Source organism: Mustelus asterias, unplaced genomic scaffold (genome assembly GCF_964213995.1).
Source record: "Mustelus asterias unplaced genomic scaffold, sMusAst1.hap1.1 HAP1_SCAFFOLD_1888, whole genome shotgun sequence".
Taxonomy (NCBI): domain Eukaryota; kingdom Metazoa; phylum Chordata; class Chondrichthyes; order Carcharhiniformes; family Triakidae; genus Mustelus; species Mustelus asterias.
In genome coordinates this window covers 525-72,186 of record NW_027591833.1, presented here as the reverse complement: position 1 = coordinate 72,186, position 71,662 = coordinate 525, and the positions used below count along the sequence as shown (strand labels likewise).

Genomic DNA, 71,662 nt, shown 5'->3' with positions numbered 1-71,662 from the left:
ATAAATTTATGGGGTTATGGGGATAGGGCAGGGGATGGGCCAGGGTAAGATGATCTGTCAGAGAGTTGGTGCAGACTCGATGGGCTGAATGGCACTGCAGGGATTCTATGAGTCTACTCAGCTCAGGAAGGAATGTTGTGTATTCGCCAGTTTGTGATATATTTTATATATTTGCTTTTCCTCAGATCGATTTAGAAATAACGCAAGTTCTAAGTCCATAACAAGTTTATTTACAATGCTTTAAGATATCGTTTCATTAACAAAATGTCTCCAGCATGTTCAGAGATCAGGTTCTTTTTTTGTCTGGAAGCTTCTGTGTTCTTTGAGACTCCACTCAGGCTGAAGCAATCAAGCAAGTGTTCAGGGATTAGGTTGTCAGATTGACATAATCAAACACAGGTCAATTAAACCATTGAACACAGCAGGGAGCTGAGTACTCCATTATGGCAAACTGGCCAGAGGAACTGGAGTTTTTGGCTTTTCAGGAGGGCTTACCCGACCTTCCTTCTTAACCTCTGACACCGGCATCCACTTGGTAGGCCCCCTCCCCAGCAAGCACCACCTTCTCCCCACCTTCGCCCACCCCCAACACTGATTCACTGGGATGCCAGCCTCCTCAGGCTCGATTCTCGCTCCTGGTTCCCTGGGCCTTGATGTCAGGTGGGGCCTGGATGTTGTGTATTGACGTGAGGGCCAGAGGTCAATTATAGACAGGCCTCAGACCTCCAACCTCCCCACCAGCACCGATCCCAAATCCATCCCACAGTCTGCTGCTCACCCCGCTCGAATTCGGCAGTAACACAAACCGTAGATGGGTAGAGAACTGGCTTGCCCACAGGAGACAGAGGGTAGCAGTCAAAGGGTCTTTTTCCGGCTGGAGGTCTGTGACCAGTGGTGTTCCGCAGGGTTTTGTACTGGGACCTCTGCTATTTCTGATACATATAAATGATTTGGAAGAAGGTGTAACTGGTGTTATCAGCAAGTTTGCGGATGACACGAAGATGGCTGGACTTGCGGATAGCGAAGAGCATTGTCGGACAATACAGCAGGATATAGATAGGCTGGAAAATTGGGCGGAGAAATGGCAGATGGAATTTAATCCAGATAAATGCGAAGTGATGCATTTTGGAAGAACTAATGTAGGGGGGAGTTATACAATAAATGGCAGAGCCATCAAGAGTATAGAAACACAGAGGGACCTAGGTGTGCAAGTCCACAAATCCTTGAAGGTGGCAGCACAGGCATATGGTATGCTTGCCTTTATAGGACAGGGTATAGAGTATAAAAGCTGGAGTCTGATGTTGCAGCTGTATAGGACGCTGGTTAGGCCACATTTGGAATACTGCGCCCAGTTCTGGTCGCCGCACTACCAGAAGGACGTGGAGGCTTTAGAGAGAACACAGAGAAGGTTTACCAGGATGTTGCCTGGTATGGAGGGTTCTAGCTATGAGGGGAGATTGGGTAAACTGGGCTTGTTCTCCCTGGAAAGACAGAATGAGGGGAGACCTAATAGAGATGTACAAAATTATGAAGGGTATAGATAGAGTGAACAGTGGGAAGCTTTTTCCCAGGTCGGAGGTGACGATCACGGGCTCAAGGTGAGAGGGGCGAGGTATAACTCAGATATCAGAGGGACGTTTTTTACACAGAGGGTGGTGGGGGCCTGGAATGCGCTGCCAAGTAGGGTGGTGGAGGCAGACACGCTGACATCGTTTAAGACTTACCTGGATAGTCACATGAGCAGTCAGGGAATGGAGGGATATAAACGAATGGTCTAGTTGGACCAATGAGCGGCACAGGCTTGGAGGGCTGAAGGGCCTGTTTCCTGTGCTGTACTGTTCTTTGTTCTTTGTTCTTTGACATCAGAGACCCCCCCCAATATTATTGACCCCCCCATCCCCCGGGCCAGGTACAGCCTTCCCCACCCCCGACGGACATCGGAGACCCCCCCCAACATTACTGACCCCCCCAGCCCCCGGGCCAGGTACAGCCTTCCCCACCCCCAACGGACATCAGTGACCACCCCCCCAACATTACCGATCCCCTTACCCCCCACCTCTCGGCCAGATACAGTTTCATCCTCCCCCCCCACAGACATTGGAGACCCCCCGAACATTACTGACCCCTTTACCGCCCCACCCTCCGGGCCAGATACAGCCTCCCATCCCCTCCACGGACATCGGAGACCCTCTGAACATTGCCGATCCCGTTACCCATCCCCCTGGATCCCCCACTGCCTGGACCCCCTTGCACATGGCCCCTTCATCACCTCCCCCCGGAACCACCCCCCCTCTCCCCCCGGAACAACCCCTCCCCCTCGGAACAACTCCTCCCCCTCGGAACAACCCCTCCCCCCGGAACAACCCCTCCCCCCGGAACCACCCCCCCTCTCCCCCCGGAACAACCCCTCCCCCTCGGAACAACCCCTCCCCCCGGAACAACCCCTCCCCCCGGAACAACCCCTCCCCCTCGGAACCACCCCCCCCCCCCGGCCCCGATGACTGACTGACATGACCCTCTCTCTATCCCCTGCTCCTGATCATTACAGAGGCACAAACCCACCCCCCAATCCCTCACCCCTCCTCCATCAGCTAACCCACAAGTGCTGAATTGGCTTCCCCTCCACGGTAACAAGGCAAACTAAAATAAACTCGCTGGAATGCTCGAACGGGCGTGTGACTCGTCCAAACTGCCTGCTGCTGATCTGCCCTCACAAGGGGCAGCTCCATAAAAACCCCAAGGATGGGCAGGCAGTGCAGTGGAGAAAGAAATGGCCTCCAGGAAGACAGCACCCCCTCGGGTTTTCTGATGCTGATCTGGCCAGGGTGCTGGAGGCAGGGGAGGCACGGCGGGGCACCCTCTTCCCCCCCCCAGCAGGACACCGTCCCAGGGGAAGGTGGTGGCCTGGGAGGTGGTGGCAGCATGCGTTAGTGCCAGGGCACTGAGCCAGGAGAACCGGGAAGCAGTGCCACAAGAAACTGAATAAACTCATCTGGACAGCGAGGGCGAGTGTTTTACCTCATCTAGCATCTCCCCCCTAAATGACCCACAGATTCCACCCCCCCCCCCCCCACCCCACCCCGGACCCTGCATGCGTCCAGCCCCTCACCTCAAGCACCTCCCTCCTCCCTGCCAAGAGTATCACAGCGCTTGCCCTCTGAGGGCCACTCCCTGATGCCCTCCAGGTCTCGTGCCATCAGATTTGACCCGGTTCCTTCTGTCCCCACAGGAGAAGAACGCCCATAATCGCCAGGAGAAGACAAGGGGTGGTGTCCCCGAGATCCGGGTCTTCACCCCCTTTGAGGAGCACTGGAGCTTGCGAGAGAAGAGGGGATGTGGGTCATTAGTGACAGCGTGGTCTGGCTGGAGATAGAAGTGAACACCTGTAATTCTCCACGAGTCGGAGAAATCTCAAGTAAGTTGCATGCAGCCCATATTCCTCTCCCTTCCTTACACTTGTGTCCAGTGTTGCAGGGACACATCCGGATGCCTCGGGGACTTCTGGGCTCCAGGCCCCTGCTGCAGCTCCTGCCCATCCTGCCCCTGACACTTTGGAAGACTCCTCGGAGGGTATGGGTGAAGGGACCTCTGAGAGTGGCACCGTTTTGGCGTCAACTTCCATCTCACAACTCATTATCCCAGATATTCTCACATCGGTGGGCCCAGTTAGTGGTGAGGCTTCTGGGTCACTCTCTGGTGAGCACGACACATCTGATAATGTACATCGGGTGGAAGGAGGGGACGTTCGAGGCCTCTGGCATGCGGGGGCCTGCTGGAGGTGAGGACTCAGCTGGCCCCAGGCTACATGCTGGGCCTCTGAGATCACTTCTCCCTCAGCTGCTGGAGATGTAGCAACAAAGCCAGGGAATGCAGGAGGGGCTGACGGCCACACTGGACCGACTGCGAGGCTGTTGGGAGCAGTCCCAAAGCTTTCAGGTGGATCAGCTGTTGCCTATCTTGCGTGGTTCCCATGCCAACTCTGCAAGGGTGGCGTCTGCAATGGAAAGCCTGGGGCAGGGGATCCTCACCATGAGTGGCAGGTTCCAGGCGACGGCTGAGACACAGCGGCCACAGCTGAGGGCCTCAACAGGCTTCTCGAGGTTCTGCGGCCCATGGCTGAGAGGCCCGAGCGCTGAGACACAGCGGGACAGCGTTGAGACACAGCGGGCTACGGCAGCAGCCCTCGAGAACGTGGCCCACTCGTAGAAGGCCATGGCTGAGGGGTTGCAGAGCGTGGCCCAGTCTCAGATGCCACTTGCTGCTGCCATTGAGAGGTGGCCCCTGACTCAAGTGGCCATCGCAGAGGGCTCGACCACCACGGGTGGAACGCAGGTGGTCCTCCAGGACTGGCAGGGCCAGGTGATGCCGGAGCTTCTGGAGCTCACTGCAGAAGCACTGCCATCCCATGGAGTGACCCAGAGGCCCACAGGAACCCCAAGGGAGGAGGAAGGGCTCACGCCCATGCCGGGGCCTTCCAGCCAGGAGGCTGTGGCTACACCTTCTGACTCCCCTCTTCCTGACACTGGGTCATCTCAGGGGCAGTGGGGTAAAGGGGGTGTTATGGAAACATCCCAGACACCTGGAAGCCGGCCAGACCCTCAACGTCCAGGTTCCTCCAGAGGGCACCCGCCAAGTGCATCACAGGCCACGGGGCAAGGTAGACAGCTGGCCCCCTCCACCTCCGATGTACGTTCTGGGGAAACAGCAAGACGCAGTGGTAGGCCACATAAGGTAAGGAAGTTGTAGTTGCGACAAGGTCGTAAAATTCCGCCCAATGAATTTGAAAGATGTGGTCAAGAGAGGCTTCACAAGTTGCAGCTGTGTATCTTGTAGACGGTACACACGGCTGCCACTGTGCATCAGTGATGGAGGGAGTGAATGTTTATCGTGGTGAACAGGGTTCCAGTCAAAGAGCTGCTTTCTCTTGGATGGTGTCGAGCTTGCAGAGTGTTTTTGAAAGGTCACCAGGGAGGGTCATCCAGGACTGATTCTTGGAGAGCTGAGGATGAACGTCACTGGATCATGGGGACTGGAGAAGCTGTTGAGGTGGAAAATGGCCAAGATATGATTGTGGGCTCGAGGGGCCGAATGGACTCCTCCTGTTCTAATGATTCCATCGCCCCCAACTCCCCCCCCCCCCCCCCCCCCCCCACCCAACCCACTAACTCAGAGGTACTGGAACACCCCAACTGGAGTCATTAAGATCATTTATTCAAGGCAGAGTTTGACAGATTATTGATAGATAAGGGAGCTAAGGGTTATGGGGGCAGATGGAAAAGTGTAGATAAGATCACAGCCAGATCAGACATGATCACATTAAATGGCGGAACAGGCTCAAAGGGCGGAATGGCCTACTCCTGCTCCTAAGTCTTTATATTCCTACTTAGTAGAATGAAAGCCGGGACGAGGGACTTCAGTTATGTGAAGAAGCTTGAGTTGGCGGGGAGAGGTGATGGCCCCAGCGATCCCACCTGGGGCCTCATTCGTCTAAGATTTTGCCTGCACGAGAGGCCATTCAGCTCCTGAGCCCGTCCAGCCATCAATTAGATCATGGCTGATCTGCCCCTTAACTCCATCTGTTTCCTTACTCCGTGTCTCCCTCTGGAGGCGGTTTCTCATCATTGCTGCTAATATAACGGCAGCCATTTCCGATTTAGTTCTCACTTGGCCTTCCCACCACACTTTCTACTCGCCGTCCAGGGTTTCTGGGTTAAACCCTTTCTCTATCATCTTCTTTATTAATTTTCCACACTCGGCCGCTGCGGTTTGTATTAGATTGTCTTCAGCTCCATATTGAAAATCTGACCGTCACCATCGTGCAGTCCTCATCCCACAACCTTTTACTCTTGAGGCCCTCTCTGGAGACGCCTACATCGGGACCTATCATCACCCCTTTTCGTGCGGACCTCGCTCCTTGATGCTTCCCCATTGCGTAGCTTTTAGCTCTGCTGTTCGGAGCGTTCCAGGAGTCCATCCCTGATCCCCCACATTCAGCACAACTAACCCTTAATGTCTTGGTCTATTGCGCGGCCTTTTGCTCTGCTATTCAGGGCAGCTGAAAGAGTCCGTCTTTCCCCCAACCACCCCCCACCCCCCCCGCCCTCTCATCAAGCGCGATTTCCTTACGCAGTGACACTGTTTCCACACCCCCTCACTCTTGTTCGGGTAAGTCAACTTATGGTTCTGACGGCCTGACACGTAACTCCTCTAACTACTCAGGTGGTAAAAATAAAATGTACTCACCCCCTCTCTCAGAGACGAGTCCTGCCGCCGGATTCCTGTGTCTCCACCCTGCTCGCAGCGCCAAAGTTGTTGGGAGGTTTTTTTCAGAGACTGGGTGTTGCCAAAACTCAGCGAATACAAAGACTCACAAAGTCCTGGTTAAAGACGTATCTTCCTTTGACCAATGATCGCTGGGAGTGATAGCATTGGGCAGTCCAACACCTCTCTGAGGAGAAGGCCCTGAGCTTTCCAATACCACTCTGAAGTTATAACACATCAGACAGGGCAATTATACATTTTCAAGTTCACTTTTCCCGCCTTCCCGTTAGTTATGAACCAATCATCATTAGTACAAATCAATCATTGTTAACAGTTGTCATATACCTTAGCCAACTACATTCCACCCTCTGACATCAAGGGGTTTCATTGGTCTGTAGAATCTGGATGCTTCTTCCCCCTGTCGCTTAGCAACCCCTGACACTTAGCTGTAGGGTTCAAAGGTGCTGTTCTCACCAACTCTCAATTACGTCAATGGTCGAGTCAGACGGTTGATATTCCCGTGTCTGGGAAGTACTGTCTTATCAGTAACAATCGGACAGCTCTCTTCATACTATGGCTTTGGGAACCCAAACTATCCGTAACTTATGCTGATCAGAATTCTGTGGTTTCATTGTTCCAAAGAATGTGGTTCATCTCACACAATCTTTATCCCATCATGCTCTGGAGCAGCCTGCCGTTTTTTGATTTGATTTGATTTATTGTCACATGTATTAGTATACAATGAAAAGTATTATTTCTTGCACGTTATACAGACAAAGCATACCGTTCATAGAGAAGGAAAGGAGAGAGTGCAGAATGTAGTGTTACAGTCATAGCTAGGGTGTAGAGAAAGATCAACTTAATGCAAGGTAGGTCCATTCAAAAGTCTGACAGCAGCAGGGAAGAAGCTGTTCTTGAGTCGGTTGGGACGTGACCTCAGACTTTTGTATCTTTTTCCCGACGGAAGAAGGTGGAAGAAAGAATGTCCAGGGTGCGTGGGGTCCTTAATTATGCTGGCTGCTTTGCCGAGGCAGCGGGAAGTGTAGACGGAGTCAATGGATGGGAGGCTGGTTTGCGTGATGGATTGGGCTACATTCACAACCTTTTGTAGTTCCTTGCAGTCTTGGGCAGAGCAGGAGCCATACCAATGCAAGGTAGATCCATTCAAAAGTCTGACAGCAGCAGGGAAGCTGTTCTTGAGTCGGTTGGTACGTGACCTGAGACTTTTGTATCTTTTTCCTGATGGCAGAAGGTGGAAGAGAGAATGTCCGGGGGTACGTGGGGTCCCTGATTATGCTTTGCTGAGGCTCACTGGATCTTATCAGGAGATTGGAGGCTCCTACACATAAATATTGTGGTTGGTTAATTTCATCAGAGTTATTTGGCAGTTCCCCCGGGTGAAATAAAGATCCTGCTCACCCCCCAGATACTTCATACATTCCATCAGTGACCTTCACTTGTCAACACATCAAAGGTACGATTCCTGACCATTTCAAAACTGCGGCCAATGGATTCTTGTCAAGGCATCAAAGGATTTGGCAGCAAGGTGTGTAGATGGAGTTCATAGAATCCCTACAGGAGGCCATTCGGCCCATTGAGTCTGCACCGCACCGACTCTCTGAAAGAGTACCTTATCCAGGCTCTCTTCCCCAGCCCGTTACCCCACACACTTTTATAAAAATTATGAGGGGTGTGGATAGGGTGAACAGTTGGAAGTTTTTGCCCAGGGCAGAAATGACAATTACAAGGGGGCACAAGTTCAAGATAAGGGGGGAAAGGTTCAGTGGAGATGTGCGGGGGAAGTTTTTTACACAGAGGGTGGTGGGGGCCTGGAATGCACTGCCAAGTGAGGTGGTTGAGGCAGTTACGTTAGCAACATTTAAGACTTATCTGGATCGACACATGAACAGATGGGGAATAGAGGGATATGAGTGGTTGGTGTAGATGGAACAACATGATCGGCACAGGCTTGGAGGGCTGAAGAGCCTGTTCCTGTGCTCTACTGTTCTTTGTATTTTCCATGGCCAATCCACCTAACCCGCACATCTTTGGACTGTGGGAGGAAACCGGAGCACTTGGAGGAAACCCACGCAGACACGGGGAGAATGTGCAAACTCCACACAGGTAGTGACCCAAGCGGGGAATTGAACCTGCGTCCCAGGCGCTGTGAGGCAGCTAAGTTTGATTTCACATCACTGCTTTTTGTCTGCAATTCTGTACCTTCTGCCCCTCAAACACCTGTCCACCTCCCTTTTTAAAATTATTTATAGAACGGCCTTTTGGGTCTGAGTCTTACCGATCATGGTAGGAGACAGTGAGAAGTTTTCTCCTTATCCCTTATCTTGGAATTGTAATTTTAAATCCATGAGCCTTCCAGGTATAGGCCATTCAGCCCAGCTGTGCTCCCAGGAATCTATGAGCTCAGCGTTGGCACGTGTGGGCGAGAGGGAATATCATGGGCAGAGCCACCACACAAGAGAGGCAGCATGGTGGCACAGTGGTTGGCACTGCTGCCTCACAGCGCCAGGGACCTGGGTTCGATTCCCGATTTGGGTCACTGTCTGTGTGGAGTCTGCACATTCTCCCCGTGTCTGCGTGGGTTTCCTCCGGGTGCTTCGGTTTCCTCCCACAGTCCGAAAGACGTGCTAGTTAGGGTGCATTGGCCGTGCTAAATTCTCCCTCCATGTACCCGAACAGGCGCCGGAGTGTGGCGACTAGGGGATTTTCACAGTAACTTCATTGCAGTGTTAATGTCAGCTACTTGTAGCACTAATAAATAAACTTTAAAACTTTAAACTCTGAGGCAGCATTCCAGAAAGTAACTGTAAAAGAGAGAGTTGCATTTATATAGTGCCGTTCACTATATTACAGCCAATTTGTGCAGAGCAAGCTCCCACTAAGAGAATTATAACGACCAAATAATCAGTGGTAGTAGGGGAAAGAGAAATATTAACCAGGACGATTCCTCCGTTCTTCTTTGGAATAGTTTCAGGGAATCTCTCCCGACCAGAAGTGAGACAGCAGATGAGACCTCGGTTTAACATTTTTTTTATTCGTGCGTGGGACATGGGCGTCGCTGGCTGGCCAGCATTTATTGCCCATCCCTAGTTGCCCTTGAGAAGGTGGTGCTGAGCTGCCTTCTTGGAATTCCAGGATTTTGACCCAGCGACTGCGAAGGAACGGCGATATATTTCCAAGTCAGGATGGTGAGTGGCTTGGAGGGGAACTTGCAGGTGATGGTGTTCCCCAGGTATCTACTGTCCTTGTCCTTCTAGATGGAAGTGGTCATGGGTTTGGAAGGTGCTGTCTAAGGATCTTTGGTGAATTGCTGCAGTGCATCTTGTAGATGGTACACACTGCTGCTACTGAGCATTGGTGGTGGAGGGAGTGGATGTTTGTGGATGTGGTGCCAATCAAGCGGGGCTGCTTTGTCCTGAATGGTGTCGAGCTTCTTGAGTGTTGTTGGAGCTGCACCCATCCAGGCAAGTGGGGAGAATTCCATCACACTCCTGACTTGGAGATGGTGGATAGGCTTTGGGGAGTCAGGAGGTGAGTTACTCGCCGCAGTATTCCTAGCCTCTGACCTGCTCTTGTAGCCACTGTGTTTATGTGGCGAGTCCAGTTGAGTTTCTGGTCAATGGTGACCCCAAGAATGATGACAATAAAGGGTTGTGGATGTCATTGGGCAATGCCAGCATTTGCTGCCCATTCCTAGTTGCCCTTAAGATGACAGTCAGCCACTGGCTTGAACCATTAGTGTCCACATTTATCCTGAGCACAATCCATCCACCGCTTTCCCAGCTCGTTCTGGCTGCTTTCCCTCGGACCCACCTATCTCATCAACCAGCTCTCTGTCTCAAACACTAATCTTTGACAGGAATTTCAGTAGTTCCACATCTTAGGATGGCACAGTGGTTAGCACTGTTGCCTCACAGTGCCAGGGACCCAGGTTTAATTCTGGCCTCGGGTGACTGTGCGCGTGTGTGATTGTGCGGAGTTTGCACATTCTCCCCATGTCTGCGTGGGTTTCCTCCGGGTGCTCCTGTTTCCTCCCACAGTCCAAAAGATGTGCGGGTTAGATTAATTGGCCACGATAAATTGACCCTACTGTCAGGGAATTAGCAGGGTAAATATGTGGGGTCACAGGGATAGAGTCTGGGTGAGATTGCTGTCGGTGCAGACTCGATGGGCCGAATGGCCTCCTTCTGCACAGTAGGGATTCTATGATTCCATTTTGTGACCCCTGAACTACTTAGGAGCAGAGACTGCTTCTACCGACCTTCCAGAATTTTAAAAACTTCTATTGTCCTGTGTTCTCTTGGCTGCAAAAAAACTAAGAATCGTAAATGAAGCCCAGTCCATCACGCAAACCAGCCTCCCATCCATTGACTCTGTCTACACTTCCCACTGCCTCGACAAAGCAGCCAGCATAATTAAGGACCCCACGCACCCCGGACATTCTCTCTTCCGCCTTCCTTCAGAAAAAAGATACAAAAGTCTGAGGTCACGTACCAACCGACTCAAGAACAGCTTCTTCCCTGCTGCCATCAGACTTTTGAATGGACCTACCTCGCATTAAGTTGATCTTTCTCTACACCCTAGCTATGACTGTAACACTACATTCTGCACCCTCTCCTTTTCTTCTCTATGAACGGTATGCCTTGTCTGTATAACGTGCAAGAATCAATACTTTCCACTCTATATCGATACATGACAATAATAAATCAAATCTAATGAAAACATACCTAATTTTCAAGTGTCTCTTTAACCAGGGAGTATTCTCATCAATCGCTCTGTATTCTCTGTAAAGTGCCTATTGATTGTTCATCCTATAGTGAGTGCGGAATCCAAAACTGCAGTTTTCTAACACAGTTCTTGGGTTGTATCAGTTTAATGTTAAACCGAAATTTTTAATACTCGTCTCAAGGTTAAACAAAATCCCATTCCAACTCCTTGCTATCCAGAGGTGCCGTCTTAAAAGTTCTAAGAAACGTAAGAATACTTTATAGAATCCCTACAGTGCAGAAGGAGGCCATTCAGCCCATCGAGTCTGCATCAACCACAATCCCACCCAGGCCCTTTTTCCATAAGGGGCAGCACAGTGGCTAGGACTGCTGCCTCACAGCGCCAGGGACCCGGGTTCGATTCTGGCCTTGGGTGACTGTCTGTGGAGTTTATCTCTGGGTGGGTATGTTATCTGTGCAGACGCAATGGCCTTCTTCAGCTTATGGTATTGTCACTAAGCAACTCAATTCACCACATCCAACAAAAACAGAAAACACTGGAAAATCTCAGCAGATCTGGCAGCATCTGTGGACAGAGAGACTTGAAACGTTGGCTCTATTCTCTCTCCACAGATGCTGTCAGGCCTGCTGAGATTTTCCAGTGTTCCCTGTTTTTGCTTCGGATTCCAGCATCTGCAGTAATTTGCTTTTAACCAAATCTTACTCACGACAGAAGGACCAATAGGTGGATTAGTTTGCCAATAGAAAAAGTAGGAGGCTTGTGTGGAACATAAATCAGTTTATTTATTAATTCAATGGGATGCAGAAGTCACTGGTTAGTTTAGCAATGGCTTCCCATCCCTAATTGTCCCCTGAGGTGTGAATGTCACCGGTTAGGCCAGCATTTATTGCCCATCCTTAACCGCCCTTGATGTGACCTTCTTGAACCGCTGCAGTCCATGTGGTGTAGGTACGCCCACAATGAGGTTCGAGGGAGTTCCAGGATTTTGACCCAGCGACAGTGAAGGAGCAGCCGATATATTTCCAACTCAGGATGGTGTGGGGCTCGGGGAGGCTTTAATCGAATAAATATATCCAACTGGCGAAGGCCTGACCTCCCCAGGACTGGCTGCTCTCACACAAGCTTCAGCTTTATCAGAATGTCAGAGAGAGAAATCCCAGGTCCTCAATATCCCAGGATTTGATTAAATGTAACATCTCCGTATCAATGGGGGGGTTACAATACTTTGGGTTCTATGCAAAAGCACGCTGATTTCATACAGAGCTGACACATCCTTTTAGTAAGCAGAAAGGCACTAGCAGTTAAACCAAATCTCTCAAACTTTGGTTGGATTAGCTTTACGGTGTTAGATAATGTTCGGAATCCGTGTTTTTGGGAGGTCTGCTTTGGGGCCAAGAGGCCTCCGCTGCCTTTCAGGGAATCACTTTGTGCTTGCGCCCAACCTCCACGAAGGCCGCCAGACATTGGTCGATATCCTCGTCGCTATGGGCAGCGGAAATCTGCACCCGGATTCGTGCTTTGCCCTTGGGGACCACGGGGTAACTGAAGCCAATCACGTATATTCCTGCGACAAAGCAACATGAGGTGAATGGAAGGACGGAGAAACACTACAGGCGCACGGGAATCCCCGCAAAAACATCCGGCAACGCCTAACCTCCTGCTCCTGGAATGTGGAACCCTGGACTACATTATAGAATCCCTACAGTGCCATTCGGCCCATCGAGTCTGCACCGACAGCAGTCCCACCCAGGCTCTAACCCTGTAAGGGGCGGCACGGTGGCACAGTGGTTAGCACTGCCGCCTCGCAGCGCCAGGGACCCGGGTTCGATTCCGGCTTGGGTCACTGTCTGTGTGGAGTTTGCACGTTCTCCCCGTGTCTGCGTGGGTTTCCTCCGGGTGCTCCGGTTTCCTCCCACGCTCCAAAGAGGGTTAGGTGGATTAGCAGGGTAAATGACTAGGATTACGGGGAGGGCCCTACCCTAAAATACTCTTCCGAGTGGGTGCAGACTCACTGGGCCGAATGGCCACCACAGGGATTCTATGAAGTGGTGCCACTGTTGTACTTTGGGAAATACGGCAGCCAATTTGTGCACAGCAAGCTCCCACAAACAACGGTGTGATCGTGACCAAATAATTTTGTTACAGTGGATGAGTTTGGGTGGCACAGTAGGTTAGCGCTGCTGTCTCACAGCACCAGGGACCTGGGTTCAATTCCAACCTCGGGTCACTGTCTGTGCGGAGTCTGCACATTCTCCCCGTGTCTGCGTGGGTTTCCTCCGGATGCTCCAGTTTCTTCCCACAGTCTGGAAGACGTGCGGGTTAGTTGGATTGGCCAGGCTAAATTGCCCCTTGGTGTCAGGAGGACTAGATAGGGTCAATGCATGGGGTTATGGGGGTAGGGCCTGGGATTGTGGTCGGTGCAGACTCGATGGGCCGAATGGCCTCCTTCCGCATTGTAAGGATTCTATGATGATTCTATGGCTAGATGTTGGTCAGCTCATCAGGGAGAACTCACTTGTCATTTGAAATAGTGCCCTGGGGAGTCTTTTACATGATGTGGAGATGCCGGGTCCCTGGCGCTGGGGTAAACACAGTAAGAAGTCCCACAACACCAGGTTAAAGTCCAACAGGTTTATTTGGTAGCAAAAGCCACTAGCTTTCGGAGCGCTGCCCCTTCATCAGGTAAGTGGAAGTTCTATTCACAAACAGGGCATATAAAGACACAAACTCAATTTACAAAATAATGGTTGGAATGCGAGTCTTTACAGGTAATCAAGTCTTAAAGGTACAGACAATGTAAGTGGAGAGAGGGTTAAGCACAGGTTAAAGAGATGTGTATTGTCTCCAGTCAGGAACCCAGAATTCCATGGGGTTCATGTCACACTATCTGTAACCCCCACGACTTGCCTGGGCTTGCAAAATCTCACTAACTGTCCTGGCTGGAGACAATACACATCTCTTTAACCTGTGCTTAACCCTCTCTCCACTCACATTGTCTGTACCTTTAAGACTTGATTGCCTGTAAAGACTCGCATTCCAACCATTATTTTGTAAATTGAGTTTGAGTCTTTATATACCCTGTTTGTGAACAGAGCTCCCACTCACCTGATGAAGGAGCAGCGCTCCGAAAGCTAGTGTGGCTTTTGCTACCGAATAAACCTGTTGGACTTTAACCTGGTGTTGTGAGTCTTTTACATCCAGCCAAGAGGGCAGCGCTTCATTTGAAAGATAGCATCGCCAACAGTGCTGCACTCCCCCGGCACTGCACAGGAGTGGGCCTCGAACTGACCACTCTCCCACTCGGGTCCCAGAGTGCTGCCACTAATAATATTCAATCATTCACTGAACTGAGGGGCTTGCGAGGTATTTCAGAGGGCATTTAAGAGTCAACCACATTGCTGTGGATCTGGAGTCAATGTACGGAAGGAGAGGATGGGCTTTATGGCAATGGTTTCATGGTCATTGTTAGAGCTCTTCATTCCGGATTTTTACTGAATTCAAATTTCCAACCCAGATCTTTGGATTACTAGCCCAGTGACAACACCGTGACACCACTACCTCCCCTTCAAGACCAGCGTCTAGTGCCTGGGGAGTCTTTTACATGATGTGGAGGTGCCGGCGTTGGAGTGGGGTAAACACAGTAAGAAGTTTAACAACACCAGGTTAAAGTCCAACAGGTTTATTTGGTAGCAAAAGCCACTAGCTTTCAGAGCGCTGCTCCTTCATCAGGTAAGTGGGAGTTCTGTTCACATCAGGAGAACATGGGCAGAGAATGTTCCACAGAGAGAATGGCTTTCAGGGCAGTATTCCAGTCAGAGTAGATGCTGAAGGCGGGAGGGGTAGTCAGTCACTGGTTCTAATTGGAAAACCAAGATAAACCAAATTTCCCGCCACATTTAAAGCTCCCTACAGCGTCCATTCTGTGACAATTAAGAAGAAAATCCTTGTGCATTTGATATTTTAGTAAGGAGTTTCACAACACCAGGTTAAAGTCCAACAGGTTTATTTGGAATCACAAGCTTTCGGAGCGCTGCCCCTTCATCAGGTGAATTCTTGCATTTGTCTCATCTGAGGAAGGAGCAGCGCTCCGAAAGCTTGGGATCCAAAATAAACCCGTTGGACTTTAACCTGGTGTTGTGAGACTTCCTACTGTGCCCACCCCAGTCCAACGCCGGCAACTCCACATCTTTGATATTTCAATATTGGCAGCAAGCATTCACCGTTCAATACAACACAGGATACTGACAGCATCAACAATAAAAAATTTAAAAATAAACCTCAGAGGCGGGACAGCTGCCGCGGTCTCTCTCACCCACCCAGGATCAGAGGGGAGGAAGTATTGGGTAAAATCCAACAACCCAGCAAGCAGCTGCCCTGAAAGCTGGGACGCGCGGATACTGCGGACACTTGGCTCTGCAGATTACCTCGTTTCAACATGTCCTCTGCCATTGCTGAGGCCAACCGCGCATCTCCCAGCATCACCGGACAAATGGGATGGTCCATTCCACCAATGGTGAAGCCTGCAGCGGTCATCTGACTGCGGAACCTGCACAGAAACAGTCCAATCAAATCAATACAGAGTCCATTCAAATCATACAATCCCCACAGTGCATTTGACCTATCATAAGAACTAGGAGCAGGAGTAGACAATCTGGCCCCTCGAGCCTGCTCCGCCATTCAATAAGATCATGGCTGATCTTTTCGTGGACTCAGCTCCACTTACCCGCCCGCTCACCATAACCCTTGATTCCTTTACTGTTCAAAAATGTATCTATCCTTGCCTTAAAAACATTCAATGAGGTAGCCTCAACTGCTTCACTGGGCAGGGAATTCCACAGATTCACAACCCTTTGAGTGAAGAAATTCCTCCTCAACTCAGTCCTAAATCTGCTCCCCCTTATTTTGAGGCCATGCTCCCTAGTTCTAGTTTCACCCACCAGTGGAAACAACTTCCCTGTTTCTATCTTATCTATTCCCTTCATTATCCTATATGTTTCGATAAGACCGCCCCTCATTATTCTGAATTCCAATGAGTATAGCCCCAGTCTACTCAGTCTCTCCTCATAAGTCAACCATCTCAACTCCAGAATCAACCTAGTGAATCTCCTCTGTATCCCCTCCAGTGCCACTGGAGACATCACCACTGGAGAGGGAGAGAGATTCGGAAACAAGGGTGAAAATTGCCAAACAGTTGAGTCAATGTAGGGCGGGGGCACATGGGGGTGAGCATAGCGCTGATGGATGAATGGGACTCAGTGAGAGTTTATACATGTGGCGCAGAGTTTTGGATAATCTGAATCTAATGAGGGTGGTAGACCGTAAGATATAGGAACAGAATTAGGCCATTCAGCCCATCAAGTCTCCCCCGAGTAGGTGGGAAGCTGGTCAGGGAAGTATTGGAATGGTTAGAGAGGTAACAATGGTGTGGATGAGGGTTTCACCACACACGGAGATCAGCCTGAAAAACAACACCGAGCTTTCTACATCTTCCACATTTACCTGCCCCACAGCCTGCCTCAATCCAAGACACTGCCAGGCAAGGGGTGATGATTTATATTCCATCCACAGCCAAATAACCAACCTGAATCTTCTCAATGGCTACAAGAGCCCCGTGTAGTGGTTACCGCGCTGTCCGCTTAGCTCAAACCCAGTCAGCTGTGGCGGGGTGAAAGTGACCGCCGAGAATTCACCTCAGGCCTGTACCCACCCTCAACACTTCACGGGGTGGCACAGTGGTTAGCACTGCTGCCTCACAGCGCCAGGGACCCAGGTTCGATTCCCGGTTTGGGCCTCTATCTGTGCAGAGTTTGCACGTTCTCCCCGTGTCTGCGTGGGTTTCCTCTGGGTGCTCCGGTTTCCACCCACAATCCGAAAGACCTGATTAGGGAGCATTGACCCAAACAGGCACCGGTGTGTGGTGACTAGGGGAATTTCACAGTAACTTCATTGCAGTGTTAATGTAAGCCTTACTCATGACTAATAAATAAACTTTACTTCACCAGCGACCAGTGCAGCAAATTGGAACGAGCAGCGAGAAGGTGGGGCAACGGTCACCTCACTGGATTAGTAATCCAGAGGCCCCGGCTACTGCTCTGGGGGACATGGGTTCAAATCCCACCATGGCAGCTGGTGGAATTTAAATTCAATGTCAGCGGAATCCCCTTCCCCAGAGAGCAGGGAGACAGGATGATTGAATATTTACAACGCTGGGGTAGATAGACGCTGGACTGGGAAGGGAGTGCAGGGATAGACAGGAACAAAGAGGCCGTAGTCAGAGCAGCCGTTATGTGAATGGCGGAACAGGCCTGAGGGGCTGAATGGCCTGCTGCGCGTTTGTATGTCCAGAGTTGAAGTCTCTGGAAACGTTGGTCTTGCCACTAGATATACTGTAGGCAGGTTCTTTGCAAGTCAGACAGTCTGTGTTTGATCCTTAAAGAGAGGGTCCAGACACGTCTCTCCCTGCCCCGGGAATGACTGGGATCCCAGCCCGGTGTAAAGTGGCAGCACGCAGCGTCTCCGACTCCGCTCCGACCGGCACTCAGACTGACTGCCGAGAGAAACAGAGACACGCCAAACTGGTGTGTCAAGGAATCCATCAACCTTTGTTTCCTGTTACTGAGCCAACCTTTGACCCGGTTGGCCACATTACCCTGTATCCCAGGGCTTTTACTTTTTTGACCAATCTGCCATGTGGGGCCTTGTCAAACACCTTGCTAAAACCCATGTACACAACATCCACCGCACTACCTTCATCAACCCTTCTGGTCACTTCCTCAAAGAATTCAATCAAGTTTGCGAGACAGGACCTTCCTTTAACAAATCCATGCGGACCATCCCTGACCAGTCCATGCCTTTATACGTGACAGTTAATCCTCTCAGGATTGATTCTACTAACTGGCCTATAATTGTTTGACATTTCCTTCAATTCCTTTTTAAACAATGGTTTGCAATCCTCCAATCCTCTGGTACCTCCCCTGTATCCAGTGAGGATTAGAAAATCATCCTCAGAGTATCTACCATCTCCTCCTATGTATGTTTGGAAGGATTTTGCAGGTTGACACTCAACCTGTTTGGCCGCATTATGAACGCATCCTCCTTGAACATCAGGTCCTGGGGTGGGACTCGAACCCGGAGCTTCTGGCTCAGAGTCAGGATCGCTAACACACTGCGTGCACAGAACCTCTGTTGGCCATTGCCTCCAGGCTTTTGAAGGCATTGTTAGAGTGTTGTATTGCTGTCCATTAGGAGGCACCAAGGCATTGGAGGGAGAAGGGACCACAAAGACAGTTACAGTTAACTCTGCAATAAAATGTGCGTTCGCCTTCCTTCCAATCCCTACCCACGAGGTGAATGAGTCGCCAACTTTCCAGCTCATTTCTGGGAAGGGAAGTGAAGATTTCACATCTTCTCAAAGGCTGCGATATAAATCCAGTCTATAGTCTGAATCATAACTTGACCTTGCTTTACACTCAGTGGGTGTCTGAAAGGGCGGCGTTTCCCGATGGCCAAATATTTGACCAGGTTCAATTCTGAGTCTGTGCTACTCGTCGAATCAGTGTTTCGCAAGCAGGGAGGGGAGAAGCTAACCCCCGGGGTTGCTGCTTCTGATATTAGATGAGAACATGAGTAATTCCCTCAGGGTGAGCAAGCTACCAGCTTCTACTTTATAGAGAACACTCCACACAGACAGCTCATTTGGCGTAACCAGTCCGTGCCGGATTTCTGCTCCACGTCAGCTTCCACCCAAACCTCCGCCTCCAACATCAACAATCCGTCCTGTTGCTTTCTCCCTCATGCATTTCGAGTCTCCCCTCCCTGTGGAAGTGAGTGGGTGGCACAGTGGTTAGCACTGCTGCCTCACAGGGCCAGGGTCCCGGGTTCGATTCCTGGCTTGGATCACTGTCTGTGTGGAGTCTGCACGTTCTCCCCGTGTCTGCGTGGGTTTCCTCCGGGTGCTCCGGTTTCCCCTCTCAGTCTGAAAGGCGTGCTGGTTAGGGTGCATTGGCCGTGCTAAATTCTCCCTCAGTGTACCCGAACAGGCGCCGGAGTGTGGCGACTAGTGGGATTTTCACAGTAACTTCATTGCAGTGTTAATGTAAGCCTTACTTGTGACACTAATAAATAAACTCCATATTCTAACCACTTTGGCATTTACGCTGCACTTCTCACCATTAAGGCGACCAAAGGCAAGTCGCCATGAGCCAATGGGGAGACGCGTACAGTGAGGCAGAGGGGGAACAGAGGAGATTGGACAATGGGGATTTTTCACTGGTGGAGACAGAAGTTCAAAGTTCAGAGGTCAGGGGGAATGGTGCAAAGGGCAGAGTCAGAGGGGTACAGTGATTGAGGGAGGGACAGTGAACACACTGCGAGAGGATACGGAGACAAGTGAGATAAGGCAATGGAAGGATTTATAGACAAGATGCAACTTGGATTTATTGCAATTGGAGGAGGGGGTAATGTTAGTTGTTAATCAGTGCAGGCTGAGATGAATGTCACTCAGCGCCTGTGCGGCGGGGACTTGGGGCTATTTGAAGGTCAGATGGTGGGAGGTCAGCAAGGAGAATTTTAGAATAGTGACCCCCAGATGGGGCAAGAAGATGAAATGAGGGGTTCAGCAGTGATGGCCTGGGCTGTCTGAGCCGAGGCGATGGTGAGGGGGGTGGAACTTAGCAGTGTGTGAACGTACAATGAGGAGCTGCGTCTCTAACAGGTCCCGAATCTCAGTCCCCACACCTGGAGCCAGAAGCTTACCAACATACTGAGTGGGCACAGAGGGACTGACCGTCCAGACTGACCATCCAGACTGACCGTCCAGACTGACCGTCCAGACTGACCGTCCAGACTGATACAACTGAACGAGAGAGAATCAAACCAGGAAAAGACATGAAAAATCAACTATTTAATAATTGCAGCCGGATGCGACTCAAATATTCCACGGTTCTTCACCTTGAGACACATGCTGGGAATGTGGGCCACTCCTAGTTCTTGCTTCTTATGTTTTGTTTAAAAGTGAAAAATACAGCCAAATGTACCGGCAAAGACAGCGATTAAACATGTTTCAGTGTCCCCTCAGAGCAGAGGGTGGAGGTGAGGCCGACACACAAGGCTCACTCCTGCATCACTTACCTTTTAGTTTTTGAGGCCATGGTTTGGGCGATCGTGTTGCTGTCCATCAGGAGGTCGAGGGCTTTGGCCGCACAGCTGACCACAGGCGGGGGCAGGGTATTGGAGAAGAGGTAGGGCCTGGATCGCTGTCGCAGGAGGGTAACCAGCGCTTTAGGCCCGGTGGTGTATCCACCTTCGAGAGAAGACACGTTAAAAGCTTCAGTTCTTTGTTAAATCAGAGAATGATGTAGCATAAGAGATGGCCATTCAGCCCATTGATCCTGTGCTTGCTCTTTGAAAGAGCTGCCCAGAGAGTCCCCCTCCTCAGCTCTTTCTCTCGGTCTGCAGATGTTGCCCAAAGGAAAGGGTGATCCCATTTCCTTTTGAAAGTTCCTCCACTCCCCGCGCCACTGCATGCCAAGGCAAACAACTCACTCAATGAAAGAAATATCCCCTCCTTGGCCCTCTGGGACATCGGCCAATTGCCTTAAATCTCTGCTATTTGGTGACGTCCATGTGGCAGCAAGTTCCACATTCTATCCAGTTTTTAAAGAACTGTGGATAGGGTCGTAAAGAGTGCCTTTGGTACATTGGCCTTTATAAATCGGAGTATCGAGTATAAAAGTTGGAGTGTTATCGTAAGGTTATACAAGGCATTGGTGAGGCCGGATTTGGAGTATTGTGTACAGTTTTGGTCACCTAGTTACAGGAAGGATGTAAATAAGGTTGAAAGAGTGCAGAGAAGGTTCACAAGGATGTTGCCGGGACTTGAGAAGCTGAGTTACAGAGAGAGATTGAATAGGTTGGGACTTTATTTCCTGGAGCGTAGAAGATTGAAGGGAGATTTGATAGAGGTGTATAAGATTTTGATGGGTATAGATAGAGTGAATGCAAGCAGGCTTTTTCCGCTGAGGCTAGGGGAGAAAAAAACCAGAGGGCATGGGTTAAGGGTGAAAGGAGAAAAGTTTAAAGGGAATATTAGGGGGGGCTTCTTCACGCAGAGAGTGGTGGGAGTGTGGAATGAGCTGCCGGATAAAGTGGTAAATGCGGGGTCACTTTTAACATTTAAGAAAAACTTGGACGGGTTCATGGATGAGAGGGGTGTGGAGGGATATGGTCCAAGTGCAGGTCAGTGGGACTAGGCAAAAAATGGTTCGGCACAGACAAGAAGGGCCAAAAGGCCTGTTTCTGAGCTGTAATTTTCTATGGTTCTAACTGGCTCAGCCGTTTCTCTAACGCAATCCTTTAGAAATAACAAAAGAATGCTGGATAAACTCAGCAACTCCCACAGCGTCTGTGGAGAGAGAGAAACAGAGTTAACGTTTCAAATCCGTACAACTCTTCCTCAGAGCCTTTCGCTGTTCCGAAGAGGAGCCCTACTGGACTCGAAACGTTACAGGAGTTGGGACGTCTTGTTGAAGTTGTACAGGACATTGGTAAGGCCACACCTGGAGTACAGTTCTGGTCACCCTATTATAGAAAGGATATTATTAAACTAGAACGAGTGCAGAAGAGATTTACTAGGATGCTACCGGGACTTGATGGTTTGAGTTATAAAGAGAGGCTGGATAGACTGGGACTTTTCCCCCTGGAGCGTAGGAGGCTGAGGGGTGACCTTATAGAGGTCTATAAAATAATGAGGGGCACAGATCAGCTAGATAGTCAATATCTTTTCCCAAAGGTAGGGGAGTCTAAAACTAGAGGGCATAGGTTTAAGGTGAGAGGGGAGAGATACAAAAGGGTCCACTTGGGCAATTTTTTCACACAGAGGGTTGAGAGTGTCTGGAACGAGTTGCTAGAGGTAGTAGAGGCGGGTACAATTTTGTCTTTAAAAAGCATTTAGACAGTTACATGGGTATGATGGGTATAGAGGGATATGGGCCAAATGCGGGCAACTGGGACTAGCTTAGTGGTAAAAACTGGGCGGCATGGACAAGTTGGGCTGAAGGGCCTGTTTCCCATGCTGTAAACCTCTATGACTCTATAACTCCCTGTTGCTCTCTTCACAGATGCTGCCAGATCTGAGTTTTATCCAGCGTTTCCCGTTACTGCGTCAGATTTCCAGCATCTGCAGTGTCCAATATTTTACTTTTATTTTACTATTTTTATGGAATGGATGTTGCGACGGGCACGGAGGGTAATGGCATCGCTCTTCCCCACATCTAAATGGAGGAGACCTCTGCTCATCAGAGACAGGGTAACAGACAATCTCAATTCGGAGACAGTGGAGGAGTCAGGGTTGGGGGGGTGGCTACGGGAGCACTGGTGGGGCAGCGTACATGTTTGCGGATATGTTGCCAAGGGACAGCATGCAGATGAGATATAGGAGGGGGTCCAAAAACAGGCTCTTGGGGGCCGGGGGGGGGGGGGGGTGGGGAGGCAGGGAGGGGGAGTGAACCAGAGATAACTGCGCAGGAGCAGGAAGAAAAGCCATTGCAAGTGATTCCCTGGAGACAAGGAGATGGTTGGATTGATAAGGATGGAACTCAGTGAACGCAGTCCCCCCCCCGGCTGGAAGACGTTGGGTAAAGACGCTGCCAAGCTGAAGGCTGCAGATCAGGTCAAGAAGGACAAGAAAAAAGTCCCAAAGCAACCCATGAGACCCTTGTACTTGCTGGAGAGGAGGGTTAAAGACGATGATCTGAAGTTCAGAAAAGATTGACAAGGGTAGTGAGGTCACGTGAGATGGCAAGGTGCGGGGGAGGGGGGGGGTGCTGTGACTAATTTGGTGAGCTTGCGTGGAGAGATTTGTGAAGTGAACATGCAGGGTAGAGATGGAGGTCGAATTCACCTAGGATGAGAAGTTGGTGTGAAAGCAGAGACGGACAGCATGGTGGCACAGTGGTTAGTACTGGTGCAAAAGGTTAAATCTCACAGGATAAAAGGTGAGCTAGTTCGATGGGTGGAGAACTGGCTTAGCCATAGAAGATCAGAGGGTAGCAGTGGAGGGGTCCTTTTCCGGTTGGAGGTCTGTGACTAGTGGTGTTCCGCAGGGCTCTGTACTGGGACCTCTGCTGTTTGTGATTTATATAAATGATTTGGAGGAAGATGTAGCTGGTGTGATCAGTAAGTTTGCGGACGACACGAAGATTGTTGGAGTTGCGGATAGTGATGAACATTGTCAGAGAAAACAGCAGGATATAGATAGGCTGGAACATTGGGCGGAGAAATGGCAGATGGAATTTAATCCAGATAAATGCGAAGTGATGCATTTCGGTAGATCTAATGTAAGGGGGAGCTATACAATAAATGGCAGAACCATCAGAAGTATAGACACACAGAGGGGCCTGGGTGTACAAGTCCACAGATCCTTAAAGGTGGCAGCACAGGTGGAGAGGGTGGTGAAGGAGGCATATGGCATGCTTGCCTTTATTGGACGGGGCATAGAATATAAAAGTTGGCATATGATGTTGCAGCTGTATAGAACGTTGGTTAGGCCACATTTGGAGTACTGCGTCCAGTTCTGGTCGCCACACTACCAGAAGGACGTGGAGGCTTTGGAGAGAGTACAGAGAAGGTTTACCAGGATGTTGCCTGGTATGGAGGGTCTTAGCTATGAGGAGAGATTAGGTAAACTGGGGTTGTTCTCCCTGGAAAGACGGAGGATGAGGTGTATAAAATTATGAAGGGCATAGATAGAGTGAACAGTGGGAAGCTTTTTCCCAGGTCGGAGGTGACGAACACAAGGGCTCACGGGTTCAAGGTGAGGGGGGCAAGGTTCAACACAGATGTCAGGGGGATGTATTTTACACAGAGGGTGGTGGGAGCCTGGAATGCACTGCCAAGCAAGGTGATTGAGGCGGACACGCTGGGATCGTTTAAGACTTATCTAGATAGCCACATGAACAGACTGGGAATAGAGGGATACAAAAGAATGGTCTAGTGGGCACATGAGCGGCGCAGGCTTGGAGGGCCGAAGGGCCTGTTCCTGTGCTGTATTGTTCTTTGCTGCCTCACAACGCTAAGGACCCGGGTTCAACTCCCGGCTTGGGTCACTGTCTGTGCGGAGTCTGCACGTCCTCCCCGTGTCTGCGTGGATATCCTCCGGGTGCTCCGGTTTCCTCCCACAGTCCAAAGATGTACAGGTTAGGTGCATTGGCCATGCTAAATTGCCCCTTGGTGTCCCAGATTGCGCAGGTTAGCAGGATAAATATGTGGGGTTATGGGGGATAAGGCCTGGGTGGGATTGTGGTCGGTGCAGACTTGATGGGCTGAATGGCCTCCTTCTGCACTGTAGGGATTCTTTCTTTCTAGGAAAGAAGTGAAGTTTAAAGTTTATTTATTAGTGTCACAGTGTCGACGTCCTTATAGAGGTCTATAACATCTTGAGGGGCATAGATAAGGTGAATTGCCAAGGTCTTTTCCCCCCGGGGAGGCGGGGTCTAAAACTAGAAGGCGTAGATTTAAGGTGAGAGGGGGAAAGGGACCCGAGGGGCACCTTTTTCACACAGAGGGTGGTGCATGTGTGGAATATGAGCCGGAGGTGGTAGAGGCGGATATAATTACAACATTTAAAAGACATTTGGACAGGTACATGGATGAGAAAGGTTTAGAGGGATACGGGCCAAACACAGGTAAGTGGGACTAGTTCAGTTTAGGAAACCTGATCAGCATGGACAAGTTGGGCCGAAGGGCCTGTTTCCCTGCTGTATATCTCTATGGCTCTATGACCTATCTAAAAAGCGGCACCCCGGATTGGACACACTACCCCAGCTGATTCTTAACCAATGATTTATAAAGGTTTAATTTAACTTCCTTGCTCATGGTGTACACGAGCAGTCTTTATCTGTAAAACCAGTCACTTTTATTTGGAAAGATAAGCCGCCTTGTCCTGCCGCTTCTACCAATGTGTGTGTGTGAACTCGCTCGGGTCTTCTTATTCATGAACCTCCCTTTTAAACTTTTAAAGTTAACTTTATTTATTAGTCACCAGTAGGCTTACATTAACACAGCAATGAAGTTACTGTGAAAATTCCCCAGTTGCCACACTCCGGCGCCTGTTCGGATACACTGAGGGAGAATTTAACACGGCGAAGCGGAAGGGAGGAAGAGTAAGGGAAGGCAGCGTTAATTTATTCATCATGGGATTTGCGAGTCATTGGTTGCCCTTGAACTGACTTGGCCGATTCAGGGGGCATTTGTGGGATCTGGAGTCACATGTGGGCCAGGCCAGGCAGAATTGGCAGATTTCCTTCCCGAGAGGGGGTTAATGAACCAGATGGGTTTATCACCATCGACAATGGTCAGAACTAGACTTTTAATTCAAGATTCTTTTAGAATTCAAATTTCACTACCTGCCACGGGATTCGAAGTCAGGACCCCAGGACATTGTTTATGAATCTGGTGACAATACCACTTTGCCATCGCCTCCCCAAGCTGGCCCAGGTCACAGACAGGAGCTGACTGCCCGGAAGCCAGCTCAGTTTTAACATGAAGCTCTCTTGCCTTTCAGTGCTGTCCCTCTAGAAATGAAATCCTAGGGCTTTGTCCGCACTCACCTGCTGCTCCACCCAGCGCCTTTCCGAGAGTAGAATTTATAATGTGCACCCGCTCCATCACTCCCAGCAACTCATCTGTGCCCCTGTCCCAGAGGGAGAGAGAAAACAACAAAACTATATCATCATTTTCTTTCTCATAGAATCCCTACAGTGCAGAAGGAGGCCATTCGGCCCATTGAGTCTGTTCCGACAGCAATCCCACCCAGATCCTAGTCCCCTAACCCTTGATATTTACCTTCCTAATCCCCCGATACTAGGGTTACTTTAGCATGGCCTATCCACCGCACGTCTTTGATCTATCTGGAACTCCCATTGTTTTTGTAAATTGGGCTGAGCAGGGGGCGAAAGGAAATAATTGTCAGAATTCACAGGATCGGTGCTCAGGGTCAACACCGATCGCAGACAACCAGACGAGCTTCCCATTGGCCAGTCAGGTTTGACCCAACGTTAAGCTCCCCCTGCTCTGCCCCAACAATAATCCAGAGCCCCTCACTGCTCTGGTGACACCCCCAAACTTGCCCGCTACTGTGCCCCCAGAACAATGTGCCAGCCACAATCAACACTTGGCACCACCTGCTGACATCAATAGTGCAATGGAGGGGTGGGTGGGGCAAAGAACTCTTCCAATTGTTTATTTATTTATTAGTCACAAGACTTACATTAACACTGCAATGAAGTTACTGTGAAAATCCCCTAGTCGCCACACTCCGGCACCTGTTCAGGTCAATCCACCTAACCCGCACGTCTTCTGGACTGTGAGAGGAAACCGGAGCACCCGCAGGAAACCCACGCAGACATAGCGAGAACGTGCAGACTGCGCACAGACAGTGACCCAAGCTGGGAATCGAACCCAAATCCCTGGCGCTGTGAGGCAGCAGTGCTAACCATTGTGCCGATTGAGAGTGTATGCCCCCAAAATCTAGGAGGCTGGGATTTGTGGTGGCACGGTGGCACAGTGGGTTAGCACTGCTGCCTCACGGCGCCAGGGACCTGGGTTCGATTCCCGGCTTGGGTCACTGCCTGTGTGGAGTTTGCACATTCTCCCCGTGTCTGCGTGGGTTTCCTCCGGGTGCTCCGGTTTCCTCGCACAGATGTGGAGATGCCGGCGTTGGACTGGTGTAAACACAGTAAGAAGTCTCACAACACCAGGTTAAAGTCGAACAGGTTTATTTAGTAGCAAAAGCCACTAGCTTTCGGAGCGCTGCTCCTTCGTCATCACCTGATGAAGGAGCAGCGCTCCGAAAGCTAGTGGCTTTTGCTACCAAATAAACCTTTTGGACTTTAACCTGGTGTTGTGAGACTTCTTACTGTGTTCCTCGCACAGTCCAAAGATGTGTGGGTTAAGTTGATTGGCCATGCTAAACTGCCTCTTAGTGTCAGGGAGACTAGTTCGGGTAATGCATGGGGTTATGGGGATAGGGCCAGAGTGGGATTGTGGTCGGTGCAGACTCGATGGGCCGAATGCATTGTAGGATTCTATGATTGAAAAGAACCTTACTGTGTGGGTATGCAACCTTTACCTCCCGACTTCCGCTACAATCCCAACAGGAGGGGCGCGTAGCCCAGTCCATCACGCAAACCAGCCTCTCATCCATCAACTCCATCTACACTTCCCGCTGCCTCGGGAAAGCAGCCAGCATAATCAAGGACTCCGGACATTCTCTCTTCCACCTTCTTCCATCAGGAAAAAGTCTGAGATCACGTACCAACCGACTCAAGAACAGCTTCTTCCCTGCTGCCATCAGACTTTTGAATGGACCTACCTTAATAGAATCCCTACAGTGCAGGGGGCCATTTGGCCCATCATGTCTGCACTGACAACAATCCCACCTCGCCCTATTCCTGTAGCCCTACATAGTTACCCCGCTAATCCCCGTAGCCTATGCATCCCGGGACACTAAGGGGCAATTTAGCACCTAACCCGCACACCTTTGGAGTGTGGGAGGGAACCGGAGCACCCGGAGGAAAGCCACGTAGACACGGGGAGGACGTGCAGACTCTGCACAGACAGTGACCCCAAGCCAGGAATTGAACCCGGGTCCCTGGTGCTGTGAGGCAGCAGTGTTAACCACACCCCTTATATAAAGCTGATCTTTCTCTACACCCTAGCTATGACTGTAACACTACATTCTCCTTTCCTTCTCTATGAACGGTATGCTTTGTCTGCATCGCGCGCAAGAAACAATACTTTTCACTGTGTATTAATACACATGACAATAATAAATCAAATCAAACCCGTCTCTCAGTCTGGCTCCCTACCGTCCATTGGGTCCGATAAACCCGGTGGCGTGACATTCGTCGATGAAAACCAGAGCGTCGTATTTCTCCGCCAGGTCACAAATCCCTCTCAGCGGCGCCACGTCACCGTCCATGGAGAAAACACCGTCTGTAACAATCAGACGCAACCGGTGTTTCTGGAAGAGAATCCCACAGAGTTTACAACACTTCCTGCCTGACTACTCGACAGTACTCTACCCTTTAGTAAAGTTTATTTATTAGTCACATGTAAAGCTTACATTAACATTGCAATCAAGTTACTGTGAAATTCCCCTAGTCGCCACACTCCGGCGCCTGTTCGGGTCCATGCACCCTAACCAGCACGTCTTTCGGAGGAAACCTAATCGGTAGGGGAATTAAGGGTTATGGTGAGAGGGCGGGTAAGTGGAACTGATTCACTTCAGATCAGCCATGATCTTATTGAGTGGCGGGGCAGGCTCAAGGGGCTAGATGGCCTACTCCTGCTCCTATTTCTTATGTTCTTAAACCGGAGCACCCGGAGGAAACCCACGCAGACATGGGGAGAACGTGCAGACTCCACACAGACAGTGAGCTGAGCCGGGAATCGAACCCGAGTCCCTGGCGCTGTGAGGCAGCAGTGCTAACTACTGTGCTGCCCCAGTGCAGACTCGACGGGCCGAATGGCTTCTTTAAAGAACAAAGAAAATTGCAGCACAGGAACAGGCCCTTCGGCCCTCCAAGCCTGCACCGACCATGCTGCCCGACTGAACTAAAACCCCCTACCCTTCCGGGGACCGTATCCCTCCATTCCCATCCTATTCATGCATTTGTCATCTTAAGAGTCACAATCGTATCTGCTTCCACTACCTCCTCCAAAGAGGCCTGAACTATTCATCCCCACTCCCCCATTTATTCTAGTAAATGTCCAAAGCCTCGACATCCTTACAGAGGTTTACAAAATAACGAGGGGCATGGACAAGGTGAATAGCCAAGGTCTTTTCCGCCAGGGTAGGGGGAGTCCAAAACTAGAGGGCGTAGGTTTAAGGTGAGTGGGGAAAGGGACCCGAGGGGCCTTTTCCACACAGAGGGTGGTGCGTGTATGGAATGAGCTGCCAGAGGAGGTGGTAGAGGCGGCTATAATTACAACATTGAAAAGACATTTAGACTGATACATGGATGGGAAAGGTTTAGAGGGATATGGGCCAAACGCAGGCAAATGGGGCTAGTTCAGTTTACAAAACTTGGTCGGTGTGGACAAGTTGGGTCGAAGAGCCTGTTTCCCAGCTGTATATCTCTGACTCTCTGAAAAGCGGCGCCCCGGATTGGACACACTACCCCAGCTGATTCCTAACCAACAATTTATAAAGGTTTGATTTAACTTCCTTGCTCTTGGTGTACACGAGCAGTCTTTATCTGTAAAGCAGCCTTGCCCTGCCACATTTACTGACATGTGTGCGTGTGTGAACTCGCTCGGGTCTCTTATTCATGAAGCTCCCTTTAAATTTTTAAAGTTAAAGTCTATCTATTAGTGTTACAGTAGGCTTACATTAACACTGCAATGAAGTTACTATGAAAATCCCATAGTCGCCACTCTCCAGCGTCTGTTCAGGCCAATGCACCCTAACCAGCATGTCTTTTGGATTATGGGAGGAAACCGGAGCACCCGGACAGACACGGGGAGAACGTGCAAACTCCACACAGGCAGTGACCCAAGCCGGGAATCGAACCCGGGTCCCTGGCGCTGTGAAGCAGCAGTGCTAACCACTGTGCCACCCATAACTACACTACTTGGTCCACAACGTTTGCTATTCTGCTCTGAGAAGGTTTTATAAAAATCTTCTTGATGCCCCACACCCCCTCCCCCCCAGCCTTGCAATGAAAAGCCAGTGAAGGTTCAGAGTCCATACGCAGGACTCCCAACACGTCAGGAAAGCGGTGATTACAGGATGGGAAAATAAGGAAAAGGACTTCACCAGGGTGAGGATACGGGCACTCTTAACGGAGCCAATCACCAGCTGGCGCTTGCTAGGTGAGCATTTTTGTTACAATAATAACTGTGAGCTGCGGCACAGACAGCTAAAGCGGCGCCGTTAAACATACCTGCGATTCCTTCAGCTTGGCCTCCAGGTCACCGAGGTCCAGATGTTTGTAGCGGTATTTGTTGGCCTTGCACAGCCGAACTCCATCGATGATCGATGCGTGGTTGAGTTCGTCCGAGAGAATGGCATCTTCAGCAGTTAACAGCACCTGGAAGAGACAATGGACGGGCGGCTAGACCGGATGGGAGGTAGGCTAGACTGAGCCACGGGTCGACAGGAACCGTGGACTTGGATCGTTTTGTAAGGGCAGACTGCGCTCTCAGCACTGACGCTGTGTTTCGGCACGGCCCTGACACTTTACGCCACGACGTGCTGGGTCTGCGCAGCTGGTTCCCATCGGGTAGCAGTGCCCAGAGGAAGCCCAGTGTCACTGGGAGGAGATGCCGAGGGCACTGCCCTTGCTCATCAAGCGATGGCGTCGCCCTCCCGTCATTTAGAGTTAGCAGCTTATCAACATGGCTGCAGAAACTGTTCATCTCTCTGTTCAGACATCGAGGAGAGGGTCAATCTGGAGCCAGACCTTTCCTGAATCCAGGTACATTTCTGAGATTACAGAGTAACGCATGGATTCCTCCGGTCCGCCCAACACCCGGTACGAACTGGCTTTACACACTTGCAATAAATCTCAAATCTTTCCGCAGCTGCTGTTTATGCACGCACGAGCGTGATTTCCACAAGAACAGAAACCACTCGCTACCTTTCACACTGCACTGTAACCATTCTATATTCTCACAACCTGACAATCAGTGTGAGGCAACGAGATAGAACTTCACCAATTAAACCAGTTTCGGATCCAGTGAGTGCAAGAACGCTGATTTCGCAACAGCAACTGGAGCCCTGAATAATGGAGGTAATAGAACAAAGAACAAAGAACAGTACAGCACAGGAAACAGGCCCTTCGGCCCTCCAAGCCTGTGCCGCTCCTTGGTCCAACTAGACCAATCTTTTGTATCCCTCCATTCCCAGGCTGCTCATGTGACTATCCAGGTAAGTCTTAAACGATGTCAGCGTGCCTGCCTCCACCACCCTACTTGGCAGCACATTCCAGGCCCCCACCACCCTCTGTGTAAAAAACGTCCCTCTGATGTCTGAGTTATACTTCGCCCCTCTCAGCTTGAGCCCGTGATCCCTCGTGATCGTCACCTCCGACCTGGGAAAAAGCTTCCCACTGTTCACCCTATCTATACCCTTCATAATCTTGTATACCTCTATTAGATCTCCCCTCATTCTCCGTCTTTCCAAGGAGAACAACCCCAGTCTACCCAATCTCTCCTCATAGCTAAGACCCTCCATACCAGGCAACATCCTGGTAAACCTTCTCTGCACTCTCTCCAATGCCTCCACGTCCTTCTGGTAGTGCGGCGACCAGAACTGGACGCAGTACTCCAAATGTGGCCTAACCAGCGTTCTATACAGCTGCATCATCAGACTCCAGCTTTTATACTCTATACCCCGTCCTATAAAGGCAAGCATACCATATGCCTTCTTCACCACCTTCTCCACCTGTGTTGCCACCTTCAAGGATTTGTGGACTTGCACACCTAGGTCCCTCTGTGTTTCTATACTCCTGATGACTCTGCCATTTATTGTATAACTCCTCCCTACATTATTTCTTCCAAAACGCATCACTTCGCATTTATCCGGATTAAATTCCATCTGCCACCTCTCCGCCCAATTTTCCAGCCTATCTATATCCTGCTGTATTGCCCGACAATGCTCTTCGCTATCCGCAATTCCAGCCATCTTCGTGTCATCCGCAAACTTGCTGATTACACCAGTTACACCTTCTTCCAAATCATTTATATATATCACAAATAGCAGAGGTCCTAGTACAGAGCCCTGCGGAACACCACTGGTCACAGACCCCCAGCTGGAAAAAGACCCTTCGACCACTACCCTCTGTCTCCTATGGCCAAGCCAGTTCTCCACCCATCTAGCCACTTCTCCTTGTATCCCATGAGCCTTAACCTTCTTAACCAACCTGCCATGTGGGACTTTGTCAAATGCCTTACTGAAATCCATATAGACGACATCCACGGCCCTTCCTTCATCAACCGTTTTTGTCACTATCTTCCCAACGCTCTTGTACAACATCCTTTTTCTAATATTTAATCTAATTTAAAATTACTAAAATTGAATTTGCTTCCACCCTCCCTGCCAGGCAACACGTTCCAGCTTGGAAAAGCGGCCAGCATTGTCAAGGACCCCACGCATTCTCTCTTCCACCTTCTTCCATCGGGAAAAAGATACAAAAGTCTGAGGTCACGTACCAACCGACCCAAGAACAGCTTCTTCCCTGCTGCGGTCAAACTTTTGAATGGACCTACCTCGCATTAAGCTGACCTTCCTCTTCACCCTATCTGTAACTGTAACACTACATTTTGCCTTCTCTCCTAAGTACTCTATGAACGGTATGTTTTGTCTGTATAGCGCGCAAGAAACAATACTTTTCACTGTATCCCAGTGCGTGACAACAATAAATCAAATCAGAATAACTCCCTGCGTCAAATCATCCTATCTCGAAACCCCATCATTTTGAACTCTGGTGTTGAATGAGGTTATTAGAAGTTGTAGTGACGAGTGAAAACCCTCCTCGGAGGAACAATGTCTCGGAGAGGCAATGTGAGAGTGAGAGATGATGATGGAGGGATGCCTGGCAGTGTGCTGTATCATTTGGATGACAACCCAGACCCTTGACGAATCCCCCACTGTCAGAAGTGACAAGGAACACTGAGCAGATGCTGCGTCTCATTGCGGATTACTGTATCTCCTTAAAAACACTTCCCATTTTCCTCCAGCCATGAGATTTGATTTGTCACATGTATTAACATAGTGAAAAGTATTGTTTCTTGCGTGCTACACAGACAAAGCATACCGTTCATACAGAAGGAAAGAAGAGTACAGAATGTAGTGTTACAGTCATAGCTAGGGTGTAGAGAAAGATCAACTTAATATAAGGTAGGTCCATTCAAAAGTCTGATGGCTGCAGGGAAGAAGCTGTTCTTGAGTCGGTTGGTACGTGACCTCAGACTTCTGTCTCTTTTTACCGACGGAAGAAGGTGGAAGAGAGAATGTCCGGGGTGCGTGGGGTCCATAATTATGCTGGCTGCTTTGCTGAGGCAGCAGGAAGTGTAGACAGAGTCAATGGATGGGAGGCTGGTTTGACTGATGGACTGGGCTTCATTCAGGACCCTTTGTAGCTCCTTGCGGTCTTGGGCTGAGCAGGAGCCATACCAAGCTGTGATACAACCAGAAAGAATGCTTTCTATGGTGCATCTGTAAAAGTTAGTGAGAGTCGTAGCTGACACGCCAAATTTCCTTAGTCTTCTGAGAAAGTAGTGGTGTTGGTGGGCTTTCTTAACTATAGTGTCAGCATGGGGGGACCAGGATAGGTTGTTGGTGATCTGGACACGTAAAAGCTTGAAGCTCTCGACTCTTTCTACTTCGTCCCTGTTGATGTAGACAGGGGCATGTTCTCCACTACACTTCCTGAAGTCAGTGACAATCTCCTTCGTTTTGTTGGCAATGAGGGAGAGAGTTTTAACTGCAAGAGGCTGTCTAGTAATCACCTCGCTCCAGGGTGGGACAGAGGGAACCGGCATCACGTGGGAACAAGCCACGAGAGGCTAGGGGAGTTAACCACACCTCTTAGTCCAATCAGGAGGCCTCAATGGATTGGCGCACAGTCGCTGTGAAGGAGATAGCAAAGGAGTTCAGAGGGAAACATGGCCACTATATTCTGCAGGACATCCATCTGCTAATGTGCTCCGGACACCTGCAGGTCCACTAGATCTCCCTCTCTCTGGCTTAGAATTGTGACTGTGCGGGTTACAGCCTCAGGGTGCTAATGTTAATTAATAAAATCTGTCTCGCGCCTAGCTCTGGGATAGGACGTGAATACTGGAAGCAAAGGAAGATAGAACGCCTGCTGTGACGGGTATTTCATATCGTCAGACACAGGGGTAAAGGCCCAAGATATTCCGACCCATTCGACCCACCTCAAAAATCCCAGCGTTGGCATCAAAACAGCTGGCATAGAGGATGGCATCCTCTCTCTGGTGGAACTTGGCAATCTTCGCCTCCAGGTCCTTGTGCAGATTCTAGGGACACAAGCAGGGAGGGGTTAGATCCTCAATCTCACAGCAACACTGGACACATCACGTACACGCTACCCAGCCAATTCAGCTGCAAATAAAACCCACAAAATACTTTCCAAATCAGTCTGCAACGATCCTCGCCCACTCGCGGGCGGGGTCACCGCTGTGTCAGGGGTCAAAGTCAAGAACTTCCAGCTGGACGGCGAGTGCAGCGGACATGTGGGACTTGGAGAACTGGGGGGGGGGGGGGGGGGTAGCGGTCGGGACAGTGTGAACAGGGGGGGTTGTAGAGGGTGGGAGGGTGTGAACGGGGGGGTGTAGAGGTTGGGACAGTGTGAACGGGGGGGGGGGGTGTAGAGGTTGGGACGGTGTGAACGGGGGCGGGGGGGTGGGGGTGTAGCGGCTGGGGAGGATCGATGAAGCATAGTTGAAGTACGCGACCTTGCGATTTTGCAAAGCAGTTCAGAGAAGCCTCACTGAGCCAATTTCTTGCACACGTTTCTGGAGAAAACGGAAGGAATTCTCCTCCCGAGGTGTTTTTTTTGAAGTCTGCCAGGTTAATTTGGCGCTTTGAATATTCCAGGTTTACGAGAACAACAGCTGGACTTCAGGGGTTAAGTTATGAGGAGAGAATTGACAAATCAGGCCTTTGTTCTCCTGAATTCAGATGGTTGAAGGGGAGCTGATAGAAAATTACGAGGTATTTACAGGGAAGGACAGGGTGGATAAAGGATAAACTGTTTCCACTGGTTGAAGGCTCTAGAACCAGGGGCCACAATCTAAAAATTAAGGCCTAGCCATTCAGGAGAGAGGTTGGAAAACACTTCCACACGCAGAGAGTGATGGAGGTTTGGGATCTCCTCCTCAGACGGCGATGGATGCTGGTTCCACTGAGAGGTTTAAGTCTGAAATAGACACATTTCTATTGAGCAGGGGTATCGAGCGATATGGGCCTAGGGCAGGTACATGGAGCTAGGCCACAGATCAGCCACAATCTCATTGAATGGCAGAGTGGGCTCGAGGGGCTGAATGGCCTCCTCCTGCTCCTCCGTTCCTAAACCACGGCCCAACAGATGGATGTCCAACAGGGCACATTTGGAATGAAGAATAAAGTAACAAAGAATGGCAGTTGTTTTTTAAAATTCATTTCTGGGACATGGACGTCACTGGCTAGGCCAGCATTTATTGCCCATCCCTAGTTACCCTTGTTCAGAGGGCAGTTGAGAGTCAACCACATTGCTGTGGCTCTGGAGTCACATGTAGGCCAGACCGGGTAAGGACGGCAGATTTCCTTCCCTAAAGGGCATTAGTGAACCAGATGGGTTTTTCTGTGTTCCACACGGCCTGGAGCGAGTTAGCCTTTCAATCGGAAGCATCCCATCAGAACAACCTTCTTTTTTGAAAGCCTGCAAACTTGTGATAAATAATAGTCCCAAGGAGAGTTGCACCATCAGGAAGAACTTCCAAATCTTTTGTGACCAGAATTCAGTCAGATCAACAGCATCAAGACCCTTTCGAGTTTTATCCTTTTATGAGGGACGTTCCCGTACTCCGGCCTCTGCAGGGGACTGTGTTTTGTGTGTAATAGGGATCAGGTGGTAGAGTGGTCAGCACGGCTGCCTCACAGCGCCAGGGACCCAGGTTCGATTCCCGGCTTGGGTCACTGACTGTGTGGAGTTTGCACATTCTCCCCGTGTCTGTGTGGGTTTTCTCCGGGTGCTCCGGTTTCCTCCCACAGTCTGAAAGACGTGCGGGTTAGGATGCATTGGCCGTGCTAAATTCTCCCTCAGTGTACCCGAACAGGCGCCGGAGTGTGGCGACTAGGGGAGTTTCACAGTAACTTCACCGCAATGTGATTTATTAGTCACAAGCCTACTTATGACTAATAAATAAACTTTAACTTAATATTCCAATAGCTTTTTCTTTAAAAAAAGGAGGAAGGTCAGTACAGAACTCAACTATAACTTTTATGTTAACCAGTTTTATAAAAAGGAAGTTTGTTTAATCAAATTTTTTTTTGTGTTTACTGAATGCGGTCCAGCTCGACTCTTTTTAACATGGGAATAGGAGGAATCAATTGGTCAGTTTTGTGGGTGAGGGAGACATTTGAACATTTGTTATGACCTGTGGAACTAGAGATGTCCGCACACCCTCCCATCACAGTCTGTAACACCAGGATCAAGGGGTTGTCTTATGAGGAAAGGGTGAGCCTACACTCATTAACGATTAGAAGAATGAGAGGACATCTTATCGAAACATATAAGATTCTACGAATAAATAAGCTTTCCCGCACCCGCATATCTCTGGAGTGTGGGAGGAAACCGGAGCACCCGGAGGAAACCCACGCAGGCACGGGGAGAAGGTACAAACTCCGCACAAACAGCGACCCAAGCCGAGAATTGAACCCAGGTCCCTGGCGCTGGGAGGCAGCAGCGCCAAAACCACCGCGCCACCCATTCTAATGGGAGTTTGACAGGGTAAATGCTGGGAGGATGTTGGAGGATGTTTGAGGGTATTTGGAATTCTTTCCGCCCCAGACAGCAGTGGGGATTAGGTCATTGAATATATTTAAGTCTGTGTTGGACAGGTTTCCGATCGACAAGGGGGTCGAGGCTTATGGGGAGCAGGCAAGACCACAGTGGGATCAGCCGTGATCTGTCTGACTGGCGGGGGCAGGCTTGAAGCACCAATCCAGTTCCTCTAAGTTCACACTTAGGGCCCACATACTGGTGCCCGTCTCTCAGCTCAGTGTTGAGAGGGGAACGTGGTGGTGGTGAAGGGGGTTGGGTCAATTGTGAAATCGCATAAGGAGGATTTGGGCCAAAGAGACGTTCGTTTAGTCATTAAATTCTTTGAAGATGTAACTAGTAGAGTTGACAAGGGGGAGCCAGTCGATGTGGTATATTTGGACTTTCAGAAAGCGTTTGATTGATAAAGACCCGCACAAGAGATTATCGAGCAAGATTAAAGCGCATGGGATTGGGGGAAGTGTATTGAGATGGATAGAAAACAGGTTGGCAGAGAGGAAACAAAGAGTAGGAATTAATGGGTGCTTTTCAAATTGGCAGGCAGTAACTAGTGGGGTGCCACGGGATTGGTGCTGGGACCCCAGCTATTCACAATATATATTAATGATTTGGATGAGGGAACAAAATGTAATATCTCAAAGTTTGCAGATGATACCAAGTTGAGTGGGAGGGTGAACTGTGAAGAGGATGCAGAGATCCTTCAGAATGATCTGGACAGGTTGGGTGAGTGGGCAAATCAATGGCAGATGCAGTATAATTTGGATAAATGTGAGGTTATTCACTTTGGAAGCAAAAACAAGAAGGCAGATTACTACCTGAATGGCTATAAATTGGGAGAGGGGAGTGTGCAGCGGGACCTGGGTGTCCTTGTGCACCAGTCACTGAAGGTAAGCATGCAGGTGCAGCAGGCAGTAAAGAAGGCAAATGGTATGTTGGCCTTCATTGCGAGAGGTTTCGAGTACAGGAGCAGGGATGTGTTGTTGCAATTATACAGGGCCTTGGTGAGGCCACACCTAGAGTATTGTGTGCAGTTTTGGTCTCCTTTCCTGAGGAAGGATGTTCTTGCTCTCGAGGGAGTGCAGCGAAGGTTTACCAGGCTGATTCCGGGAATGGCGGGACTGATGTATGAGGACAGATTGACTAGGTTAGGAATTGTTTTCACTGGAGTTTAGACAAGTGAGGGGGGAATCTCATAGAGACTTATAAAATTCTAACAGGACTAGACAGGGTGGATGCAGGGAGGATGTTCCCGACGGTGGGGGGAGTCCAGAACCAGGGGTCACAGTCTGAGGATTCAGGGTAGACCATTTAGGACGGAGATGAGGAGACATTTCTTCACCCAAAGAGTGGTGAGCCTGTGGAATTCATTACCACGGGAAGTAGTTGATGCCAAAACATTGAATGTATTCAAGAGGCGGCTGGATATAGCACTTGGGGCGAATGGAATCAAAGGTTATGGGGAGAAAGCAGGATTAGGCTACTGAGTTGGATGATCAGCCATGATGGTGATGAATGGCGGAGCAGGCTCGAAGGGCCGAATGGCCTCCTCCTGCTCCTATCCTCTATGTTGGTCCGAGGTAGCCTTGCGAACTGACCTGGGTGCCGCAAATGAAACGGACGGAGCTAAGCCCTGCTCCATACTGATCCAACGCTTGGATTCCCGATTGGATCACTTCAGGGTGGCTCGACAGACCCAGGTAGTTGTTCGCACAGAAATTCAGAATGGCTACAGGACACAGAGAGAGAGAGAGAGAGAGAATGTTGACAGATCATTCCCAAGGCAACCGATGAGCCAACTCCCAGCAACAACACGACAGACACGGAGCTTGGCACTAATCCTATCCAGGCACTAGCTTTCAATGCACTGAAATCTGACCTTCAACACCACCTCGGGGAGCTTTGGGTAAATACGAAATTTCACTCAATCAAAAACAATTTCAATTGTGATAAAACTAAACTAGTCTCCAAACTGAGGGCAGAATCATAGAATCTCGACAGTGCAGAAAGAGGCCATTCCGTCCATCGAGTCTGTACCAACTCACCGAAAGAGCATCTTATCCAGGACCAGTCCCCTCTGCCCTACCCCTGTAACCCCACACATTTAGCACGGCTAATCCACCTAACCCGCACATCTTTGGACTATGGAAGGAAACCGGAGGAAACCCACGCAGACACGGGGAGAATGTGCAAACTCCACACAGACAGTGACAGTCAGTCCCGGACACAGCCCTGGCCGTCACGGCGTTAGAGTCTGGGACACGGCCCTGGCCGTCAAGGCGTTACAGTCCGGGACACGGCCTTGGCCGTCACGGCGTTACAGTCTGGGACACGGCCCTGGCCGTCAAGGCGTTACAGTCCGGGACACGGCCTTGGCCGTCACGGCGTTACAGTCCGGGACACGGCGTGACCGCCACGGCGCTACAGTCCGGGACACAGCCCTGGCCGTCACGGCGTTACAGTCCGGGACACGGCATGACCGTCACAGCATTACAGTCCGGGACACGGCCCTGGCCATCATGGCATTACAGTCCGGGACACGGCCCTGGCCATCATGGCATTACAGTCCGGGACACGGCCCTGGCCGTCACGGCGTTACAGTCCGGGACACAGCCCTGGCCGTCACGGCGTTACAGTCCGGGACACAGCCCTGGCCGTCACGGCATTACAGTCCGGGACACAGCCCTGGCCGTCACGGCGTTACAGTCTGGGACACGGCCCTGGCTGTCACGGCATTACAGTCTGGGACACGGCCCTGGCTGTCACGGCATTACAGTCCGGGACACGGCGCTACACTCTGGACACGGCGCGGCCCGTCACGTCGTTACAGTTCGGGACACGGCGCTGACCGTCACGGCATTACAGTCTGGAACACGGCGCTGACCGTCACGGCATTACAGTCTGTGACACGGCCCTGGCTGTCACGGCATTACAGTCCGGGACACGGCGCTGACCGTCACGGCATTACAGTCCGGGACACGGCGCTGACCATCACGGCATTACAGTCTGGGACACGGCCCTGGCTGTCACGGCATTACAGTCTGGGACACGGCGCTGACCGTCACGGCATTACAGTCTGGGACACGGCGCTACACTCTGGACACGGCGCGGACCGTCACGTCGTTACAGTTCGGGACACGGCGCTGACCGTCACGGCATTACAGTCTGGAACACGGCGCTGACCGTCACGGCATTACAGTCTGTGACACGGCCCTGGCTGTCACGGCATTACAGTCCGGGACACGGCGCTGACCGTCACGGCATTACAGTCCGGAACACGGCGCTGACCGTCACGGCATTACAGTCCGGAACACGGCGCTGACCGTCACGGCATTACAGTCTGGGACACGGCGCTGACCGTCACGGCATTACAGTCTGGGACACGGCCCTGGCTGTCACGGTGCTACACTCCGGGACACGGCCCTGGCTGTCAGTGTGTGTGCTGGTTACTGAATCCCTTGATTTACATTATGGACTGTGTAAATAGGATTGGTTCAGACAGGCTGGTCCCAGCTCTGGGTTGGAGTTTAACTTTTCAGATGAATTTGAGCAGCCGAGGGTGTATTTTCTGAGGCCGGGGGGGGGGATTTCTCTTACGAGGATTATGGTCTGGATACTGACTGATGCAACACTTGCAGATGGGGGCGGGTTTACTGCCAACTGAACAAGACTCCAAACTCACCCTGGGGCCGAGAGAGAGCTCAGCCCCGGAGCCCATTCCCTCCCTCACACGCCGGGTAGCACAGTGGTTAGCACTGCTGCCTCTCAGCACCAGGGACCCGGGTTCAATTCCCAGCTTGGGTGACTATCTGTCTGGAGTTTGCACGTTCTCCCCGTGTCTGCGTGGGTTTCCTCCGGGTGCTCCGGTTTCCTCCCACAGTCCGAAAGACATGCTGGTAAGGGTGCATTGGCCGTGCTAAATTCTCCCTCTGTGTACCCGAACAGGAGTGTGGCGACTGGGGGATTTTCACAGTAACTTCATTGCAGCGTTAATGTAAGCCTACTTGTGGCACTAATAGATAAAGTTTAAAAACTTGTTTACCTCCCCCAGCCTCACTGCCCCGTCCTCTACCCTCTCCTACCTCCGCCCTCCCCCTCTGTCCCCCTCCTCCCTCCCTCTCACCCCCCCCCCACCTCCCCCTCTGCCCTCACTCCCCCCTCACACTCGGTCCCCCTCACTCCCTCTCCCCCCCTCACTCCCTCTCACCCCCCCCACCTCCCCCTCTGCCCTCACTCCCCCCTCGGTCCTCCTCCCCCCCCACTCCCTCACACTCGGTCCCCCGGTCTCCCTCGCCTACCTCCCCCCTCCATCCCTCTCCTACCTCCCTCCCTCTCCTACCTCCCCCCTCCCTCCCTCTCCTACCTCCCCCCTCCCTCCCTCTCCTACCTCCCCCCTCCCTCCCTCTCCTACCTCCCCCTCCCTCCCTCCCCCCTCCCTCCCTCTCCTACCTCCCCCCTCCCTCCCTCCCTCCCTCTCCCCTCCCTCCCTCTCCTACCTCCCCACTCCCTCCCTCTCCTACCTCCCCACTCCCTCCCTCTCCTACCTCCCCCCTCCCTCCCTCTCCTACCTCCCCACTCCCTCCCTCTCCTACCTCCCCACTCCCTCCCTCTCCTACCTCCCCACTCCCTCCCTCTCCTACCTCCCCCCCTCCCTCCCCTACCTCCCCCCCTCCCTCACCTCCCCCCCTCTCCTACCACCCCCCTCCCTCACCTCCCCCCCTCTCCTACCACCCCCCTCCCTCACCTCCCCCCCTCTCCCCTACCTCTCCCCCTCCTCCCCTCTCCTACCTCCCCACCCCTCCTCACACTCGATCCCCCTCACCCCCCCAGCCTCTCCCCCCCTCCAGCCTCTCCCGCTGCCCTCACTCCCCCCTCACACTCGGTCCCCCTCCCCCGGTCTCCCTCTCCTACCTCCCCCGCTGCCCTCCACGCTGATGCGGGCTCCCTGTTTGGAGGTGATCACCCTCTCGCTTTTCCAGGTTCCGGCGCCGCGGATGGTTTCCAGCTCGGCCTCCAGCAGCGAGTTGAGGCGGGACAGGGCGCTGCCGGCCCGGGAGGGAGCCGGGCACAGGGAGCGGGAGAGCGGGGACCGGGCGGCGGAGAGAGCGCGGCGCAGCATGGCGACACAGCACTGACAGCGGCGGGGGGCGGTGACGTTAGCGAGGGGCGGGGCAGTGACGTCAGGTAGAGGGCGGGACAGTGACGTCAGAGGGAAGGGGCGGGGACAGACGTCGAGGGGAGGGACGGGCAGTGACGTCAGGTAGAGGACGGGACAGTGACGTCAGATAGAGGGGCGGGGCGACGTCGAGTGTCGAGCTGGTGACGTCTAAAAGAGGGGGCGGGGACAGTGACGTCAATGATGGAGGTGGGCAGTGACGTCAGAGAGTTTTGGCACGGTGACGTCAGTGGGAGGGGCGTTCCTTTTCTGACGTCTCATTGTTCATTGGCCAACACCCTGACACCATTCCACCAATCAAGCTCAGGATTGCCCTCTTAAAGGGACAGTCCCCTTCGCCAGCTCCAATGGAAACCCTCCACCTTTCCTAACAGGACCAATCCAGATGAGCTTACATTGTCCCCTGTCACTCAACATAAAGAAGTCTAACAACCCCAGATTAAAGTCCAACAGGTTTATTTGGTAGCAAATGCCACTAGCTTTCGTCAGGTGAGTGGGAGATCTGCTCATAAACAGGGCATATAAAGACACAAACTCAATTTACAGAATAATGAATAATGATTGGAATGCGAGTCTTTACAGCTAATCAAGTCTTAAAGGTACAGACAATGTGAGTGGAGAGAGCATTAAGCACAGGTTAAAGAGATGTGTATTGTCTCCAGACAGGACAGCCAGTGAGTCCAGGCAAGTTGTGGGGGTTACAGATAGTGTGACATGAACCCAAGATCCCAGTTGATGCCGTCCTCATCTGGCTATCAGTTTCTGCTCAGCGACTCTGCGCTGTCGTGTGTCATGAAGGCCGCCTTGGAGAATGCTTCCCGAACATCGGAGGCTGAATGCCCGTGACCGCTGAAGTGCTCCCCAACAGGAAGAGAACAGTCTTACCTGGTGATTGTCGAGTGGTGTTCATTCATCCGTTGTCATAGCGTCTGCATGGTTTCCCCAATGTACCATGCCTCGGGACATCCTTTCCTGCAGCTCCACTCACATTGTCTGTACCTTTAAGACTTGATTAGCTGTAAAGACTTGCATTCCAACCATTATTCACTATTCTGTAAATTGAGTTTGTGTCTTTATATGCCCTGTTTGCTGTTTATGAGCAGGTCTCCCACTCACCTGACAAAGGAGCAGCGCTCCGAAAGCTAGTGGCGTTTGCTACCAAATAAACCTGTTGGACTTTAACCTGGCGTTGTTAGACTCCTTACTGTGTTTACCCCAGTCCAACGCCACATCATGACTCAACATAAATAAACCAAATTTCTGAAACCCGCAAGAAATAGGGACAGAAAGAGGCCATTCAGCCCTTCCAGCCTTGAAATAACTCCCCAGAGGCCGGTGTCCCTTCACCAGGTTCCCTCTATGTCCAAACTCTATTCCAGTCCTCAGAGTGCATCAAGTACAAAGTCAGAATCCGGAGGATCAGAAGCCCTGACACTCCTCAGTATATATATATATAGAGTAAGAAGTTTAACAACACCAGGTTAAAGTCCAACAGGTTTATTTGGTAGCAAAAGCCACACAAGCTTTCGGAGCTCCAAGCCCCTTCTTCAGGTGAGTGGGAATTCTGTTCACAAACAGAGCATATAAAGACACAAACTCAATTTACATGAATAATGGTTGGAATGCGAATACTTACAACTAATCAAGTCTTTAAGAAACAAAACAACGTGAGTGGAGAGAGCACCAAGACAGGCTAAAAAGATGTGTATTGTCTCCAGACAAGACAGCCAGTGAAACTCTGTGGGGGTTACAAATAGTGTGACATGAACCCAATATCCCGGTTGAGGCCGTCCTCGTGTGTGCGGAACTTGGTTGATCAACAGTTCCAACGCGCCACAGCGAAAAACCGCACCGACCTCCTCAGAAGACAAACACGGGACACAGTGGACAGAGTACCCTTCGTTGTCCAGTACTTCCCCGGAGCAGAGAAGTTACGGCATCTCCTCCGGAGCCTTCAACATGTCATTGATGAAGACGAACATCTCGCCAAGGCCATCCCTACACCCCCACTTCTTGCCTTCAAACAACCGCACAACCTCAAACAGACCATTGTCCGCAGCAAACTACCCAGCCTTCAGGAGAACAGTGACCATGACACCACACAACCCTGCCACAGCAACCTCTGCAAGACGTGCCGGATCATCGACACAGATGCCATCATCTCACGTGAGAACATCATCCACCAGGTACACGGTACATACTCTTGCAACTCGGCCAACTTTGTCTACCTGATACGCTGCAAGAAAGGATGTCCCGAGGCATGGTACATTGGGGAAACTATGCAGACGCTGCGACAACGGATGAATGAACACCGCTCGACAATCACCAGGCAAGACTGTTCTCTTCCTGTTGGGGGCACTTCAGCGGTCACGGGCATTCGGCCTCTGATATTCGGGTAAGCGTTCTCCAAGGCGGCCTTCGCGACACACGACGGCGCAGAGTCGCTGAGCAGAAACTGATAGCCAAGTTCCGCACACACGAGGACGGCCTCAACCGGGATATTGGGTTCATGGCACACTATTTGTAACCCCCACAGAGTTTCACTGGCTGTCTTGTCTGGAGACAATACACATCTTTTTAGCCTGTCTTGATGCTCTCTCCACTCACGTTGTTTTGTTTCTTAAAGACTTGATTAGTTGTAAGTATTCGCATTCCAACCATTATTCATGTAAATTGAGTTTGTGTCTTTATATGCTCTGTTTGTGAACAGAATTCCCACTCACCTGAAGAAGGGGCTTGGAGCTCCGAAAGCTTGTGTGGCTTCTGCTACCAAATAAACCTGTTGGACTTTAACCTGGTGTTGTTAAACTTCTTACTGTGTTTACCCCAGTCCAACGCCGGCATCTCCACATCATATATATATAGATACATACACATGATGTGGAGATGCCGGCATTGGACTGGAGTGGGCACAGTAAGAAGTCTCACAACACCAGGTTAAAGTCCAACAGGTTTATCTGGAATCACGAGCTTTCGGAGCACTGCCCCTTCCATCAGGTGAGTCCTCAGGTTTGCCTCAGGTTCAGAAGGAAACATATGAGGGTGGAGATTGGACACACAAAGTCGCAGTGTTGGTGGCTTAAGAAAAGTACTGGAAAGACAGATGAGGTTAAACGGGATAAGCCAGTGGGGGGGGGTTTGTTAAATTGGCAAAGGAAACCATGTTGAAGCTGAAGAGATGCAAAAGAATGTCCAGCCTGGTCAGAGGTTGGTTTATAAACTGGTTTCAGATCTTTTGAAATACTTTGTTTGTCTGGGTAAGGTTTAGTCATGTGTACAAGGTGGAGTAGGTAAAGAGGTTATAGAACCATAGACCATAGAAAATTACAGCTCAGAAACAGGCCTTTTGGCCCTTCTTGTCTGTGCCGAACCATTTTTTGCCTAGTCCCACTGACCTGCACTTGGACCATATCCTTCCACACCCCTCTCATCCATGAACCCGTCCAAGTGTTTTTTTAATGTTAAAAGTGACCCCGCATTTACCACTTTATCCGGCAGCTCATTCCACACTCCCACCACTCTCTGCGTGAAGAAGCCCCCCCTAATATTCCCTTTAAACTTTTCTCCTTTCACTCTTAACCCATGCCCTCTGGTTTTTTTCTTCCCTAGCCTCAGCGGAAAAAGCCTGCTTGCATTCACTCTATCTATACCCATCAAAATCTTATACACCTCTATCAAATCTCCCCTCAATCTTCTACGCTCCAGGGAATAAAGTCCCAACCTATTCAATCTCTCTCTGTAACTCAGCTTCTCAAGTCCCGGCAACATCCTTGTGAACCTTCTCTGCACTCTTTCAATCTTATTTACATCCTTCCTGTAACTAGGTGACCAAAACTGTACACAATACTCCAAATTCAGCCTCACCAATGCCTTATATAACCTTACCATAACACTCCAACTTTTATACTCGATACTCCGATTTATAAAGGCCAATGTACCAAAGGCACTCTTTACGACCCTATCCACCTGTGACGTCACTTTTAGGGAATTCTGTACCTGTATTCCCGGATCCCTCTGTTCAACTGCACTCTTCAGAGTCCTACCATTTACCCTGTATGTTCTACTTTGGTTTGTCCTTCCAATGTGCAATATCTCACACTTGGCTGCGTTAAATTCCATTTGCCATTTTTCAGCCCATTTTTCTAGTTGGTCCAAATCCCTCTGCAAGCTGAGAGGGGTGATTGAAAAGCAGCAGTGCTGGTAAGAGATTAATTGGATTAATTGAATTGTTTATTTATTTAATTAGTCAGCTAGTGTGTGTATTTTTTTGGCCTTTACTTTAACAGCAGTTTTTCAAGTTTAAAGTGAAAACTAGAAGTGGGCAGCAAAGGAGTCTGGGAAGGGTTTTTATTTTAACTTTAAAAGTCAGTTACCTGGGAGGTTCCCCCTCATTGATCCACTGGAGCAAGCTGAGAGGGGTGATTGAAAAGCAGCAGTGCTGGTAAGAGATTAATTGGATTAATTGAATTGTTTATTTATTTAATTAGTCAGCTAGTGTGTGTATTTTTTTGGCCTTTACTTTAACAGCAGTTTTTCAAGTTTAAAGTGAAAACTAGAAGTGGGCAGCAAAGGAGTCTGGGAAGGGTTTTTATTTTAACTTTAAAAGTCAGTTACCTGGGAGGTTCCCCCTCATTGATCCACTGGAGCAAGCTGAGAGGGGTGATTGAAAAGCAGCAGTGCTGGTAAGAGATTAATTGGATTAATTGAATTGTTTATTTATTTAATTAGTCAGCTAGTGTGTGTATTTTTTTGGCCTTTACTTTAACAGCAGTTTTTCAAGTTTAAAGTGAAAACTAGAAGTGGGCAGCAAAGGAGTCTGGGAAGGGTTTTTATTTTAACTTTAAAAGTCAGTTACCTGGGAGGTTCCCCCTCATTGATCCACTGGAGCAAGCTGAGAGGGGTGATTGAAAAGCAGCAGTGCTGGTAAGAGATTAATTGGATTAATTGAATTGTTTATTTATTTAATTAGTCAGCTAGTGTGTGTATTTTTTTGGCCTTTACTTTAACAGCAGTTTTTCAAGTTTAAAGTGAAAACTAGAAGTGGGCAGCAAAGGAGTCTGGGAAGGGTTTTTTAAGCGCGTGAAGTATAAAAGGTAGGCTGCAGTATACAGCGGGCAGCGCCGGGAGCGGGCAGTGGAGTGTGTGGGAAGCAGAGTGTGAGCTATAAGACTTTGGCTCACAGGGCCTAGGCAGTAAGGGCGAGCAGGGGTGAGTTGAATTCATTTTTGCACTTTCTACCTGGTACTGGCAAGGTATCTAGAGGGGATGGGTGTGCAGGCAGTGCAATGTTCCTCTTGCACTATGTTTGAGGTGAGGGACGACGACAGTGTCCCTACTGATTACACCTGTGGGAAGTGCACCCATCTGCAGCTCCTCCAAAACCGTGTTAGGGAACTGGAGCTGGAGTTGGATGAACTTAGGATCATCAGGGACGCAGAGATGGCCATAGACACAAGCTTTAGGAATACAGTTACTCCGAGGATTGAAAACAGATGGGTGACGGTGAGAGGGGCTGGGAGGAAGCAGTCCGTGCAGGGATCCCCGGTGGTCGTTCCCCTTAGCAACAAGTATTCCGCTTTGGATACGGTTGAGGGGGATGACATACCAGTGGGGAGCCGCAGTGAGAGGATCTCCAGCACTGTGTCCGTCTCTGTGGCTCGGGAGGGAAAGGGGGAGAGCGGGAGGGCGATAGTTATTGGGGACTCGTTAGTTAGAGGGATAGATAGGAGGTTCTGTGGCAGCAAAAGAGACTCACGGATGGTATGTTGCCTACCGGATGCCAAGGTTCGTGATGTCTCAGACCGTGTTTTCCAGATTCTGAAGGGGGAGGGGAAACAGTCACAAGTCGTGGTGCACATTGGTACCAATGACATAGGTAAGAGAAGGGACGGGGATTTAAAGCAGGAATTTCTGGAGCTGGGCTGGAAGCTGAGAGCCAAGACGAAACATGTGGTCATCTCTGGTACGTTGCCGGTACCACGTGATAGCGAGTTGAGGAACAGGGAGAGAGTGCAGTTAAATATGTGGTTGCAGGGATGGTGTAGGAGGGAGGGTTTCAGATACGTGGATAATTGGAACACGTTCTGGGGAAGGTGGGACCTGTACAAACAGGACGGGGTGCACCTGAACCAGAGGGGCACCAATATCCTCGGAGGGAAATTTGTTACGGCTCTTCAGGGGGGTTTAAACTAATTTGTCAGGGGAGTGGGAAAGGGAGTTGTAGTCCAGAAGTCAGTGAGGGTGGTGAGGCATTGGGGAAGGTATCAGGGTCAAGGGTGGGTACTGGTAGACAGGAAGGTGGGTTGAAGTGTGTCTACTTCAATGCAAGGAGCATCCGGAACAAGGTAGATGAACTTGGGGCGTGGATTGGTACTTGGGACTACGATGTTGTGGCCATTACGGAGACGTGGGTAGAACAAGGACAGGAATGGTTGTTGGACGTTCCGGGGTATAGATGTTTCACTAAGTGTAGGGAAGCTGGTAAAAGAGGTGGAGGAGTGGCATTGTTAATCAAGGATAGTTTAACGGCTGCGGAAAGGCACTTCGTGGGGGATCTGCACACTGAGGTAATATGGGCTGAAGTTAGAAATAGGAAAGGAGCGGTCACGTTGCTAGGAGTTTACTATAGGCCCCCAAATAGTAATAGAGATGTGGAGGAAGAAATTGCTAAGCAGATTATGGATATGTGTGGGGGTCACAGGGTAGTTGTCATGGGGGACTTTAACTTTCCAAATATTGATTGGAACCTTTGTAGGTCAAATAGTTTGGATGGGGCAGTTTTTGTGCAGTGTGTGCGGGAGGGTTTCCTGACACAATATGTGGATGGGCCGACAAGAGGTGAGGCCACATTGGATTTGGTACTGGGAAATGAACCGGGCCAAGTGTTAGATTTGGTTGTGGGAGAGCAATTTGGAGATAGTGACCACAATTCGGTGTCTTTTGTTATTGCAATGGAGAGGGATAGGGCCGTACGGCAGGGCAAGGTTTACAATTGGGGGAGGGGTAATTATGATGCGATTAGGCAAGAATTAGGGGGCATAAGTTGGGAACAGAAACTGTCAGAGAAAGGAACTAATGAAAAGTGGAATTTTTTCAAGGAACAAATACTGGATGTCCTTGATAGGTATGTTCCTGTCAGGCAGGGAGGAAATGGCCGAGTGAGGGAACCATGGTTCACAAAAGAGGTGGAATGTCTTGTGAAAAGGAAGAGGGAAGCTTATGTAGGGATGAGGAAACAAGGTTCAGATGGCTCGATTGAGGGTTACAAGTTAGCAAGGAATGAGCTGAAAAAGGGGCTTAGGAGAGCTAGGAGGGGACATGAGAAGTCCTTGGCGGGTCGGATCAAGGAAAACCCCAAGGCTTTTTACTCTTATGTGAGGAATAAAAGAATGACCAGGGTGAGGTTAGGGCCGGTCAAGGACAGTAGTGGGAACTTGTGTATGGAGTCAGTAGAGATAGGCGAGGTGATGAATGAATACTTTTCTTCAGTGTTCACCAAGGAGAGGGGCCATGTTTTTGAGGAAGAGAAGGTGTTACAGGCTAATAGGCTGGAGGAAATAGATGTTCGGAGGGAGGATGTCTTGGCAGTTTTGAATAAACTGAAGGTCGATAAGTCCCCTGGGCCTGATGAAATGTATCCTAGGATTCTTTGGGAGGCAAGGGATGAGATTGCAGAGCCTTTGGCGTTGATCTTTGGGTCCTCGCTGTCCACGGGGATGGTGCCAGAGGACTGGAGAATGGCGAATGTTGTTCCTCTGTTTAAGAAAGGGAATAGAAATGACCCTGGTAATTATAGACCGGTTAGTCTTACTTCGGTGGTTGGTAAATTGATGGAAAGGGTCCTTAGGGATGGGATTTACGACCATTTAGAAAGATGCGGATTAATCCGAGATAGTCAGCACGGATTCGTGAAGGGCAAGTCGTGCCTCACAAATTTGATAGAATTTTTTGAGGAAGTAACTAAGTGTGTTGATGAAGGTAGGGCAGTTGATGTCATATACATGGATTTTAGTAAGGCGTTTGATAAGGTCCCCCATGGTCGGCTTATGATGAAAGTGAGGAGGTGTGGGATAGAGGGAAAGTTGGCCGATTGGATAGGCAACTGGCTGTCTGACCGAAGACAGAGGGTGGTGGTCGATGGAAAATTTTCGGATTGGAGGCAGGTTGCTAGCGGTGTGCCGCAGGGATCAGTGCTTGGTCCTCTGCTCTTTGTGATTTTTATTAATGACTTAGAGGAGGGGGCTGAAGGGTGGATCAGTAAATTTGCTGATGACACCAAGATTGGTGGAGTAGTGGATGAGGTGGAGGGCTGTTGTAGGCTGCAAAGAGACATAGATAGGATGCAAAGCTGGGCTGAAAAATGGCAAATGGAGTTTAACCCTGATAAATGTGAGGTGATTCATTTTGGTAGGACAAATTTAAATGTGGATTACAGGGTCAAAGGTAGGGTTCTGAAGACTGTGGAGGAACAGAGAGATCTTGGGGTCCATATCCACAGATCTCTAAAGGTTGCCACTCAAGTAGATAGAGCTGTGAAGAAGGCCTGTAGTGTGTTAGCCTTTATTAACAGGGGGTTGGAGTTTAAGAGCCGTGGGGTTATGCTGCAACTGTACAGGACCTTGGTGAGACCACATTTGGAATATTGTGTGCAGTTCTGGTCACCTCACTATAGGAAGGATGTGGAAGCGCTGGAAGGAGTGCAGAGGAGATTTACCAGGATGCTGCCTGGTTTGGAGGGTAGGTCATATGAGGAAAGGTTGAGGGAGCTAGGGCTATTCTCTCTGGAGCGGAGGCGGCTGAGGGGAGACTTGATAGAGGTGTATAAAATGATGAAGGGGATAGATAGAGTGAACGTTCAAAGACTATTTCCTCGGGTGGATGGAGCTATTACAAGGGGGCATAACTATAGGGTTCGTGGTGGGAGATACAGGACGGATATCAGAGGTAGGTTCTTTACGCAGAGAGTGGTTGGGGTGTGGAATGGACTGCCTGCAGTGATAGTGGAGTCAGACACTTTAGAAACATTTAAGCGGTTATTGGATAGGCACATGGAGCACACCAGGATGATAGGGAGTGGGATAGCTTGATCTTGGTTTCAGATAAAGCTCGGCACAACATCGTGGGCCGAAGGGCCTGTTCTGTGCTGTACTGTTCTATGTTCTATAAGCTTTGAAAACCTTCCTCACTGTCCACTACACCTCCAATCTTTGTATCATCAGCAAAATTGCTGATCCAATTTACCACATTATCATCCAGATCATTGATATAGATGACAAACAACAATGGACCCAACATCGATCCCTGCGGCACACCACTAGTCACAGGCCTCCACTCAGAGAAGCAATCCTCCACAACCACTCTCTGGCTTCTTCCATTGAGCCAGTGTCTAATCCAATTTACTACCTCCCCATGTATACCTAGCGACTGAACCTTCCTAACTAATCTCCCATGAGGGACCTTGTCAAAGGCCTTGCTGAAATCCAGGTAGACAACATCCACTGCCTTCCCTTCATCCACTTTCCTGGTAACCTCCTCAAAAAACTCTAATAGATTGGTCAAACATGACCTACCACGCACAAAGCCATGTTGACTCTCCCTAATAAGTCCCTGTCTATCCAAATATTTGTAGATCCTATCCCTTATCACACCTTCCAATAACTTGCCCACCACCGACGTCAAACTTACTGGCCTATAATTTCCCGGATTTCTGTTGGAACCTTTTTTAAACAACGGAACAACATGAGCCACCCTCCAATCATCCGGCACCTCCCCCGTGAATACTGACATTTTAAATATGTCTGCCAGGGCCCCTGCAAGTTCAACACTAGCTTCCCTCAAGGTCCGTGGGAATACCCTGTCTGGTCCTGGGGATTTATCCACTCTGATTTGCCTCAAGACAGCGAGCACCTCCTCCCCTTTAATCTGTAAAGGTTCCATGGCCTCCCTACCTGTTTGCCCTATTTCCGTAGACTCCATGCCCGTTTCCTCAGTAAATACGGATGCAAAAAAACCATTTAGTATCTCCCCCATCTCTTTTGGTTCCATACACAGTCTACCACTCTGGTCTTCAAGAGGACCAATTTGATCCCTCACTGTCCTTTTGCTCCTAACATACCTATAGAAGCTCTTTGGATTTTCCTTCACTCTGTCTGCCAAAGCAACCTCATGTCTTCTTTTAGCCCTCCTGATTTCCCTCTTAAGTAGCTTCTTGCACTTTTTATACTCCTCGAGCATCTGATGTGTTCCTTGCTGCCTGTACATTTCATACAACTCTCTCTTCCTCTTAATCAGTGTTACAATCTCCCTCGAGAACCAGGGTTCCTTATTCCTATTTACTTTGCCTTTAATCCTGACAGGAACTTATGATCTTAAGGGATACAGGAGCACGTTAATTTTTCATGGTGAGAGATGAGGAGATATGTAGTTTGGAAGGAGTATTGCCAGAAAAGGCGGTAATATGTACAATTAATGGTGAAGGGAGTAGTTATGTTTTGATTTGATTTGATTTATTATTGTCACATGTATTAGTACACAGTGAAAAGTATTGTTTCTTGCGCCCTATACAGACAAAACATACCGTTCATTGAGAAGGAAAGGAGAGAATGCAGAATGTAGTGTTACAGTCACAGCTAGGGTGTAGAGAAAGATCAGCTTAATGCAAGTTGATGTAGGGTAAGGTTAGAGAGTCCGGTGACAAGTGGTGGAAGGAGTAATAGGTTACGTTTTTCAGGTGGGCAGTTTATACTCGGTACTGATATAGCTGGATCGCAGGTGGGAGTGCTTCCTACTGTGGCTGAAAACTGAGGTGTTGCAGGAAACATATCCTGGGATGTTTCCTGACTGTGTGGAACCAGAATCACAAAGCCACAGGTTGAGACAGGGGGAGGAGAAATCCAGGAGTAAAGGTAAGGTGGCTAAGCTTCAGTTATCAGGAACAATCTTTGACCAGATGGTTGGTAAAGAATAAGAACAGATGGAGGATGAAGTGGATATCTTCAGCTCAGGAAAGTTGGCGGAATTACAACAGAAAGATGCAGAGATAAAGTAGCTGTATCAGAAAGCGCACACAGAAGGAGAATCTGAGTGTATACTGGAGTGTTGTTACATTAAAAATGATATCTTAATGAGGAAGTAGAGACCCTTACATATTCAGGTAATGGAAAATAGGCAGAAGTTCATCAAGTTATATTACCAATGAGTTATAGAAAGGATTTGATTTGATTTATTATTGTCAACATCTATTGGGATACAGTGAAAAGTATTGTTTCTTGTCCGCTCTACAGACAAAGCATACCGTTCATAGAGAAGGAAAGGAGAGGATGTAGAATGTAGTGTTACAGTCATAGCTAGGGTGTAGAGAAAGATCAGCTTAATGCAAGGTAGGTCCATTCAAAAGTCTGATGGCAGCAGGGAAGAAGCTGTTCTTGCACCATAGAAAGCATTCTTTCTGGTTTTATCACAGCTTGGTCTGGCTCCTGCTCTGCCCAAGACCGCAGGAAACTACAAAAGGTCGTGAATGTAGCCCAATCCATCACGCAAACCAGCCTCCCATCCATTGACTCTGTCTACACTTCCCGCTGCCTCGGCAAAGCAGCCAGCATAATCAAGGACCCCACGCACCCCGGACATTCTCTCTTCCACCTTCTTCCGTCGGGAAAAAAGATACAAAATTCTGAGGTCACGTCCCAACCGACTCAATAACAGCTTCTTCCCTGCTGCTGTCAGACTTTTGAATGGACCTACCTTGCATTAAGTTGATCTTTCTCTACATCCGAGCTATGACTGTAACACTAATTCTGCACTCTCTCATTTCCTTCTCTCTGAACGGTATGCTTTGCCTGTATAGCGCGCAAGAAACAATACTTTTCATTGTATGTTAATACATGTGACAATAATAAATCAAAATCAAATCTTGAGTCAGTTGGTATGTGACCTCAGACTTTTGTAGGAGGTGTTACGGGTAGCGCATTGGGGCAGTAGGAGGTCATATAGCGGTAAGGCAAACTCAAGTGAAAATACAAGAACATTTTTATAGCCCAAAAACCTGGACTGCAGAAGGATGTGGTTGGATTTTGCCATACATGTCAGGTAATAGGAAAACTTCAAGCAGTGATTTAACCAGCGCACTTAATACCCATTCCAGCATTTGAGAAATCTTTCACTAGGGTCCTGATTGATTGCGTGGGACTCCTGCGTGAATTAGAAATGGGAGTCAGTATCTGTTGTCTATGACGGACGTGCCCACTAGACTTCCGGAGACCATTCCATGATGTAATATTACAGCTAAGACAATTGTAGAGGAGTCACTTAAATTTTTAAACTAGATATGGACTTACCCACAGAAATACAATCAGATCAAAGATCCAAATTGACATCAAAGTTATTCAGCGTTGTTATGCGTAGCTTAGCAATTTAAATCAACTGCGTACCATCCAGAATCGCGGGCAGCGTTAGAGCAGTGGCATCGGACTATAACAACCGTGTTGAGGGGCTTTCGTCAGGATTATGAAGAGGATTGGGATAAAGGAATTCCATTTGTACTCTTGGCAATTAGGGATGCACCTAGTGAAGCGACTAGATTCTGTCCATTTGAATTGATTTTTGGTCAAGGGGTAAGAGGACCACATACATTGACCAAGGAGAAATTGGTGAGTCAGCGTGCTGAGACTACATTGTTGGGCTGTGTGTCAAACCTTAGGGAGAGATTAACTGGGGCTGGTGGATTGGCTAGGCAACATTTAAATGTGGCACAGCATGGGATGAAAAAAGAAGCGGATAAGAGATCAAAAATTTGTAGTGGGGAGAAAGTTTTAGCCTGTGAACTGTTAAAAGCAAGATTTAAAGGGCCTTATCAACTTGAAAGAAATTAAGCAAGGGGAATTAATCGATAAGAAGGCCAGAGAGAAGGAAAACGCACAGTGTTTCATGTTAATATGCTCAAACGGTAGTTTGACAGGGAAGGAAAGCAGAAGGAGGATGTGTAGGTTGTTACAACACAGAATGAAGTGGTAATTCCAGGTGATTCAGAATTTGACATTCCTCAAATTAGATTGGACAATGAGGGAGAAATCAGAAATAGGAATAAATTACTGAATAAAAGCAACTTGCTGCGGATGCTGGAATCTGAAACCAAAAGAGAAAATGCTGGAAAATCTCAGCAGGTCTGGCAGCATCTGTAAGGAGAGAAAAGACTCTTTGACAAAGGGTCATCTGGACTCGAAACGTCAGCTCTTTTCCAGATGCTGCCAGACCTGCTGAGATTTTCCAGCGTTTTCTCTTTTGGAATAAATTACTGAGTTCCCTTTCAGAGGAAAATCATAACGACCTGAAAGTGTTATTACAATCACATGGAGCTGGATACGGGAACAAACTGGGAAGTAACAAAATAATTGTGCAGGATGTAGATGTGGGAAATGCTGTTCCAAATAAGCAACATCCATATAGACTCAAATGACTAAAGTTAGCACAGGTTCAAAGGGAGATTGAAGGCATGTTTAAGGATGATATGGAAGTGAGTTGCAATGAGTGGGGCTCCACCCATCGCGATGGTACCAAAACCAGACGGTACACAACGTTTGTGTGTGGACAATGAAAAAGTCAATGCAGTTACGACGTCAGATTCATGTCCTATCCCTGTATTGAAAAGGTGGACATGATGTGGAGATGCTGGCGTTGGACTGGGGTGAACACAGTAAGAGTTTTAACAACACCAGGTTAAAGTCCAACAGGTTTATTTGGTAGCAAATGCCATTAGCTTTCGGAGCGCTGCTCCTTCGTCAGATGGAGTGGAAATGTCACCAGGTGTGCCCTGTTTGAGAGCACATTTCCACTCCATCTGACGAAGGAGCAGCGCTCCGAAAGCTTATGGTATTTGCTACCAAATAAACCTGTTGGACTTTAACCTGGTGTTGTTAAAACTCTTACTGTGTTCACCCCAGTCCAACGCCGGCATCTCCACATCTTGAAAAGGTGGGACAAGCAAACTTTATTCCCAAACTTGATTTACTCAAAAGATACTGGCAAGCAGCTTTATCAGAAAGGTTGAAGGATGCTTCGCCTTCTGTGACACTGAATGTCCTGATTCAGTTTAAAGTCATTTGGAATGAAAAAATAGACCAGTAACATTCCAAAGACTAAGCAACAAGGCCATTTCTGGACTAAATAATTCTGCAGTTCACACTGGCGATAAATAATTGTGCACAAGGCCTCCATCTCTCCACCCCCACCACCCCCGCGATTCCGATGGCTGAGTGACACCTCCCTCTCTCTCTCCTGTCCTCAATCATTGAGGCACTGATCCATTCCACCTCCCCCATCAGCACACCTGCAAGTGCTCACTTGCCTTCCCCGCAATGCTAACAGGCAAACTGCATGGAACTTGCTGGAATGCTCTCCCAAGCTGCCTGCAGCTGCTCTGCCCTAACGAGGGGCAGCTCCATAAATACCCCAAGGATGGACAGGCAGGCAGGCAGTGCAGGAAAAAGATGACCACACCACCAGCCCCCAGATTCACAGGAGGTGACCTCGGGAGGCTGCTGGACGCAGCAGAGGCGAGGCGGGGCACCCTCTTCCCCCCAGGAGGACACAGACCCAGGGGGGCTGATGGCAATGCGGCCTGGGAGGCAGTTGCAGTCTCGGCTAGTGCCATGGCACTGATCCCCACAACAGCAAAGCAGTTGTCGCAAAAAGGGCAATGACCTTATCCGGGCAGCAAGGATGAGTGTTTAACCCCATCGAGCTTCTTCCCCCAAATCACCCCAGATCCCCCCACCCCCAACACCCTGCATGCTTCCAGCCCCTGACCCCCAAGCACCTCCTTCCTACCAGCAACAGGGAATGCAGTAGGGGGTCACGGCCACACTGGACCAACAGCGAGGCTGTTGGGAGGAGTCCCAGAGCTTTCAGGTGGATTAGCTATTGTCTGTCTTGCGTGGTTCACAGGCCAACACTGCAAGGGTAGCGTCTGCAGTGGAAAGCCTGGGGCAGGAGATCTTCACTATGAGTGACAGGCTTCAAGCGATGGCCAAGTCACAGCAGGCCACAGCGGAGTCCCAGAGGGCTGCAGCTGAGTCACAGCGGGCCACAGCTGAGGAACTGAACAGGCTTCTCGAGATTCTGCGGCCTATGGCTGAGGGGCTACAGAACTTGCAGGGGACCCAGCGGGACAGCGCTGAGACACAGTGGGCTACGGCAGCAGCCCTTGAGAAGGTGGCCCAGTCACAGAGGGCCATGGCTGGGAGGCTCCAGAGCGTGGCCCAATCTCAGAGGGCACTTGCTGCTGCCATTGACAGGTGGCCCCCGACTCAGGTGGCCATCACTAAGGGCTCGTCCACCATGGATAGAACGCAAGTGGTCCTCCAGAACTGGCAGGGCCAGGTGACGCCAGAGCTTCTGGAGCTCACTGCGGAAGCACTGTCGTCCCCTTGAGTGACCCAGGGGCCCACAGGAACCCCAAGGGAGGAGGAAGGGCTCGAACCCATACCGGCCCCTTCCAGCCAGGAGACTGTGGCTGTGGCTGCACCTTCTGACTCTCCCCTAACTGACACCGGGGCATCTCAGGGGCAGCGGGATGAAAAGGGTGTCATGGAAACATCCCAGACACCTGGAAGCCGGCCAGAGCCCTCAAGGTCCAGGCTCTCCGGAGGGCACCCACCAAGTGCATCACAGGCCATGGGGTGAGGTCGGCAGCTGGCCTCCTCCACCTTCAATGTACATTCTGGGGAGACACCAAGGCGCAGTGGTAGGCCACATAAAGTTAGGAAGTTGTAGTTGCACTGAGATGGCATGGGTGAAGGGCTGCACTAGTTAGAAAGATCTTTAAGCACCTTAACGTTTTCCATTCACACATTTTTATGTTAGAACTTATTATTTAGAAACTTGTATTGTAATCAATAAATGTTTGTTCACCACCCAACTGTGACTAATTTGTCTCAGATTTGCCTCGAACAGGAATGCTGTTAGCCTGACGATCGTCGGAGGGACCCTTCATGTTGATGTCAGTTGGGGAGGCCCCTTAACACTGGGTCACTGAGAAATGAAGCCATTGGTCCCCCAGAACCCATGAGCGATTCCCTCCCCACCTCACCCCACCTTTATGGGGGTTCACTGATCCCTCACCCACTTGTGGGCCCAGGTGCCAGCGTGCAATGTTGCAGGAGATAGAAAGACTTTGGTGTGGGGTTGGGGGGCGGGGGAATGGAACCCACATGCAGCAGCGCAGACCCCTAGTGACTGAACCACCTGGTGATCAGGACCTCCTTTGCCACCCTCGCCTGCCTGATTCTTGCTGCCAGCCCTCCAGCGCCTGGGCGGTGTTTCTCGGGCGTTGTCCTCCCCTTCCTCCTCCTCCTGCTGGGTGGTCTCCTCCCCAGCGACGCCCGGCTGGTCGGCCTACACATCCTCCTCCTCCTCCAAAAGGTCTCCTCCCTGCTGTGCTAGGTTGTGAAGGGCACAGCACACCACCACAATGCGGGAAGAGATCACTGGGCTGTGTTGTAGGGCATCGCCAGAGCGGTCCAGGGACTAGAATCGTATTTTGAGGTGCCCAATGCGCCTCTCCACTGTCGCGTGGGTGGCAACGTGGGCCTCATTATAGCGGATCTCCGCCTCGGTCACAGGCACAGGCGTCATCAGCCATGTCCGAAGCGGGTAACCCATATCACCCAGGAGCCACCCCCACAGCCTGGGCTCCTCCTCCGGGATGTCCAAGCTCCTGAGAATGAAGCTGTCATACACGCTGCCTGGGTGTCTTGCGCAGACATGTATAATGTTCACATTGTGGTCACACACCAGCTGAACATTCAGGGAGTGGAACCCCTTTCTGTTGATGAATCTCCGTGGATTCTGTAGGGGGGCCTTGAGGGCGACGTGTGTGCAGTCGACGGCCCCCCTGTACATTAGACATCCCCGCAATGGCTGCAAACCCTGCAGCCCGGGCTCCCTGATGGGGCTGGTCCAGGTTAAATTTGATGTACTGCCCAGCCCGGGCACACAGGGCTTCTGTGACCTGCTGGACACAGGTGTGGACTGCTGATTGGGAAATGCCACAGACATCTCCGCTGGGGGTCTGGACGGAGCCAGTGGTATAAAAGTTCAGAGCGGCCGTCAATTTGACAGCCACTCAGAGCAGGTGCCACCCTCCCCACGCCCCACCCAGAGGTGCCAGGTCCTGCAACAAAAGGCACAAGTGTTGCACTGTCTCCTGTCGGAGACGTCAGTGGCACACGGTGTCCAACATCTGTTCAAATGACGCTCGTGCACAGAACTGCCAGGGTCTCCGCTCCCTCCTTCTCCCCACCACCACCCCCCCCACCCTCTCCCGCCCCCCCCCCCACACACCCCGGGCGAATGGCGGCCACTTCCTGCCTCCAGTGGCTGTCTCCCTCTGGTGGCCGTCTCCCTCTCCTCCTGCGGGTGGTAAGGCCCGGGCTTCCTGTGCCCACAATTCTTTGTCCTGCTCCTCCTCCGCAGCTCCAGCAGCAGCCAAAAGAGCAGCAAGATCAATCGGCTGCATCGCAAAAGCCATCTCGTCGCTCTGAAGAGGGGGAGGTGGTTTGGAGAAGGGGAGAGACACATAGGGAGGTTAGGGAACGCTGCTTGCCCCTAGCCCAGCAACACCCATTGCCCATTCCCTACCCACATGCCCCCCCCCAGCATCACAGACCCCCAAACCCTCACCCACATGCCCCCCCCAGCATCACAAACCCCCAAACCCTCACCCACATGGCCCCCCCTGAATCACAGCTCCTTGATAGGTTCTGAGGCTGCAGCAGCGCAATTTCAAAGGGCTTTGTGCACATCCTGAAGCTGGAAGAGTGCTGAGTGCACGAGGACCCAGCAGCATCCACAATACCCGAGATCAGTGCTGCAAATCGGACATTGGACTCGCTGCAACAGCCAACCCCCCAACACACTCACAGAACCCTCCCCCCGACCCAAGAAACAAAATGGCCGTCACTAAAGGGGCACGGAGCTGTCTAACGATAGGCACTCACCTCCTCACTAACACTCACTGATGGAGCGCCTGAATCAGACTTATACGGAGCATGTCTGTTTCAGGCTGATTCCGGATGGGCGAACGGGTGGTAAAGGGGGAAGTGCCGGTGAAGTTGGGCGTGCAGCCCATTAAGTCAATTGAAATGCATTTAAATGGCTGCAGCGCCCGTTTCGGGCTCAGTCCCGATCGCAGCCATTTTCGGGCCTTGGTAAAGGGGGAAACAGCGCGGAGGCGGGCGCGGATCGCGCTACTCGCCTCACGCCCAACTTTACCAAGCTTTCGTGCCCGAAAACCGGGTGCCACGCGATGGTAAAATTGAGTTGGGTATTGTCACTGCAACATTTATGTTGTCAACAATTCATCAGAAACAATTATTTACACTGACCACAATCCGCTGAAGCTTCTGGAGAAGATTAAAGGTAAAGACTCTTTTTAGATGGAGCTTATTGTTACAGCCATTTAATTTGAAGATATGGGGCAGCAGAGTGGCACGGTGGTTAGCACGGCTACCTCAGAGCCTCAGGGACCCGGGTTCGATTCCCGGCTTGGGTCACTGTCTGTGTGGAGTCTGCACATTCTCCCCGTGTCTGCACGGGTTTCCTCCGGGTGCTCCGGTTTCCTCCCACAGTCCGAAAGACGTGCTGGTTAGGGTGCATTGGCCCTGCTAAATTCTCCCTCAGTGTTACCCGAACAGGCACCGGAATGCGGCGACTAGGGGATTTTCACAGTAACTTCATTGCAGTGTTAATGTAAGCCTACTTGTGACTAATAAATAAATAAACTCTAAAACTTTAAGATTATACATGTGGCCGGAATGGAGAACATGATTGCAAATGCTTTATCACGACAATGAGGATGGAATGTTGGAAAAGACTGAACTGGACTATATTATTGTTAAATTTGCATACTTAGATTCAATACGATATATACGTTATAGAGTACTAACAGTGTGAAAAACTAGAGGCTTTAGAAAAACGAAGCCATCATTTTATACTGTTGGTTCATTTTTTTGAGGGGGGAGGTGTGATGATAGTAGGCAGGTGGAAGAGAGAATGTCCGGGGTGCGTGGGGTCCTTGATTATGTTGGCTGCTTTGCCGAGGCAGCGGGAAATGTAGACAGAGTCAATGGACGGGAGGCTGGTTTGCGTGATGGACTGGGCTTCATTCACAACCCTTTGTAGTTTCCTGCAGTCTTGGGCAGAGCAGGAGCCAGACCAAGCTGTGATACAACCAGAAAGAATGCTTTCTATGGTGCATCTGCAGGGACAGCAGGGCTGCTAGATGCAGACAAAACGGCACCGATAATAAAACAAACTGCTGCAACAGATCCTGCACAAGAAACATGACCCAAATACATTCCTTAAAGGCACAGTGTCATCACAATGGGCGCTATTTTACCATTTTGATTCTAAGTGCTGGGCGGACTTGAATCTGGGAGTGTTTCAGATGCAACATTTAGACCTGTTCTCAGGTGTCCCCATATGCACTCTACCTGTAAAAATATCAGCGAGTCTGAATGACACTGCACAAGCCTGTGGGCGGGGCTTAACGCGCCCGAAACACTGCAGCTCCGATTGGCGCCTACACCTGCGCAAGCGCAGAAAAAAGTGATAGAATGCAGCTCCCCTGCCACATCGCTCCCGGGCCGGATAATGCCTCCCCCTGGCCCTCACAGACATTACCCCACCCCCACAACATTTCTGACCTCCTTATCCCCCTACCCCCTCCCGCCACCCAGACCGATCGTGGGCCCCTCCTCCCCCTCTGATCTCAGGCAGAGTGGCAACGGAAACCCCCCCTTCCCCCTCACTGATTTCAGGCAGAGTGGCAGCGGGAGTGGCAGCGGACGCCCCTTTTCTCCCGCTGATCTCAGGCAAAGTGGCAGCGGACCCCCCCTTCCCCTCACTGATCTCAGGTAGAGTGGCAGCGGACCCCCCCTTTCCCCTCACTGATCTCAGCCAGAGTGGCAGCAGACCCCCCTTTCCCCTCACTGATCTCAGGCAGAGTGGCAGCGGACACCCCCCCCTTTCCCCTCACTGATCTCAGCCAGAGTGGCAGCGGACCCCCCTTTCCCCTCACTGATCTCAGGCAGAATGGCAGCGCACCCCCCCCCCCCCCCCCACCCCACCCAATGCCCCACCGACCTCAAGCAGAGAGCCATCCGCACTTATCTCCTCACTAACTGGAGCGCCCGAATCGGACTTTAGTGGAACACGTCCACTTTGTGCCGATTCCGGACGGGCAAACCCGGTGGTAAAGGGGGGAGTGCCGTTAAGTTTGGGCGCGCAGCCCATCAAGTCAATTTAAATGCATGCAAATGCATTTAAACGGCCGTCGCACCCGTTTCGGGCGCGGTCCTGATCGCGGCCATTTTCGGGCCTGGGTAAAGGGGGGGGTGGGCGTGGATCGCGCTACTCGCCTCACGCCCAAATTTACCAATTTTTCGTGCCCAACAACAGGCGCAACTCGATGGTAAGATTGGGCCCAATGTGCGCAAATCAATGAAAGTGTACGGGCAGATTCAGAGAGTGGTTCAAAAGACACACGGGGTGCCGGGCTTCATTAATAGAACTGTACTCTCCAAAACACTTGATAATCATAGAATCATAGAAACCCTACAGTACAGAAAGAGGCCATTCGGCCCATCGAGTCTGCACCGACCACAATCCCAACCAGGCCCTACCCCCATATCCCTACATATTTACCCACTAATCCCTCTAACCTACGCATCTCAGGACACTAAGGGGCAATTTTAGCACGGCCAATCAACCTAACCCGCACATCTTTGGACTAATAATAATACACTAGTTCAGCCTCATTATGGACTTAGCTCTGAGCACCACACTTTAAGGAGCATGTGACGGTCTTAGAGAGGGGACAGAAACAATTTACAAGGATGGTTCCAGGCCTGAGGGAGTACCTGGATAGATTGGAGAGACTGGGGCTGTTCTCCTTGGAGAAGGGTAGCTGGAGATGAGAAGTGTCCAAAATCATGAGAAGGTGAGACAGATAGAGAAACTTTTTCCATTGGCAAAAAGGTCAAGGAAAGGGGGGACTGATTGGAGATGAGTGGCTAAAGAAGCTCTGGCGACACGCTGTGCAATCCATAGAAATAGGTGGACAGAGTGGTGAAGAAGGCATTTGGCATGCTTGGTTTCATTGGTCAGAACATTGAATACAGGAGTTGGGATGTCTTGTTGAAGTTGTACAAGACATTGGTAAGGCTAAACTTGGAATACTGTGTACAGTTCTGGTCACCCTATTATAGAAAATATATTATTAAACTAGAAAGAGTGCAGAAAAGATTTACTAGGATGCTACCGGGACTTGATGGATTGAGTTATAAGGAGAGGCTGGATAGACTGGGGCATTTTTCTCTGGAGCGTAGGAGGCTGAGGGGTGACCTTATAGAGATCTATAAAATAATGAGGGGCATAGGTCAGGTAGATAGTCAACATCTTTTCCCAAAGGTAGGGGAGTCTAAAACTAGAGGGCATAGGTTTAAGGTGAGAGTGGAGAGATACAAAACAGTCCAGAGGGGTAGTTTTTTTACACAGAGGGTGGTGAGTGTCTGGAACAAGCTGCCAGAGGTAGTAGTAGAGGCGAGTACAATTTTGTCTTTTAAAAAGCGTTTAGACAGTTACATGGGTAAGCTGGTTATAGAGGGATATGGGCCAAATGCAGGCAATTGGGGCTAGCTTAGTGGCTAAAACAAAGGGGCAGCATGGACAAGTTGGGCCGAAGGGCCTGTTTCCATGCTGTAAACCTCTATGACTCTATAAATGATTTGGACACGGGCACCAATGGGATTCCTATATTTGCTGAGTGGGGACGTAAGTTGTGAGAAGGATGCAAGGGGACTTGGACAGGCTGAGTGAATGGGCTGGAACATGGACGATATAGTGAATCAGCGTGAAGTTATTTACTTTGGTGGGAAAAAAAACAGGAAGGCAAAGTATTTCTTAAATGAAGAGAGGTTGGGAAATGCAGGTGTCCAAAAGGACCTGATGTCTTTGATCATGACTCACTGAAAGTTAGCGGGCAGGTGCAGTGCACAATTAGGCAGGAAAAATGGTATGTTAGTCCAAAGTTAGGTGGATTGGCTGTGCTAAATTGCCCTTTAGTGTCAGGGGGATTAGCAGAGTAAGTATGTGGGGTTACGGGCCTGGGTGGGATTGTGGTCGGCACAGACTCGATGGGCCGAATGGCCTTCTTCTGCACTGTAGGGATTCTATGACTCTCGGAATTTAAGAACACAGGAATTAGGAGCAGAAGTAGGAAGGTTCAGCCCTTCGAGCCTGCTCCGCCATTCAAACAGATCATGGTTGATCTCTCCCTGGTCCCACATCCACCTGTTCCCCTTTTTTTATCAGAAATATATCTATCTCCTTCTTGAAACCATTCATCGCAAGGAGGTTTGAGTACAGAAGTGAAGATATGTTGATGCAATTGTATACAGCGCCAGGGACCTGGGTTCGATTCCCGGCTTGGGTCACTGGCTGTGTGCAAGTTCTCCCCGTGTCTGCGTGGGTTTCCTCCGGGTGCTCCGGTTTCCTCCCACAGTCCAAAGATGTGTGGGGTTAGGTGGATTGGCCGTGCTAAACTGCCCCCTTTGTGTCTGAGGGATTAACAGGATAAATATGTGGGGTTACAGGGATAGGGCTTGGGTGGGATTGTGGTCGGTGCAGACTCAATGGGCCGAATGGCCTCCTTCTGCACTGTAGGGATTCTATGATGACCTGCTAAATTGCTCTTGCAAGGACCCAACAGATTGATAGAACAAATGAATGGCCTCCCTTGGTACTATCCCATTCTATGCACGCCCCATAGAACTGGGTGTCACAGCACCACCAGTGGTGGGAGGTCTGCAACTACAGGGGGGAGAAACGCACTGAAAATCCTACTCAGTATGAGAGCATCGTACAGTCTGGGCAAAACATGACACAACAGCAACATCTACTGGCATGGGTGGTAATTACAGAAAATGTGGCAGTCTTATGTTCAATCTCCAGCAGAACTTTTATTAGATGAACTGACTTTTATTAGGTTAACTGATTTAGTTAGTTTAACTAAACAAACTAGTCAGGCTCAGAATTGCTCCAAAGCAGAGTGTAAATGAAGTGACCCCCAGAAAGGTCATTGGGAGCTGAGAGGGAAGAGGCTGAGACACGAGGGGCAATAAATATAAAATAGTGATCAATAAATCCGATTCATAGAATCCCGACAGTGCAGAAGGAGGCCATTCAGCCCATCGAGTCTGCACCGACCACAATCCCACCCAGGCCCTATTCCCACAACCCCATGCATTTACCCTAGCTAGTCCCCCTGACACAAAGGGACAACTTAGCGTGGCCAATCCACCGAACCCACACATCTTTGGACTGTGGGAGGAAACCGGAGCACCCGGAGGAAACCCACGCAGACACGAGGAGAATGTGCAAACTCCACACAGACAGTGACCCAAGCCAGGAATTGAGCCCGGGTCCCTGGCGCTGTGAGGCAGCAGTAAGAAGTCTCACAACGCCAGGTTAAAGTCCAACAGGTTTATTTGGCAGTACAAGCTTTCGGAGTCTCAGGCTCCTTCTTCAGGTGAGTGAGGACTTGTGTTCACAAACAGGGCAGAGACAGACACAAACTCAATTTACAAGATAATGGTTGGAATGCGAGTCTTTACAGATAAAGAACTGTGAGGCAGCAGTGCTAACGCCTGTGCCATGAAGAAACCAACACCTTTCCGCTGACAGAATGGGGAACTAGCTCTCACGAAGGGGCATGAGGATGCACTGAAGGGGGAAACTGAAACCCCAGTTTACAGAATACCCCCCAGTTTACAGAATACCCCCCAGTTTACTGAAACCCCCCAGTTTACAGAATCCTTCCCCCAGTTTACAGAATCCCCCAGTTTACAGAATCCCCCCCCCAGAATACAGAACCCCCCCAGAATACAGAACCCCCCCAGTTTACAGAATCCCCCCAGATTCCAGAATCCCCCCCAGATTCCAGAATCCCCCCCAGTTTACAGAATTCCCCCCCAAGTTTACAGAATCCCCCCCGATTACAGAATCCCCCCAGTTTACAGAATCCCCCCAGTTTACAGGTAGTTGTCATGGGGGACTTTAACTTTCCAAATATTGATTGGAACCTTTATAGGTCGAATAGTTCGGATGGGGCAGTTTTTGTGCAGTGTGTGCAGGAGGGGTTCCTGACACAATATGTGGATAAGCCGACAAGAGGTGGGGCCACATTGGATTTGGTACTGGGAAATGAACCGGGCCAAGTGTTGGATTTGGTTGTGGGAGAGCACTTTGGAGATAGTGACCACAATTCGGTGTCTTTTGTTATTGCAATGGAGAGGGAGAGGGCCATACGGCAGGGCAAGGTTTACAATTGGGGGAGAGGTAATTATGATGCAATCAGGCGGGAATTAGGAAGCATAGGATGGGAACAAAAATTGTCAGGCAAAGGCACTAATGATAAGTGGAACTTTTTCAAGGAACAAATACTGCGTGTCCTTGATAGGTACGTCCCTGCCAGGCAGAGAGGAAATGGCCGAGTGAGGGAACCATGGTTCACAAAAGAGGTGGAATGTCTTGTCAAGAGGAAGAAGGAAGCGAGTGTTAGGTTGAGAAAACAAGGTTCAGTTGGCTCGATGGAGGGCTACAAGTTAGCAAGAAATGAGCTGAAAAAGGGGCTTAGGAGAGCTAGGAGGGGGCATGAGAAGTCCTTGGTGGGTCGGATCAAGGAAAACCCCAAGGCTTTTTACTCTTATGTGAGGAATAAAAGAATGACCAGGGTGAGGCTGGGGCCGGTCAAGGACGGCAGTGGGAATTTGGGCATGGAGTCAGAAGAGATAGGAGAGGCGATGAATGAATACTTTTCTTCGGTGTTCACCAAGGAGATGGGCCATGTTTTTGAGGAAGAGAAGGTGTCACAGGCTGATAGGCTGGAGGAAGTAGATGTTTGGAGGGAAGATGTACTAGCAATTTTGAATAAACTGAAAGTTGATAGGTCCCCTGGGCCTGATGAAATATATCCTAGGATTCTTTGGGAGGCAAGGGATGAGATAGCAGAGCCTTTGGCATTGATCTTTGTGTCCTCACTGTCCACGGGGGTGGTGCCAGAGGACTGGAGAGTGGCGAATGTGGTTCCTCTGTTTAAGAAAGGGAATAGAAATGACCCTGGTAATTATAGGCCGGTTAGTCTTACTTCGGTGGTCGGTAAGTTGATGGAAAAGGTCCTTAGGGATAGGATTTACGACCATTTAGAAAGATGCAGCTTAATCCGGGATAGTCAGCACGGATTTGTGAAGGGCAAGTCTTGCCTCACAAATTTGATAGAATTTTTTGAGGAGGTAACTAAGTGTGTAGATGAAGGTAGTGCAGTTGATGTCATATACATGGATTTTAGTAAGGCGTTTGATAAAGTCCCCCACGGTCGGCTTATGAAGAAAGTAAGGATGTGTGCGATAGAGGGAAGTTTGGCCGATTGGATAGGTAACTGGCTATCTAACAGAAGACAAAGGGTGGTGGTGGATGGAAAATTTTCGGACTGGAAACCGGTTACCAGCGGAGTGCCACAGGGATCAGTGCTTGGTCCTCTGCTATTTGTAATTTTTATAAATGACTTGGAAGAGGGGGCTGAAGGGTGGATCAGTAAATTTGCTGATGACACCAAGATTGGTGGAGTAGTGGATGAGGTGGAGGGCTGTTGTAGGCTGCAAAGAGATATAGATAGGATGCAGAGCTGGGCTGAAAAATGGCAAATGGAGTTTAACCCTGACAAATGCGAGGTGATTCATTTTGGTTGGACAAATTTTAATGTGGATTACAGGGTCAAAGGTAGGGTTCTGAAGAATGTGGAGGTACAGAGAGATCTTGGGGTTCATATCCATAGATCTCTGAAGGTTGCCACTCAAGTGGATAGAGCCGTGAAGAAGGCCTATAGTGTGTTGGCGTTCATTAACAGGGGGTTTGAGTTTAAGAGCCGTGGGGTTATGCTGCAACTGTACAGGACTTTGGTGAGACCACATTTGGAATATTGTGTGCAGTTCTGGTCACCTCACTACAAGAAGGATGTGGAGACACTGGAAAGAGTGCAAAGGAGATTTACCAGGATGCTGCCTGGTTTGGAGGGTAGGTCTTATGAGGAAAGGTTGAGGGAACTTGGGCTTTTCTCTTTGGAGCGGAGGAGGTTGAGAGGAGACTTGATAGAGGTTTATAAGATGATGAGGGGGATAGATAGAGTGAACGTTCAAAGACTATTTCCTCGGGTGAATGGAGCGGTAACTAGGGGGCATAACTATAGGGTTCATGGTGGGAGACATAGGAAGGATGTCCGAGGTAGGTTCTTTACGCAGAGAGTGGTTGGGGTGTGGAATGGACTGCCTGCAGTGATAGTGGAGTCAGAAACTTTAGGAACATTTAAGAAGCTATTGGATAGGCACATGGAGTACTTCGGGATGATAGGGAGGAAATAGCTTGATCTGGGTTTCAGACAAAGCTCGGCACAACATCATGGGCCGAAGGGCCTGTTCTGTGCTGTACTGTTCTATGTTATATGTAATCCGCCCCCCCCCCCAGTTTCCAGAATCCCCCCAGTTTACAGAATTCCCCCCAGTTTCCAGAATCCCCCCAGTTTACAGAATCCCCCCAGTTTACAGAATCCCCCCAGTTTCCAGAATCCCCCCAGATTACAGAATCCCCCCCAGTTTCCAGAATCCCCCCCAGTTTCCAGAATCCCCCCCAGTTTCCAGAATCCTCCCAGTTTACAGAATCCCCCCAGTTTCCAGAATCCCCCCAGATTACAGAATCCCCCCCAGTTTCCAGAATCCCCCCCAGTTTCCAGAATCCCCCCCAGTTTCCAGAATCCTCCCAGTTTACAGAATCCCCCAGTTTACAGAATTTCCCCAGTTTCCAGAATCCCCCCCAGTTTCCAGAATCCCCCCCAGTTTCCAGAATCCCCCCCAGTTTCCAGAATCCCCCCCAGTTTCCAGAACCACCCCCAGTTTACAGAATCCCCCCAGTTTACAGAATCCCCCCCCAGTTTCCAGAATCCCCCCGTTTCCAGAATCCCCCCCAGTTTACAGAACCACCCCGTTTACAGAATCCCTCAGTTTACAGAATCCCCCCAGTTTACAGAATTTCCCCAGTTTCCAGAATCCCACCAGTTTACAGAATTTCCCCTCCAGTTTATAGAATCCCCCCAGTTTACAGAATGCCTCAGTTTCCAGAATCCCCCCAGTTTACAGAATCCCCCCAGTTTCCAGAATCCCCCCCAGTTTCCAGAATCCCCCCAGTTTCCAGAATCCCCCAGTTTCCAGAATCCCCCCCAGTTTCCAGAATCCCCCCAGTTTCCAGAATACCCCCCAGTTTCCAGAATCCCCCCCAGTTTACAGAATCCCCCAATTTACAGACTCCCCCCCCCAGATTTCAGAATCCCCCGTTTACAGAATCCCCCCAGTTTACAGAATCCTCCCAGTTTACAGAATCCCCCCAGTTTCCAGAATCCCCCCAGTTTACAGAATTCCCCCTCCAGTGTATAGAATCCCCCGTTTACAGAATCCCCCCAGTTTCCAGAATCCCCCCCAGTTTCCAGAATCCCCCCCAGTTTACAGAATTCCCCCCAGTTTACAGAATTCCCCCTCCAGTTTATAGAATCCCCCCCAGTTTACAGAATTCCCCCTCCAGTGTATAGAATCCCTCCAGTTTACAGAATCCCCCCAGTTTACAGAATCCCCCCCCAGTTTCCAGAATCCCCCCAGTTTCCAGAATCCCCCCAGTTTACAGAATTCCCCCCAGTTTACAGAATTCCCCCTCCAGTTTATAGAATCCCCCCCCAGTTTACAGAATCCCCCCAGTTTACAGAATTCCCCCTCCAGTTTATAGAATCCCCCCAGTTTCCAGAATCCCCCCAGTTTCCAGAATCCCCCCAGTTTACAGAATCCCCCCAGTTTACAGAATTCCCCCCCCAGTTTACAGAATCCCCCCAGTTTACAGAATCCCCCCCAGTTTACAGAATCTCCCCCAGTTTACAGAATCCCCCCAGTTTACAGAATTCCCCCTCCAGTTTATAGAATCCCCCCCAGTTTACAGAATCCCCCCAGTTTACAGAATCCCCCCCAGTTTACAGAATCTCCCCCAGTTTACAGAATCCCCCCAGTTTACAGAATTCCCCCTCCAGTTTATAGAATCCCCCCCAGTTTACAGAATCCCCCCCCAGTTTATAGAATCCCCCCCAGTTTACAGAATTCCCTCAGTTTACAGAATCCCGCCCAGTTTACAGAATTCCCTCAGTTTACAGAATTCCCCCAGTTTACAGAATCCCCCCAGTTTACAGAATCCCCCCAGTTTACAGAATCCCCCCAGTTTACAGAATTCCCCCCAGTTTACAGAATTCCCCCAAGTTTACAGAATCCCCCCCAGTTTGCAGCATCCCCCCCCCCCGGTTTACAGAATTCCCGCTCCAGTTTACAGAATTCCCCCAGTTTACAGAATCCCCCCCCCGTTTACAGAATCCTCCCCTCTGTCTATATATCCCTGTGCGCTCTCTCTCTCTGTGTGCTCTGTCTGTCTTTCTGTCTCTGTATCCCTATCTCTGTCTTTCCCTGTGTGTGTGTGTCTCTCTCTGTCTCGCTCTGTGTGATCTATGTGTGTATCTCTGTCTGTCTTTCACTCTGTCCCTGTCTGTGCCTTTGTGTCTGTATCTCTGTCTGTCTCTGTGTTCTCTCTCTCTGTGCTCTACATCTGTGTCCCTCTGTCTCTATATCCATCTGTGTCGCTGTCTCTGTGCTCTCTCTCTGTATCCCTGTCTGTCTCTGTACTCTCTCTCTGTCTCTGTATGTATGTCTGTATCCTTGTCTCTGTCTGTCACTCACTCTGTGTATCCCTGTGCTCTCTCTCTCTCTGTGCTCTATGTCTGTCTGTCTCTGTATCCCTGTCTCTGTCTGTATGTGTGTCGCTGTGCTCTATGTGTATGTCTCTGTCTCTTACTGTCGTTGTCTCTATCATTGTGTCTGTATCTCTGTCTGCCTCTGTGTTTCTCTCTCTGTGTGCTCTGTGTCTGTGTCTGTCTCTGTATCACTGTCTCTGTCTGTCTCAATTTCTCAATCTGTCTGTGTATCCCTGTGCTCTCTCTCTGTGCTCTATGCCTGTGTCTCTGTCTGTCTTTGTTTCTCTGTCTCTGTATCCCTGTCTTTGTCTGTCTCTCTGCCTGTGTGTGTGTGTGTCTCTCTCTCTCTGTATCCCTGTCTCTGTCTGTCTGTCACTCCGTCTCCGTCTCTCACCATGTCTGCCTGTGTGTGTCTCTATGTCTGTCTCTGTCTCTCTATGTCTGTATCCCTGTCTCTATCTGTCTCTCACTCTGTGTATCCCTGTGCTCTCCGTTTGTGTGCTCTATGTCTGTGTCTCTCTGTCTCTGTATCCCTGTCTCTGTGTCCCTATACTCTCCCTGTGTGTCTGTCTCTGTCTCTCTCTCTCTGTCCCTCTTTGTGTCTCTATGCTCTCTGTTTCTGTCTGTGTATTTGTCTGTGTGTGTCTCTCTCTCTCTCTATCCCTATCTCTGTCTGTCTCTCTATACTCTATCTCTGTGTCTGTCTCTGTGTCTCTCTCTATCCCTGTGTCTCTGTCTCTCTCTGTCTGTGTTTGTCTGTCTCCCTCTATCCCTATTTCTATCTGTCTCTGTGTCTCTCTGTGTGTGTCTCTCTCTATCCCTATCTCTCTCTGTGTCCCTATGCTCTCTGTCTGTCTCTATGCTCTCTCTCTCTCTGTCTGTGTGTGTGTGTCTCTCTCTCTACCCCTATCTCCCTCTGTGTCCCTATGCTCTCTATCTGTCTCTATCCTCTCTCTAGGTGTGTCTCTGTGTCTCTCTGTCTCTCTCTATCCCTGTCTCTGTCTCTCTCTGGGTGCTCTGTCTGTCTCTCTC

General features: G+C 50.1%; 1 protein-coding gene across 1 annotated transcript; it reads right to left on the bottom strand.

The window, feature by feature from the left end:
• Positions 1 to 11,764: 11,764 nt before the first annotated feature.
• gcat (glycine C-acetyltransferase) lies at positions 11,765 to 41,728 on the bottom strand. The gene is made up of 9 exons (XM_078206933.1): positions 41,484 to 41,728; positions 38,171 to 38,301; positions 33,949 to 34,050; positions 29,952 to 30,098; positions 27,873 to 28,027; positions 25,614 to 25,696; positions 20,137 to 20,308; positions 15,432 to 15,553; positions 11,765 to 12,571 (listed from the first exon to the last, which is right to left on the bottom strand). The coding sequence occupies exons 1-9, from the start codon at positions 41,689 to 41,691 to the stop codon at positions 12,420 to 12,422; spliced, it is 1,272 nt and encodes a 423-aa protein (XP_078063059.1). The 5' UTR covers positions 41,692 to 41,728; the 3' UTR covers positions 11,765 to 12,419.
• Positions 41,729 to 71,662: the final 29,934 nt, after the last annotated feature.

Coding starts and splice junctions, on each gene's coding strand:
- gcat (XM_078206933.1), bottom strand. CDS start 41,691: ATGCTGCGCCGCGCTCTCTCCGCCGCCCGGTCCCCGCTCTCCCGCTCC. Junction 28,028..29,951: donor CCAAGCTGAAGGAATCGCAG/GTATGTTTAACG, acceptor ATTCTCTTCCAG/AAACACCGGTTGCGTCTGAT. Junction 12,572..15,431: donor AGAGGACATGTTGAAACGAG/GTAATCTGCAGA, acceptor GCTTTGTCGCAG/GAATATACGTGATTGGCTTC.